The sequence below is a fragment of the Oncorhynchus masou genome, chromosome 23 (genome assembly GCF_036934945.1).
Source record: "Oncorhynchus masou masou isolate Uvic2021 chromosome 23, UVic_Omas_1.1, whole genome shotgun sequence".
In the NCBI taxonomy this organism is placed as follows: domain Eukaryota; kingdom Metazoa; phylum Chordata; class Actinopteri; order Salmoniformes; family Salmonidae; genus Oncorhynchus; species Oncorhynchus masou.
Genome location: NC_088234.1, coordinates 26,489,303 through 26,561,391, shown reverse-complemented (window position 1 = coordinate 26,561,391; position 72,089 = coordinate 26,489,303). Strand labels below are relative to the sequence as shown.

The 72,089-nt window shown below is 42.5% G+C and overlaps 3 protein-coding genes across 9 annotated transcripts in view; 1 reads left to right on the top strand and 2 right to left on the bottom strand.

Moving 5' to 3' along the window:
* LOC135510641 (nuclear factor 1 B-type-like) overlaps positions 1–6,878 on the top strand; it is a 104,898-nt gene extending 98,020 nt beyond the window's left edge. For all 6 annotated transcript variants that reach the window (XM_064931721.1, XM_064931722.1, XM_064931725.1 and 3 more), the window contains one exon: positions 871–6,878. In XM_064931721.1, the coding sequence (XP_064787793.1) occupies positions 871–1,006 (136 nt within the window). In that variant the 3' untranslated portion in view covers positions 1,007–6,878. The remainder of the gene's footprint in view (positions 1–870) is intronic.
* A 13,076-nt stretch (positions 6,879–19,954) lies between these two features.
* On the bottom strand, positions 19,955–34,798 carry LOC135510640 (uncharacterized). Of its 2 annotated transcripts, XM_064931720.1 has the most exons (6): positions 33,696–34,798; positions 28,773–28,805; positions 23,736–23,801; positions 23,539–23,613; positions 23,258–23,440; positions 19,955–22,369 (listed from the first exon to the last, which is right to left on the bottom strand). In XM_064931720.1, the coding sequence occupies exons 2-6, from the start codon at positions 28,783–28,785 to the stop codon at positions 22,035–22,037; spliced, it is 672 nt and encodes a 223-aa protein (XP_064787792.1). In that variant the 5' UTR covers positions 28,786–28,805; positions 33,696–34,798; the 3' UTR covers positions 19,955–22,034. The 2 variants fall into 2 exon arrangements, with proteins under 2 accessions (XP_064787792.1, XP_064787791.1); XM_064931719.1 differs by having other exon boundaries at positions 23,539–23,565; positions 28,773–34,798.
* An 88-nt stretch (positions 34,799–34,886) lies between these two features.
* LOC135510639 (NXPE family member 3-like) lies at positions 34,887–71,799 on the bottom strand. Its single transcript, XM_064931718.1, has 6 exons — positions 71,720–71,799; positions 41,004–41,115; positions 40,127–40,890; positions 39,896–39,966; positions 39,584–39,805; positions 34,887–36,171 (listed from the first exon to the last, which is right to left on the bottom strand). Exons 2-6 carry the CDS (start codon positions 41,094–41,096, stop codon positions 35,621–35,623), a joined length of 1,701 nt encoding a protein of 566 aa, XP_064787790.1. The 5' UTR covers positions 41,097–41,115; positions 71,720–71,799; the 3' UTR covers positions 34,887–35,620.
* Between the last annotated feature and the right edge of the window lie 290 nt (positions 71,800–72,089).

Genomic DNA, 72,089 nt, shown 5'->3' with positions numbered 1-72,089 from the left:
TGTGTTGTGTTGCATTAGCGTGCGTTGAATAGGGATTGGGCAGATTTGTAAAGACCCCAACTCCCCCCTTCTGTAGCACCATTGATCAACATGGAGAGGGTCTGTTGATATGGAATTAGGTGTGATCCTCGCTTGACATCCTTCTCAGAGGAATCGGTGGAAAACACCGGAAGCGCTTTGTCTGACTGTGTCCCCCTCGAACCATAGACTGATTAGACTAGACATAAGGCCTTTACATCATTCCTCCTGGGTAAAGCAAACGCACTGGGCAAACACTGGTTGAATCATCGTCATTTCAAGGGAATTACTTTGAACCAACGTGGAATCGACGTTGAATCGATGTCTGTGCCCGGTGGGAAGTGATTGGGTGAGAGGGATGATTCTATAGTGGACTTGGGACATGCCGTTGTCAAATGGTCTGCATGAACATTTTGTTGAAATAGGTTTAGGGGACATTCATTAAACATTGCCATAGAATCTGATTCGTAGAAATGTGATTGGCGGTACATAATAATGACGGATGTTAACAGCACATTATGCTAATTACTCAGAATTGTGTTCTACCTACCTAACAAAATAATTGGATAGTTGAATATGGTTTTTAACACTATGAATAAACCCTTTTGTCCCCCCCCCCCCCCTCAGCTGACTATCCCTCTAAAGTGTAACGGTTAATTTAATAGTGATGTGTTACAGTATGCAGCAAATGTAATGACTTGCTGCAGAGCACTTCATCATTGTGAGTGTAGAGCATCTGATTGGTGCTGTTGTCTTATCTCTACTCAAGCTTTCAAAAGCTTCCGATGCTCAATGCAGGCGACTCAAAACCCGCTTCTGTTCTCTCCTTTTCTCTCTGTTGTGTTTCCACAGTCCTGGTACCTGGGCGAGCTTAGTTCCATTCCAAGTCACGAACGGGACTCCGATTCTGCCAACAAATGTCCACCAGAACTACAGCATAAACATCATTGGTGAGCCCCCCCTCCTCCACACAGAGGCAGAGAACTGAAGACCCGTCGGGGGGGAAGTGTCGGCAACGGGGGAAATAATCAGCAAGCAGCACTTAAAACAATTGCGTTTGTCCTTTGTCCCCCCCCCCCCCCCGCCCTCCACCCTTTCCTCCCCAAACCCCTCCTCCCATCGGGACATTGGCCAAGAAGACTTGAGTTGGTTTGGAGCGAATCTGATCCGGTCCGCTCTAGCTTAACCCTATGCCATGCCAGTCAGTCATTGTGTGAGAAGAGCCTTTCCATTCAAAATGCTGTGACGTATTCTGTACAAAAACATTTAGATGCCTTAATATTTAGCATGACAACTCTTAGTCTGACGGTGGTGGTCTTCTTCTTCATTCTGTTGTTGGGAGTTTTTAACCTTGGTTTACAAACAGGGGAAGTGATCTGAAACACACAAAGGCTGGCTGGTAGTAGATTACCCGACTGTAAGTTATTCAACTCTGACCTTTACCCCTTCTGCAGAAGAGGCTCCCAGGTCAAACTATTGACTATGTAACCATAGGAACAAATTGTGAATTCAGTGTTTTTTCTTCTTCTTTGATTTCAATTTACTGTGATATTTTGTCTGAAACTTGTTATCCTGTTGATTCTGTACTGCTATCCACTTAAAAGTTAGTTATACTCCTTAGAGTTGTGAACTCTTACTATGGTAAAAAAAGAAGAGAAAGACACTATATTTTTAGGTTAGCGATTTGACCCGTTTTTTAAGAATTCGTATCTCCTTTAGAAAAGGATTTTAAAAAAAGACAAAAAATGATCTAAAAATCTCGAAAGAGGCAAGTGCAATTGAATTTTTGAAGGGAAGCTATGTCTGTCAGCCCTAAGACTCTAAAGGAAGGAGGGTAAATATGAAACTTTGTTGTAAAAAACATAAACGTAAAAAGTTTTTTTTTAAACATTTGATTTGATTTCAGTCGCATTTCTGTGTATCTAAATATGGAAAGTAAAGAATACTAAGCCTGAAATGCAGTGATGTTTGAAGGTGCGCATTAAGCTACCTGTGCAGAACTGAATATGAACAAGACAGCACTTCTATTAAGCCCTACTCAGTCTCATGGGGAGCTTTTTATTTATTGTGAGAGAAAAAAAAATACATTTTTTTTTTTTTTTATTGAAACACACGTAGTGTATAAAATGGCATCTGAAATCAAGAACATATGCATTTGGCCATCAGCTTATGAAGCTTGTGTTTATAATATGACTTGACGAGGGAAAAAAAAGAAGAAGAATGCAGGCTGTTAAAGTCATTCATAAAAATGTATGTGTATGTCACAAAAAAATCTACACTTTTGTGCAATCCTGAACCATCAAGGTTGCAGAGGGTTGCACATTTTGCTTCTTGAACACTCACATCACAGATACAGTGGTGTCAGTCCCTGAAATCTAGGATTGTGCACGGCAAGTCTATTGCCTTGGCCTCTCTCCAAGTCCAGATATATTTCTATGACAAATCTCTCCAATACTCTTAATTTGCACGATGACATACTAGTCCACATTACGTGCCTTGCCTTTTGAACATAGAGACATCACTACACTTGTTTTATTGCTGCATTTATTACCATTATAGAAAAGAAATTAACATTTTTATGATAAGATAATTGTTTTGTACTCTGAATGACAATTGTGACATTGTTGATTTGTAACTTTTTCATTTACTACTTTATCTCACAGTTACGTTGCATATCAAGGCTGTGTATCGTCGCCGTTTTAAAGTTTATAATCAACCATCATTATTTTTCAGTATTTTCGGTGGTTTTTTAATAACCTTTAATTTTTGTTATTGTTTTTGTCATTTTGTTTTTTTGTTTTTCATCTTCCAGTTACTATCGGGGAGGGAGGAATTCAGATGTATGAAAATTATGCAATACCAACTTTTGCCTATGTAGGTAGTGCTTATAGATACGTCAACTATTAGAGGCTAGTTTGGAGACTATTGTAATGCATCTATTTTGTTGATATTGTTGTTTTTGTTGTTGTTGTTGCTGTTGTTGTTGTTTTCCTTTTTTAATTGACCAAAGTGGGGACTGCTTTCGATGCAGTGTATGACAAGGTCTTTTTTAGTGTACTGAGAGATGGAGAGACGTGTTTCAGTGTGTTTTGAATTCTTGGTGGGGGAGGGAGGGGGTATTTTCTCGAACCTTACAGTTTGTCTGTAAAGAATGCACCCGTTGGTCTCATATGGCTGCAAAGTCACTGATCTGTCTACTGTGACAAAATTTACTCTTTTTCTTTCAACTTCCCATCTGGGGTGCTAGCATGTGAGATTGACTAAGCTCGTTCTCACAGGAGAGACGGCTTGACTTGAGTGTGACAATCATTTGACAACAAAAAAATCATAATATTCACATTAACCTTAATCAGGCCTGCAATTTCAAGCTGAAATCATACCGCGTACTTGTGAAAAGCCAACACTTTGCTCATACCGCTTCTACGCAGGAAGCTATATTAGCATTAACCCTTAACAATCATCTGTGCCATTCTATCAGTCGCTGTGTGCAATTCCCAAGTAGATGCCTTAAACTATATATAAAGTTACCTGTTACACATGTGCTACAATCAACAAACCGACAAATGCTTGTGAGACCGGTCAAATCAGAATACAGGAAGTATTTGGAAGTAGTCAAATTTATGCACTAGATCTGTATAAATCCCAGGGATAACTCTACCCATTTGGGGGGAGTTATTTTATCGCTATAGGGAGCCTTGTATTTTATCATGTAATAAGCTATCGACTACAGAGGAAGGATATCTACTATTTTCCTTGTACTCTGTACGGCCAGAAGAAGAAGAACAAAAATGGAGCCCTTGCATAGCACATAGGCATTGGTTAATCGTCTTCCCCAAGTGTGTTGTGTCAAATATAGAACTCGTTCATAATAAATAATAATAAAAGATAAAAAGTCGTACATATAAGAAACAAAATCAAAATCTCAGGCGTTACGGGGCATTAAGAATTCCAATGATTACTCTCCCACTTTGTATTATGATAAACTACTTTTAGAACTCAAATAGACACTATCCACATTGATGTTTTGTTACCTGTTTTGTTACCTGCCAGAAAGTATATAAAACATATTAAACTCAAGTCAAGCTTATTCTCTCCTCCTTCACCCAAGACACTTATTCTGATTTTGTGAAGAAAGAAAAAAAACTTGACAAAAACAAAAGCCACCCCCCGTTCTATTTGCACTGTTCTGCCTTTTTTTTTGTGAAAACGTAAGTGCTTTGCAGCCTCTGGCCATTGGAGACCCCACTGAAGGACATTTTCCGTGAGTCAAGTGTGATAGAAACGTGTCAGATGCGGTGTTGAAAATTTGGGTAGAAGACTGTGTGTATATAAAAGGTGAATACTGTGGTGGCGTCGATAGCAGTAGTCCTTTGGGGTCCGTTTGTGTGTGTGTGTGTGTGTGTGTGTGTGTGTGTGTGTGTGTGTGTGTGTGTGTGTGTGTGTGTGTGTGTGTGTGTGTGTGTGTGTGTGTGTGTGTGTGTGCTTGTAAGAGAGAATGTATGAGGGATAGAGAGGGTAAAACTACACAACGAGCGAAGATGAGGGTATTTCTATTGAGAAGCCTGCCTTATAGGCAGGAGTTTGTACACTGTAGTCTTTTTCAAGATTTTTTCTTTGACGCCCTTGTTTGTAAATGTTTTCAAACATCTTGGGGAATATGAGTCAATTCCATTTTATGAAAAAAAGAAAAAACAATAAATTGGTTGCGGAGGCAGGACTTGAGTTACAACTCTCCAGCTTTCCCCAAATAATCAAAAATAAAAGTATTTTATCAATTTTCCATATTCCTGTATTTAGGGGAAGTATCCTATACAGAACCCTAAAATGTAAAAAAAAATATGTTTTTTAAAATTGTGTTTAGTGCTTATAAACTTTCCATTTTGGAAACATTTCAGTAATATTTTAAATTCTTGTTTTTGTTAGTGTGGCCATAGTACAGAGTGTGATGTGATTATGTGGTTTTGAATCCATGTCGGAGAGCGAGAGAAATAGAGGTTTGATTGGGGTTCTATGTTTAACGGTAGGGGATATCTATTCATGTCACTTTACAATAAAGTCACCTGATTTGAGCCTACCACCAGTGAATACCAGGGTATTAAGTGACATCATAGGTTGTTCTACTGTGCTAAAGTGTGTTGTGTCAATCGTACGTAAGTCCTCCTTTAGAAATGTGCCGTATATCGTTTCGCTCAGAAAAATCGTAATTACAGGATGATGCAACAATCCGTGAGAAGTTTGGCGCTAGCATTTGACAATGTTTTGATATGTCTATTAGGGTTTTGGAACAGGCATGTGTATGGAACATCAAGCAAGTAGTTCCGCTGTGAGGATTGGTTGATGTAAGTCCTTTGTGGCCCCCAGGCATCACACATTTTTGCACTTTCCATAATTTAACCTACATTTGATTCAAGCCCTTCAAGTACTCGTATAGAAATTGATCTTAGATTCTCCAGACCTTTTATATCAGTGTTTCACTCATGGTATATCTTTCATAGATGTACAGGTATTGGCAGTTTTTTTTGTTGCACACATTTTTTAAGGTAATATTTATTTTCAAAGGGCTACTTTAAATTGATCATCTCTGGACAGTATGTACACAGGTGAAACCATTTTCACAGAATGGCATGTAGGCCTACAGATAAGAAAGGCTTGGTAGAGATGAGTAATATTCAGTTATGATTGTTGAAAGCTATCCATGGTCAACCGTTCAGTTAGTACCTTATGCAAGGAGGACCAGTGGCAATCATGCAATATCTGTGTAGTTCTAGTTACTGAATGTTTAGTGCTCTAGGGTCTAAGAGGACAGATGGATGGCCGAAAACGCTTTCAGGAGGTGTGTTTTTACGCAAGCAATAGACGTGTTCCATATATTGATTATTAACATCAGGTTGTTGTTGTAAGCAGGAAACATAAAAACCAGCATTTTATGTATTATTAATCACCAAACAAAATATATTATTAATTCAGTGCCTGTTCAAGCTCACCGTGTCAGTGGAGTGTCCATTGTTAATAAATCTGAAATCTGAAAAAGTTCAACAACTTAAAATGAAGCGGTATGTTTGGAGCGCCTTGGCGTGTTCTCCCAAATCTTTTGTTGTTTTGGTTTGAGATGTGGCTTCACAAGAGCTTTTTTTGTTGTGCTTCATTCATTTGAAGGTCTTGGTCAACTGGGTGCACACGTCTCATGCTTGCTCTTTGAGGGGGAAAAACTATGTGTACATGTCATTTGGACAGTGTATTTATTTGGATTGTCAATTGCTACATTATGTAAACTAATGTCATTTAGAAACGAATGCTTGCAAACTTCTCCGCAGGGTTGACTTCTTATGGGTCTTGTGGCACTTTTACTCCCTCTGCGCACACATTATTACGATGGCGAATCACTTCAAGGTGAATTAAAAAACACAACAACAACAACAACACCAACGAAATAATGTAACAGTCTCCAGTAGTGAATTGTAGTAACACTGCAGGTGTGTGCAAAAGGTCTATGTATGTATTGAATGTATGTTTTAGAGAACTTTTGAAATCTTTTTGTTTATATCTTATTTTACAGTTTAGGAACCACAGGTATCCGTTGTGAACTGTATAGCGAAGGCCTTGATATCCCTTCTTTTTTTATTGATTTTAGAACATTAAAGCAGTAGGCAATGCCTTTGAGATGGTTACATTTGGTGCAGGGGCTAAAATTGCCACAAGATTAAAATCAATGTAAATAAGGCTCAACATTTTTTTGTGATTGTTACTGTAATATCCAGCCTATACTGCTAGCAGCTGTTTTTACTGCAGTCAATTACTGGAAGCGGATATATTTCCTATGCAAAACTGTTTAAACAATAAAATGAGCTATGCTACAAAAATGTCTGTTGTATTATGTCTTCTCTGTGTCAGTTAAACATCTCAGGACCACATACTTCCATACAACTGTACCTTTTCATTTTGGAATAGTTACTTTGTTTTAAGTCAACTATTGGAGACACTCACTTGGCTAAATGACATAACTCAAAATGTATGAACTGTTCGTTCTGTGGTTGAGACGTCAATCACAATGAACGAGATAACATGCCTAGAGCATCAACGGACTTCATCACTGCATTCAAAAGGGTTGCAGGCATTTTTATTTTATCAAACCGATTGAGAGCAAGGAAAGGGGGGAGATTGGTACGGAGAAGTTGTGTGGTTATATTTCAAGCTAATTGGTTTCTTTGTGGGTGTCTACACATTGGGCCTTTTAACTTGGAATATTCTGATATATGTTGAGTTGGGAGCTGACTGCAGACAGAGGAGCTAGGGATGTATTTCCCCATGTGGATCACTATGACACGACCAGTCGTTACTCAAAAAAAGTAATATTACTTGTTACTTCTTTCAACAATAACAAATTACTTGACTTATTACTCCCTGGGGAAAGTAATTATATAACGTGCTGCGTGTTCTCACTCAGAACAATGTCAATGTTATGTAGGCCTATACACCAACACAAGTAACCTAATAATGACAGACACAAAATCTCCTATACACCCAGCTACAAGCTTGTTCAGCTTTCCCTGGGTTACAGCCTTGGTTGTTTGGATGAGGCAGGCCTACAGTTATCTTCAGCAGCAGTGATCAAGGGGTCTATCGCTACGAGTTTTGTCTTGGCGTGTTACTTTTGCAGGTGCTTCAAGAGATTGGAAGTTGTGTTTCTAGCAGTGGAGAGGTGTTTCTCACCTGGGCACAGTAGACGTTTAACAGTCATATTAAATTTGTCTTTCTTAACCAATCAAAGTAATGGGAGTACTTCCAAGCGGAGAAAACGTTTCAGACACAATTTGTCATCTCCCTTGGCGAGAGGACGTCAGACTTAGGACGAAAAAAATTTGAAACTGGGCGGGGGGGATTTTCAATATTGCACCACAGGGAATAATAATCATCACAAATCAATAAATCAAATCAAATTTTATTTGTCACATACACATGGTTAGCAGATGTTAATGCGAGTGTAGCGAAATGCTTGTGCTTCTAGTTCCGACAATGCAGTAATAACCAACAAGTAATCTAACTAACAATTCCTAAACTACTGTCTTATACACTGTAAGGGGATAAAGAATATGTACATAAGGATATATGAATGAGTGATGGTACAGAGCAGCATAGGCAAGATACAGTAGATGGTATCGAGTACAGTATAAACATATGAGATGAGTATGTAAACAAAGTGGCTAGTTAAAGTGGCTAGTGAAACATGTATTACATAAGGATGCAGTCGATGATATAGAGTACAGTATATACGTATGCATATGAGAAGAATAATGTAGTGTAAGTAACATTATATAAGGTAGCATTGTTTAAAGTGGCTAGTGATATATTTACATCATTTCCCATCAATTCCCATTATTAAAGTGGCTAGAGTTGAGTCAGTGTCAGTGTGTTGGCAGCAGCCACTCAATGTTAGTGGTGGCTGTTTAACAGTCTGATGGCCTTGAGATAGAAGCTGTTTTTCAGTCTCTCGGTCCCAGCTTTGATGCACCTGTACTGACCTCGCCTTCTGGATGATAGCGGGGTGAACAAATATGTATTTGGATCAATAACTGTAATAGGAAGGGAATGATAACGAATGTAACAAAGTAACTACAGTACAACCTATATTTGATCAGTAACTGTAATATTATTACTCAAACTGAAACAGTACTCTGCTATATTATTTGTTACAGCAAAAAGTAATATATTTACTGTAACGCATTACCCCCAACACTGGTCATGACTATGAAACATTGAACTCCTAAGCCCTTCACACAGACCTAATGGGATTCTGGACATTGCATAAGGCACAAAGCAGGCAAATACTCCTATTAAAGCCAAGCAAAATCCCATTGCTATGCTCTACAATATCATCTGCCATCAAAACCCCCATCGCTGTGCCCACAACATAAGCCACTGCAAAAACAAAAATGGCTGCCGCCGCATTTGCTCTAGGACAGGACGCTGTGGAGACACACATGCCATGGTTCTGATCAAGGTGAAACTAGCACCTGGCCTTAAGCACCGAGCTGAGTTCATTTGGTCTATAAAAGAAGAACAACAATGTGCCGGACTGATAGAAAATTACCCCGATGTATAATAGTAATCATTATGCCATTTATCAAAATTGGCCAGTTAAAGTCAACATCTGGCTTCAATAGAGGAGCTACAGTCTGTAGGGTTTTGGCGGTTCTCGTATCGTACATATTTTCCATTCTTTTTTTATCAAAGCCTGCTGTCAGTGATTTGAAGAAACTAAATAGATGGCGATTCGCTCTTATTAGGTTTCTCGGGCCTCAAGTAAAGGGGATTTCATGATTGCCTTTGTTTTTGGCCTTTTTTCTTCCGGGGTGGACCTTTTGTGGAGGCTCGTGAAACATGAAGCTCTTCCCTGAGCGCTCTCAGTAAACTACTGCAGTGTAAAGAGAGAGAGAGGGAAGGAGGGGAGGACGGAGTTACTTCAGCAAGACAGGAACAACCAGTTCTCTAACACAAACATGTGAGTACCTACAGGAACTAAACCCTGGGTGCAGTCAAACAGAGAAATGTCAAATATAATGTTTACAGTTCATTTTGAAAGTTCATACTTTTATCATGATCTTCTTGAAAATGAGACGCTACACATCAGGAGATTATTCTGCCTAAATATCTAAACAGAAAGGTACAGTTGATAGTGAAAGTGTACACACTGTTTCTACTGATCTACACAACCTCAAATATGTATTTTTTTTCATTACAACTGTGAATAATTTTGAATAAGATGCTACCAAACTTGCACAACTCCTAGGGGAACATTTGTCCATTGCTTTTGACAAAATTGCTCAAGTTCAGTAAATCCGTTTAGGAATCATTGATGGACAGCAATATTCAAACCTTGTCTCTGATTTTCAAGTCAGGACTAAGACTGGATCATTCAGGAACACCTCAACGTTTTCCAATGGATAGGTTTTCAGAAGACCTCGGCAGGTTTTCCTTTAACTTTTTACCAGGGCTTTTCTCCTTTTATATTTATTTTGATCCTGACAAACACCCAGTCCCTGCTGTTGACAAGCATACCCATAACATGCTGCTGCCGCCACAATACTTGAGAATACAGAGGATCAACAACATTGCATTCACTCCACATTACTGGCCTGTGTGACAAAGTGAAAAGAAGGAAGCCAGTGTCCAACAATCCACTCCAAATCATCCATTCTGTTTACAACAAGGCCGTTAAGTAATACTGCAAGTCAACACAGCAAATAAATAAAACATTTGGCCTAAATGAAAAACTACAGGTTTTGGTCAAATCCAATACAACACAGAGTGAAACCCTCTCTATTGTCAAGTATGGAGGTGGCAGCATCATGTTATGGGTATGCTTGTCAACAGCAGGGATGGGGAGTTTGTCAGGATCAAAAGAAATTTGAAAAGAGCAAAGCCCAAGTAAAAAGTTGGGATAGAGTTGTATTTTTCAGCAGAGCGATTACACAAATTGTAAAGACAAAGACACACCAGAATGGCTTTCCAAGAGATGTGTCACGCCTTGGTCTTAGTATTGTGTGTTTTAGTTTATTAGTTAGTCAGACCAGGGTGTGACATGGGGTTATTATGTATTGTATTTTTGTTTTGGGGTTTGTAGTGTTTGGGATTGTAATTGATTAGGGGTGTGTGTGTGGTTAATTAGGTTGGCTGCCTGAGGCGGTCCTCAATCAGAGTCAGGTGCTTCTCGTTGTCGCTGATTGGGAACCATATTTAGGTAGCCTGGTTTCGCTTTGCATTTCGTGGGTGATTGTTCCTGTCTCTGTGTTAGTTTCACCAGTCAGGCTGTATTAGGTTTCGTTTTTTGTTGTTTCTTTTGTATTTATTAGTTATTCGTGTTAGTTCGTTCGTTTTGTCTTCACTCAATAAACATGAGTAACTTACACGCTGCATTTCGGTCCGACTCTCCTTCAACAACAAAAGAACGCCGTTACAAGATGTTGCTAAAAATCAGAGACACGGTTTGAAAATTGCTGTCCATCAATGATTCCCAACCGAAGTCAGCACTTGGGCAATTTTGACTAAAATAATGGATACAGTGGGGCAAAAAAGTATTTAGTCAGCCACCAATTGTGCAAGTTCTCCCACTTAAAAAGATGAGAGAGGCCTGTAATTTTCATCATATGTACACTTCAACTATGACAAACAAAATGAGAAAAAGAAATCCAGAAAATCAAATTGTAGGACTTTTTATGAATTTATTTGCAAATTATGGTGGAAAATAAGTATTTGGTCAATAACAAAAGTTTATCTCAATACTTTGTTATATACCCTTTGTTGGCAATGACAGAGGTCAAACGTTTTCTGTAAGTCTTCACAAGGTTTTCACACACTGTTTCTGGTATTTTGGCCCATTCCTCCATGCAGATCTCCTCTAGAGCAGTGATGTTTTGGGGCTGTTGCTGGGCAACACGAACTTTCAACTCCCTCCAAAGATGTTCTTTGGGGTTGAGATCTGGAGACTGGCTAAGCCACTCCAGGACCTTGAAATGCTTCTTACGAAGCCACTCCTTCGTTGCCCGGGCGGTGTGTTTGGGATCATTGTCATGCTGAAAGACCCAGCCACGTTTCATCTTCAATGCCCTTGCTGATGGAAGGAGGTTTTCACTCAAAATCTCACGATACATGGCCCCATTCATTCTTTCCTTTACGCGGATTAGTCGTCCTGGTCCCTTTGCAGAAAAACAGCCCCAAAGCATGATGTTTCCACCCCCATGCTTCACAGTAGGTATGGTGTTCTTTGGATGCAACTCAGCATTCTTTGTCCTCCAAACACGATGAGTTGAGTTTTTATCGGACCATATGGCATTCTCCCAATCTTCTTCTGGATCATCCAAATGCTCTCTAGCAAACTTCAGACGGGCCTGGACATGTACTGGCTTAAGCAGGGGGACACGTCTGGCACTGCAGGATTTGAGTCCCTGGCGGCGTAGTGTGTTACTGATGGTAGGCTTTGTTACTTTGGTCCCAGCTCTCTGCAGTTCATTCACTAGGTCCCCCTGTGTTGTTCTGGGATTTTTGCTCACCGTTCTTGTGATCATTTTGACCCCACGGGGTGAGATCTCGCGTGGAGCCCCAGATCGAGGGAGATTATCAGTGGTCTTGTATGTCTTCCATTTCCTAATAATTGCTCCCACAGCTGATTTCTTCAAACCAAGCTGCTTACCTATTGCAGATTCAGTCTTCCCAGCCTGGTGCAGGTCTACAATTTTGTTTCTGGTGTCCTTTGACAGCTCTTTGGTCTTGGCCATAGAGGAGTTTGGAGTGTGACTGATTGAGGTTGTGGACAGGTGTCTTTTATACTGATAACAACTTCAAACAGGTGCCATTAATACAGGTAACGAGTGGAGGACAGAGGAGCCTCTTAAAGAAGAAGTTACAGGTCTGTGAAAGCCAGAAATCTTGCTTGTTTGTAGGTGACCAAATACTTATTTTCCACCATAATTTGCAAATAAATTCATTAAAAATCCTACAATGTGATTTTCTGGATTTTTTTCTCTCATTTTGTCTGTCATAGTTGAAGTGTCCTATGATGAAAATTACAGGCCTCTCATCTTTTTAAGTGGGAGAACTTGCACAATTGGTGGCTGACTAAATACTTTTTTGCCCCACTGTATATGTTTCCCTAAGTTATAAAATGAAGGTAGAATCTTATTAAAAAGTATTCACAGCAGTAATGGCTGCCAAAGGTGCTCTCACCAAGTATTAACTCTGCGGTGTGAAGACAAACACAATCAAGACATCTTGTTTTTTACATCTTCTTATTCATTCGGAAAATGCTTAATAATTGTATTTACTATGAAAATGTTGAGGGGTTGTGTAGATCTGTAGGAAACAAATAATATAGCTATCATTTTACAGCAGCAAAATGTATAGACGGAGCGAGGGGTGTGTATAGTTAATTAACTAGGCACTGTAAGTATTTTTTTATATCAATAAAACCAATCATAGCTTAATTATTTGAAGAAACAAATACTAACAATTCCCATACAAATTGTCTTCCTTTTCCTAATCAAATTTTTTTCCTTGTGGTATGACATCCACAATCAACACACTTAGGCCAATTAGTGTGGGACATATAGGTTTGGATGTTCTTCAGACCGTGGGATTTACACACATATTGAGGTGTGGAATAGAAACAGGTGTTCGGCTGTGCGTGTTTTTGGGTGCGCTTGTGTGTGTTAGGAGGGGGTTAAATGTGTGTGTGTGTGTGTGTGGGGGGGGGGGTTGTATTGAAAAGTCCTCCTCTCCTAGACTCTTCAACGTGGTGGATTAGCTCCACCAGTTTCCCATGGATCCTCTTGCGCAGCCCCCTGCCTATTTGCATAAGGCACAGACAAGAGAGATATGACAAACAAACCTGGCACAGAGTACCGGCTGGCTTTTTCATTAACTCCCTCCTCTCTGAAGAACTGTGTTCAACACCACACAAACACACGGTCTCTCTCAAACTGTCACACCATCGTGCATTCAGACAACAGGGGGCGCTTTAACTCAGGAGACGACAGAAGATACTGCCTGTCTGCTATAATGGGATCGGAGCATAGCTGTACAGCATGTGCCAAATGACAAAGTCCGACCACAGTAGAGACATGTAGGCCTATTCTTCATTCGATCATAGTGATTTGCTAGTGAAGGAATGTCAACAGCAGGATCCCCAGGAGAAGGTGCGACAGTTTGGTTTTCGTTGTTCTGCCATTTCCCCCCTTTGTAGGAGACCTTGTCCTTATACCCCTGTACATTACATCCTCCTTCACGGTGGTAAAGTTCACCTTAAAACATTTTTTACCATACAGTGTACATCACATAGCTGTGCTGCACTGCTGTCGGGCAGCCAAGTTCCTATCAAGGCCCAGATTTATGGCATGAGATGCATTCCTTGGCTGCGGTGGGGACCATTTCGTTGAAATATGAGAGGAGATGCAGGGAACAGTCAGAACACAAATGACAAGCTTCACTTCGACTTACCCCTTGTCCTGTTACTGTAAGCTATGTACAGTATATTTTGCTGGGGCAGGTGAAAACAAATGTTATAGTGAGTGGAGTCAAACATGTAATATATTATAATACAGTAGTTGAATGTGTTTGGGTGAAAAACTATAGCATTTTTCTATGTTATCGAACAATCATCTTCAGAGGAGGAACTATTCCAGCTATGTGCCGTCTGTCCACCTCATCAGCACGGCTTGTCAGATGATAACCAAAAAAAAGAGTAACTGTAACCCAGCTGTCATGAAAACCTTTCAAGCGACCACAAAACCCTCTTTTGTTACTGCTGACATGCAGCTTTCACCCTCCTAAATTACATTGGGATTAAATATGTTAACCAAGACTCCTTCCCTCTCCCTCTCTACTCATGTCCAGTCCAATTGGATGCAGGTGTAGGCTGCAGGAGGAGAAAAGGAAAACCAAACTTGTTTGTATTATTCTGGGGCACAAATATGGCTGGCAGATATTTCACCTTTATTTAACCAGGTAGGCAAGTTGAGAACAAGTTCTCATTTACAACTGTGCCCTGGCCAAGATAAAGCAAAGCAGTGTGACAGAAACAACAACACAGAGTTACACATGGAATAAACAAGCGTACAGTCAATAACACAGTAGAAAAAAAGAAAGTCTATATACAGTGTGTGCAAATGGCGTGAGGAGGTAAGGCAATAAATAGGCCATAGGGGCGAGGTGATTACAATTTAGCAAATTAACACTGGAGTGATAGATGTGCAGATGATGATGTGCAAGTAGAAATACTGGTGTGCAAAAGAGCAGAAAAGTAAATAAAAACAATATGGTGATGAGGTAGGTAGATTGGATGGGCTATTTACAGACAGGCTATGTAAATCAAATCAAATTAATTTATATAGCCCTTCTTACATCAGCTGATATATCAAAGTGCTGTACAGAAACCCAGCCTAAAACCCCAAACAGCAAGCAATGCAGGTGTAGAAGCATGGTGGCTAGGAAAGACTCCCAAGAAAGGCCAAAACCTAGAAAGAAACCTAGAGAGGAACCAGGCTCTTCTGGCTGTGCCGGATGAAGATTATAACAGGCCAAGATCAAATGTCCATAAATGACCAGCATGGTCAAATAATAGTAAGCACAGTGAACAGGTCAGGGTTCCATAGCCGCAGGCAGAACAGTTGAAACTGGAGCAGCAGCACGGCCAGGTGGACTGGGGACAACAAGGAGTGTGTACAGCTGCAGCGATCAGTTAGCTGCTCAGATATCTGATGTTTAAAGTTAGTGAGGGAAATATAAGTCTCCAGCTTCAGCAATTTTTGCAATTCGTTCCAGTCATTGGCAGCAGAGAACTGGAAGGAAAGGCGGTCAAAGGAAGTGTTGGCTTTGGGGATGACCAGTGAGCTGAGATAAGGCGGAGCTTTAACCTAGCATAGATTTATAGATGACCTGGTGACAAGTATGTAGCGAGGGCCAGCCGACTAGAACATACAGGAGGCAGTGGTGGATGGTAGATGGGGTTTTGGTGACAAAACGGATGGCACTTTGATAGACTGCATCCAGTTTGCTGAGTAGAGTGTTGGAGGCTATTTTGTAAATTACATCGTCGAAGTCGAGGATCGGTAGGATAGTCAGTTTTACGAGGGTATGTTTGGCGGCGTGAGTAAAGGAGGCTTTGTTGCGAAATAAGAAGCCGATTTTAGATGTTATTTTGGATTGGAGATGTTTAATATGAGTCTGGAAGGAGAGTTTACAGTCCAGCCAGACACCTAGGTATTTGTAGTTGTTCACATATTCTAAGTCAGAACCATCCAGAGTAGTGATGCTAGTCGGGCGGGCGCGGGCAGCGAACGGTTCAAAAGCATGCATTTAGTTTTACTAGCGTTTAGGAGCAGTTGGAGGCCACGGAAGGAGTGTTGTATGGCATTGAAGCTCGTTTGGAGGTTTGTTAACAGTGTCCAAAGAAGGGCCAGATACAGAATGGTGTCGTCTGCATAGAGGTGGGTCAGGGAATCACCCGCAGCAAGAGCGACATCGTTGAAATATACAGAGAAAAGAGTCGGCCTGAGAATATGACCTGTGGTACCTGTCAGGATTTGGCCAGGGTTGTTCCGGGTTTGGTCACTAGATGCCCCCATTGTGCTTTTTGTCCTTATGTTTTTCCCTTGTTCCCCATTATTATTTGCACCTGTGCCTCGTTTACCCTGATTGTATTTAAACCCTTAGTTTCCCTCAGTTCTGTGCTCTGTGTTTGTATGTTAGCACCCAGCCCTAGTGTTCTGTGTATTCTTGTCGATTCCGGTGGATGCTCTTGTGGAATTCTGTTTTTGTTCTTGAGTATTTCTTGAGGTTTTTTTGTGCTATTCCTACCACCTTTTGGATTTGCCATTTTTTTTGTATTGAAGGACTTCTCCTTTTTTTTACTTTATTAAATACACCGTCTTAAGTTCTGCTGTGTCTGCCTCATCTTCTGGGTTCTACTGACTATTCGTGGCTCAGTTGGTTAAGTGACTGTTTCTCACTCCGGAGACCCAGGTTCGTAACCGGGTCCTGACAGAAACACAGAGCCAAAAATGAACCCAGAGGCAGCCAGTTCCCAGGACCTTTTTGCCATGCTGTCCCACCACCAGGAGACTGTCCAACGCCACAAAGCCGCCCTGGTTCAGCAAGAGGCCTTAATGGCTAGACATTCTCATCTTCTGTCGGAGATGCTGACTTCCATTAAGCAAATATCTGATCGTCTTACCCCGGCAACAGTTCCCGTCCCAGTACCTCAGATTCACGTACCCATGGCAGTTAACCCCCTGGCTGAACCTCGTCTTCCACCTACCCAACGGTTCTCAGGTGATCCAAGTGCTTGTAAAGGGTTTCTCACCCAATGTTCTCTCTCCTTTGAGCTACAACCCTCGTCGTTTCCCACCGACCGGTCTAAGATCGCTTATATCATCACCCTGCTGTCGGAGAAAGCCCTGGCCTGGGCTACTGCTGTGTGGGATGCCCATAGTTCCTGCTGTGCCAGCTACTCTGCCTTTGCCGAGGAATTCAAACGAGTGTTTCAAGGCCCAAGCAGTGGTTCTGACTCAGCCAAACAGCTCCTGACTCTCCACCAAGGTTGGCGCAGCGTGACGGACTATGCCATCCAGTTCCGCACGGTGGCAGCAGCAAGTGGCTGGAACAACGAGGCGCTCACGGTGTGCTTTCTGAAAGGCCTTTCCGACACTATCCAAGATGAACTGGCCACTCGGGAACCACCGGACAATCTCGAGTCCCTGATCAAGTTGGCCTCACGCATTGACCAGCGTCTGAGAGAGAGAGAACTCAACCGTAGACCTCTAGCCCCTATCTGTCCCAGCTCCGAGTCCCCACCTTTATCCTCGCTGGCTCCATCGGAACCCATGCAGATTGGACGCATCTCCCAGGCTGAGAGAGACCGCCGGATGAGGAGCGACGCTGTCTATATTGCGGCAAACCGGGCCATTTCCGTTCCACGTGTCCCGGGCTCCAGGGAAACGCTCTGTCCCGTACAGACCGGGGGAACTGTAACGGGAAACATAACCTCCTCCCATCCGTCCAACTCCCGTCTGCTCATTCCAGTCACCCTCTCCTGGGACAACCACAAGCTTCACCTTCAAGCCTTGGTAGACTCTGGAGCCGCAGGTAACTTCATGGATGGTGTCTGGGCGAAGGAGAATGGCGTTCCCTCTGAACCTCTAAGTGAACCCATGAGGGTCACTACATTGGATGGAAGCCCTTTGGGATCTGGACTTGTCACTCATGTCACTACTTCCTTGCGACTTTCAGTTTCACAACACCAGGAATTGATGAACTTTCATTTGATCTCCTGTTCTGAGTTCCCTCTCGTCCTTGGATACCCCTGGCTTCACAGCCATAACCCTCACATCGACTGGTCTGTGGGCACTATCAAGCAGTGGGGTCCTACGTGCCAAGCTACTTGTATTTTCCAGAATTCCCCGAGTTCTACTCCCGAGTCTTTAGAATCCATCGACCTGACCCGAGTTCCCGAGTGTTACCATGACCTCAAACTGGTGTTTAGCAAACAGAGGGCCACCATGCTACCACCCCATAGACCTTACGATTGCCCCATCGACCTGTTTCCGGGCACTTGCCCCCAGGGGTCGGATCTTTTCCCTATCTCCACCCGAACGAGCTGCTATGGATACCTACATCAAGGACGCTCTGGAAGCAGGCCTCATGCGTCCATCCACCTCCCCGGCGGGAGCAGGGTTTTTCTTTGTGGCCAAGAAAGACGGTGGATTACGTCCTTGCATCGACTACCGGGGACTCAATGCCATAACCGTCCGTAACCGTTACCCGCTACCCCTTATGGCCACAGCCTTCGAGCTGCTCCAGGAAGCAGTTGTTTTCACTAAGCTTGACCTGCGGAACGCATACCATCTTGTGCGGATCAGACCTGGTGACGAGTGGAAGACCGCTTTCAACACGCCTACTGGTCACTATGAATACTTGGTGATGCCCTTCGGCCTGACCAACGCCCCAGCGGTGTTCCAAGCGCTCATAAACGATGTGCTTAGGGATATGCTTAACATATTTGTGTTCGTTTACTTGGATGACATCCTCATCTTTTCGAGCTCCCTTCAAGAACACACTAAGCATGTCAGACAAGTACTCAAACGCCTCCTGGACAGCCATCTGTACGTTAAGCCGGAAAAATGTGAATTCCATTCATCCCGAGTACAATTCCTGGGATTTGTAGTGGAACCCGGTCGAGTCCAAATGGACCCCAGGAAGGTAGGGGCGGTAGCGGATTGGCCCACCCCAAATCCGTTAAGGAAGTTCAGCGTTTCCTGGGCTTCACAAACTTTTACCGCAAGTTCATCAAGAACTTCAGCTTGGTGGCAGCCCCTCTCTCAGCTTTAACCAAGGGTGGCAATGCAAGGTTTTTGTGGGGAAGAGAAGCTGAGACGGCCTTCCAAGGACTCAAGCAGCGCGTTCTCTCTGCTCCCGTCCTGATACTACCGACTACAGATGAACCATTTGTGGTGGAGGTAGACGCATCAGAGGTTGGTGATGGAGCTGTCCTGTCTCAGAGGGGTGAAGACAAGAAGCTTCATCCGTGCGCTTTCTTCTCACACCGGCTTACCCCGACTGAGAGGAACTACGATGTGGGGGATCGTGAACTCCTAGCGGTTAAGATGGCATTGAAGGAATGGAGACACTGGCTCGAGGGGGCTTCTCACCCGTTTCAAGTGCTTACGGACCACAAAAATCTGGAGTATATCCAGCAGGCGAAGCGGTTGAACTCTAGACAAGCTAGATGGTCTCTTTTCTTCAATCGATTCCAGTTTATCCTCACCTATCGGCCCGGGTCGAAGAATCTCAAACCGGATGCCCTGTCCCGAGTCTACGCTCCTGCCATTCGAGATGACACGGACATGCCTGTCCTTCCTGCTGCTAAGATTGTGGCTCCGATCTCGTGGCAAGTTGAGGATACCGTGAGACGTGCTCAAGCTAGCGAACCGGACCCGAAAGGAGGTCCTGCCAATCGGTTGTTTGTCCCCAAGGCAGTGAGGACTCAGGTCCTTCTGTGGGGGCACTCCTCTCGCCTCACCTGTCATCCGGGCATAGGTCGCACCTTGGAGTTCATCCAGCGTAAGTTCTGGTGGCCTACCATAAGAGAAGACATTGCCACTTTCGTCAATGCCTGTCCCGTGTGCTGCCAGGGCAAATCTTCTCACCTCCGCCCTCAAGGACTCCTTCACCCTTTACCTGTTCCCCACAGACCCTGGTCCCATATCTCATTGGACTTTATTACTGGACTTCCTCCATCCCATGGCAATACTACTATCCTAGTCATAATCGACAGGTTTTCAAAGGCGGCCAGGTTCGTCCCTCTGACTAAGTTACCTTCTGCCAAGGAAACGGCTGAGTTGGTTATTAATCATGTGTTCCGAGTCTTCGGCATTCCTCAAGATATGGTTTCTGACAGAGGTCCCCAGTTCGCCTCAAGGTTTTGGAAGGCCTTCTGCCAACTCATGGGGGCTTCTGCCAGTCTATCTTCAGGGTACCATCCGGAGTCCAACGGCCAAACAGAGAGGATGAATCAAGAGCTGGAAACCACCCTCCGATGTATGACTCGTGACAACCCGTCCACATGGTCATCCTTTATTGTTTGGGCCGAATACGCGCACAACACCTTGCGCTCCTCCTCCACTGGTATGTCCCCGCACGAGTGTCAGTTTGGCTATGCTCCTCCATTGTTCCCGGACCAGGAGGCAGAAGTCAGAGTGCCTTCAGCCTTGAAGTTCGTCAGACGCTGCCGGCTTATGTGGAGGAAGACCCGTCTTAATCTTATGCGTTCCTCACAGAGGTACCAACAACAAGCCAACAGACGTCGCCGTCCCGGGCCTACCCTGCGCCCCGGCCAGAGAGTCTGGCTCTCCACAAGAGACTTACCTCTACGGGTGGAGTCTCGCAAGCTGTCCCAAAAATACATCGGTCCCTTCAAGGTTGCCAGGAGAGTTAACCCAGTTTCTTATCGCCTACACTTACCCAGATCCCTTAAGATTAATCCCACATTTCACATTTCATTGTTAAAACCTGTTGTTTTTCTCCCCTTGTCCCGGCAGACAGACCTCCCCCTCCGCCTCGTGTCATTGGAGGCCAGCCGGCTTATACCGTCCATCGGATACTGGATTCCGCCGGGTGCAGCGGTCCTGGCAGTATCTGGTGGACTGGGAAGGCTACGGTCCCGATGAGCGCTCCTGGGTTCCTGCCAAAGACATCCTGGACCCTGACCTCATTCGTCAGTTCAGGGCCCTCCACCCTGAGAGAGCTGGTAGGAACGTCAGGAGCCGTTCCTAGGGGGGGATTCTGTCAGGATTTGGCCAGGGTTGTTCCGGGTTTTGGTCACTAGATGCCCCCATTGTGCTTTTTGTCCTTATGTTTTTTCCCTTGTTCCCCATTATTATTTGCACCTGTGCCTCGTTTACCCTGATTGTATTTAAACCCTTAGTTTCCCTCAGTTCTGTGCTCTGTGTTTGTATGTTAGCACCCAGCCCTAGTGTTCTGTGTATTCTTGTCGATTCCGGTGGATGCTCTTGTGGAATTCTGTTTTTGTTCTTGAGTATCTCTTGAGGCTTTTTTGTGCTATTCCTACCACCTTTTGGATTTGCCATTTTTTTTGTATTGAAGGACTTCTCCTTTTTTTTACTTTATTAAATACACCGTCTTAAGTTCTGCTGTGTCTGCCTCATCTTCTGGGTTCTGCTGACTATTCGTGGCTCAGTTGGTTAAGTGACTGTTTCTCACTCCGGAGACCCAGGTTCGTAACCGGGTCCTGACAGTACCCCCATAGAGACTGCCAGAGGTCCGGACAACAGGCTCTCCGATTTGACACACTGAACTCTGTCTGAGAAGTAGTTGGTGAGCCAGGCGAGGCAGTCATTTGAGAAACCAAGGCTGTTGAGTCTGCCGATAAGAATACGGTGATTGACCGAGTCGAAAGCCTTGGCCAGGTCGATGAAGATGGCTGCACAGTACCGTCTTTTATCGATAGCGGTTATGATATCGTTTTGTACCTTGAGGGTGGCTGAGGTGCACCCGTGACCAGCTCGGAAACTGGATTGCACAGCGGAGAAGGTACGGTGGGATTCGAAATGGTCAGTGATCTGTTGGTCAGATATCAAGCGCATAGATTGAAAGTGGTGGTGTAGTTGATTGTCCCTTTTTGTGATAAAGTATGTCAAACTGCATGACCCATTCACTTTACACACTATCAAACAATTTCTCTAACTGGCTTAATTTTGAATCAAAAAGGTAGAGTACAAAGAATGAAAGCACAACTGTAAATAAACACTTTTTCCTCTAATCGTTTTGAATTAAATTATTTAAAAAGGTATACAGGTCCATTAATACTTTCTATCCACTTTTAATTGGTCAAGTTCTCTGAAGATGTTCTCATCCTCCAAAAATGTAACCCAAAGATTTAACAATCAACTAAAGCACCTGTGGGCTGCCTTTCATAATAGCCTCCATATGAGTATGACTACCGTTTCTTATTATATAGTGGACTCTCCGAAACACAAATAAATAGGATCATGACCTAACAACCACAACCCCAAGCTCTTAAAGATCATCTCAATTCTGACGCAGCCATAGAACTTGAGGCCAACCGTTAACAGAACAACCATTAGGATCCATATCAGAGAGGTAGAGAATGCAAACAGGTATAGAGTTTTGTTGCAGTACTCTGGGTTGGTGATGGACTGGTTGTTGCTCCCACTGCAGAAGGTATGGTTGTAGCTCTCGTTGGCAATGGTCTGGTTGGAGCTCCCGTCGCTGAGGGTCGGGTTGTAGCTTGTTGTTTGAAATACAGAGAAAACAACCCCACTACCTATAGTAGATAAAGTGGTAGGGAAATAAATGTATAAATATAATATATTTGTATTTATAATATTATAATTGACAGAGTCCAAGCCGGTGCCATTCTACCACCATCAGTTGAAATTGGACTCACAGCTCTTGGATCATGGTGGATCCCTGAAACAAATTTCTTCCTTGTAAGGAGAGGAACCTATGTTTCAAATTTTGAGACTAGGAGCCTAGTGGGGTGTTTACATGCTGAAGTTATCGGACGTTTGAATGACCCTCCAAGTTGTAATTACAAATGGGAAACTGAGAAAAAAACTGACCTTTCACCACAGACCTTTCACCTTTTCAACCATATGGATAATGTAGCTAGTTGTACCCGATTTTCAATGTTAAGCAAGATAGCTAACTTTATTATTAGCAATGTAAGCTAGCTAAAATATACTGAACGAAAATATAAAGGCAACATGTCGGATGTGGAGGTCCTGGACTGGTGTGGTTACACGTGGTCTGCGGTTGTGAGGCCGGTTGGACGTACAGCCAAATTCTTTAAAACAATGTTGGAGGCGGCTTATGATAGAGAAATGAACATTAAATTCTCTGGCAAACAGCTCTGGTGGAAATGACTGAAAGTCCTGTTGTGTGACAAAATATGCCACACCTGTCAGATGGATGGATTATCTTGACAAAGTATAAAATGTTCACTAACAGGGATGTTAAATTTGTGCACAACATTTGAGAGAAATAAGCTTTTTGTGCGTATGGAACATTTCTGGGAGCTTTGATTTCAGCTCATGAAAGATGGGACCAAAAATGTTTGAGTGCCATGATTGTTCCTTGAAGGGAGAAAGGATGCATTTTCAAAATAAGTTCAAACAGTGCCACATGTGTCTGGATTGGGAATCTCGCTCACCAGCAAAGAGGCAGAACATCAGAATGAGCAGACTGATCGATATGACCCATGAGCAGAACCCTTGACAGTCTTTGATGGCCATAAACATAGACAGTAACACCAGGACCACATAAAAACATCCCAACCCTATCAGGTAGATAGGGATGAAGAACATAACAGGGCAGTCATTGAAGCACTCAGCACCTAAAGATAGAGAGGTAAAGGAATTTTAGAAGGGTAGCTTTTGCATAATGGTTATGCAATAATGTTTTTGCAAATGGTATTTCTTCACTACTACTTACCTATGACAAAGTGGACCAAGGGGATAACTGAAACAAGGATTGTAACAACACAGCGAATGATGAGAGAGATCAACGCTGGGGGAATAAAGAACAAGGTGTATCATCATTTTTTCCATGATGGAGATGCATTCACTATTTGTTTTTCATTGTCATTATTTGTACAAAGTGTACTTCATTTCAAAGTAACTTCTACTTACCTATAAAAATATGGGTGTAGGGGATAATTGAACCGATACTGGTAATGATAATGACACTGATCAATTCTGGGGGAATACATGACAAGACTAATTAGCATTATATATAACAATACAAGATAGGTTCAAAAGAAATCCCAAGTTCAAGAAACATTGGGAAATGTGATAATGCCTTCGAACCCGGTGCTGATGATATATTGGTGAACACTCAAAAAGAAAAAAAAGGATGACACCTCATTTCACCAATATATCCTGCAAACACTGGCTTCGAAGGCATTATCACTTTTATACAGAGGGTTACCAACATAAACAAATGCATCATTATTTGAATAAGTGACATTTTCTAGTGACATTTATTTGGACACATCCATAACAATGAGCTATTGATGCGCGATTTTACCTGGCATAGAAAATGTGCTCTCTTGTCGGGATACTGTTGTTCAGAGGAGCTAGCCAACAACACAGCTAACACAATCACTTCCAACTGACGCTGGACAGACTTCAAACTAGCTGCACTTTGTTTTGTTTTATGTTTTCTATTGATAGTTCTTTGTGTATATCCATGAAATGATGCTGATTCATGTTTTCGACTGGCTAAGAAAAGCTGCCTACCTGTCTGTCTCATCCCGACACTTTCATTACTATGGAACAGCTGGAGATCGAATTTGAATATTGAAACAATTTTGCACATGCCAGAGAGACAGACCGCAAGGTTTATACGAATATCCGTGGTTGAAAACTAAATGTTACAATCGTTTAAAAGAAATTAGACAATGTCTAGATGCTTTTTATAGTGGAGATAAAGTTTCTAAATTGCCTGGCTGAGCTGATGAGACAGTGGATTGTGCAGTCAAATGGAACAGAGTAAATAGGCATTTTAACGCCATAGATTTAGCCTGTGGTAACTTGTAGAATAGACAACGTCTGGAATGTGGTTTTAACCAATCAGCATTCAGTATTAGACGAACCCGTTGTTTAATTAGGCTGGTCATGAAGGGTTGGGGAAACAACCCTTAGGGGGATGCTATTTACAGTAATTACCATGTTTAAGGGCTTTTATAAAACGGTTGCCAACATATAAAAAAAATAGATTAACATGATTTGATTAAAAACTGTATTTTAAAATCAGTAAATATATTTTTATTCATATGATAACACCATATGATATAGTCATGGAAAAAGTCTGTCGTTCGTTCTGAGATTCTGAAGTTGCTAGCCAAACATGCTGATTGCTATCCCCCAAAAATGTATAATATGGTTAATGATTTTGATTGACGATTTTTCTAAGTCCCATCTAATGCCGGCTCCCTCCCTCTCCCGTCACTCAGTAAATGTACACACCATAAGTTCCAAACAGTCCCACACTGTTACCAGATTCAATACGCTGGCAATTAGAGCCTGGGGACAATGTTACGAGCTATGCCAACTAAAGCTAACACACAATCACATCAAGCTGCTGAAACGACAGCAAACTGTGCCTTTTCATTTGCCATTTCCTGGATTCTGATAAATGAATTCGCCTGGCTCAGAGAAGCAGTCAGTCTCGTCCAAACATATTCATTCTCTATGGCATGATGGAGATTGCAGAAAAATAAACTGCAACATTGTCGTGCTGGTCAGAGAATCTGAGCAGCAAGGTTTGGACAAACCCCAACTGTTGCTAACCAAATGCTAACCTAGTAGCATGGAGAAATGCATTTGACATTTTCCAGGGAAGATTAAGTTTATGAATTGACTGGCTGGGTTGTGGGACAGTGAAGGCACATGATAGTTTAAATTGAACTTTTAACAGCCATTACCTGGGGATTGTGGTGAATAACTCCCTGCTATCAACCAATAAGCATCCAGGATCCAAACAACTCATTTTATAATATTGCATACAATTTCTTAGCAGTGGCGAACTGTAATTATAGGACATTCAGGAGGGACAAAAAAAATCTTTCAATATGAAATATATATATTTAAAAAAAAATCTAGATCATAACATCACTTAATGCGCCCAACATTATATCTTCTGTAGTCTGGACCATTCTAGTTCTAGTGAAGGAGGAGCAATTATTTATGATGACATTATGAATGAATCAGACAGCCTTGGCGGCGCTTCGGGCTGTCACACGCAGAGAGACAGAAACAGCATGGACACATCATGACCCACAGCATAAAATAATGCACTGTTTACACAACACATGGTAGCCAACACCACAGTCAATAGCATCAACAACAGTGTCACATCAATGGTGACAGGCTCATGGTGTTGAAAGGACAGCGACCATAATACCTGTGCACTCCATGGCGCTGAAGGAGAGCCCATTTTGGTCAAACACATAGACATGGCTGATAGACGACAGGAGACAGCAGTCACACACAACATCAAATAATGTTAAAGTGTAAGCAGCCCATTCACTCCAGTAGGCCTCATCTCGTCAGAACAATACAAGAGCACCACCATTCCATGTCCAAAATTAAATTGACAAACCAGCTAGTACATTTGCAAATATATTTGATCACTTTCATCACACTAACCGTTCATCTAAAGTTGAAATGCTGAAATGTTTCAGTCATTATTTTCAAAGAGATAGCTAACAGCAAGCGAACTGCAACAAAAAAACAGTGCAACTCACCAGATTATGATCATTTGTAAACAACATTTGAAAGAAGTGATGCTAGAAAATGTGCAACAACATCCACAGCTGAGAACAGCTGCTGCAGCTGCTGTCTCCATTGTCACACTACTAATACCCAAGCTAGTGAACGTTGTTAGCGTTAGTGTGGGAAAACTACTGCTTGAAACACAAATTATTTTCTATTGCGCTCGCTTCTTCAAGGTTTTATGGCAGACTACAACCTATTAGTGCAGTGGTTCTCAATCCTGGTCTTAGTGACCCAAAGGGGTGTACAGTTTTGTTTTTGCCCTAGCACTACAAACCTGATTCAAATCATCAAAGCCTTTGTGTATTACTGTATTGCCACCACCTACTCTATTGGCTGTTATTAGCCTGCTATTCTGTATTATAAATTAATTACCTCTTGCGCTCTCAGTAGTGAGTTATCTAGGCCTTCGTAGACACGTCTCTTAAAAAAATAAAAAATAAACTTTTCACATCCATTGCAATTCAAAATGTGATTGGTTAATTTCACTGTCACTCGAAAATTCTGCTCTAACACAGAAGCTGGACAGAGGCCTTCTGTCCAGCTTCTGAAGACCTATCCAATGGCTGGCTGAGCTAGCTATAGTTTTCTACCCAGAAAATGCCTACTGGAGAATTTCCTTTTCAGTATTAACCCTTCTCTTTCCAACACAAACTGAAGAGACGAAATCTGAAAATTATTACAATTACTGTGAAGATTAAATGGAAATTAAAACTAAATGTATGTAAGACATATACATTTTAAGAAATCCTTTGGCCTTTTCTGAAGGCCTGGAAGGCCTTGACGGTTCGCCACTTACCGTATAGACCCCTCAAACTCAACAAGTTCCACTGTGTTTTTTAATTGTTACCCTCTAAATCAACCAGGGACTGATTTAGACCTGGGACACCAGGTGGGTGGAATTATTATCAGGTAGAACAGAAAACCAGCAGGCTCTGGACCTACGAGGGTAAGAGGTGAATACCCTTGGTATAGGCCCTTGCTATCTATATCTTAGCCATGCCCCCTGGGTGGGAGACCTCTGACATTAAAAAGATAGTACTGTACCTAGCTACAGTGCCTTCAGAAAGTATTCACACAAAGACCTTTGTCAAGACCTTGACCTTTTATCAACAATGTTGTTTTGTTCCAGCCTGAATTTAAATTGGATTAAATCAAGATTTTTATTCACTGGCCTAAGAGGATTTATGTTTTTAAAAATGTGTACAAATGAATAAAAAAAAGAAACGCTGTAATGCCTTGAGTGAATACGTATGCAACCCCTTTGTTTAGGCAAGCCTAAATAAGTCCAGGAGTAAACAGTAACATAATCATATAATAATACGTTGCATGGATTGTGCAATAAGTGTTTAACATGGTTTTTCAATGACTACCTAAACTCTATACCCCACACATACAATTATCTGTAAGGTCCCTCAGTTGAGCAGTACATTTCAAACACCGATTCAACCACAAAGATCACAAAGACCAAATATTCCAAAACATGCATCTTGTTTGCAACAAGGCACTAAAGTAATACTACAAATTGGCAAAGCAATTAACTTTTTGTCCTGAAAACAAAATGTTACAGTAAGTTTGGGGCAGATCCAATATGACACATTACTGACTAACTCTCTCCATATTTTCAATCATAGTGGTGGCTGCATCATGTTATGGGTATGCTTGTAATTGTTAAGGACTGGGGAGTTTTTCAGGATAAAAATAAACGGAATCAAGTTAAGCACAGGAAAAATCCTACAGGAAAACCCAGTTCTGTCTGCTTCCCACCAGCCACTGGAAGATTAATTCACCTTTCAGCAGGACAATAACCTAAAACACAAGGCCCAAATATACACTGGAGTTGCTCACCAAGAAGACAGTGAATGTTCCTGAGTTGCTGAGTTACAGTATTGACTTAAATCTACTTGCAAATCTATGGAAAGACCTGAAAATGGTTGTCTAGCAATGATCAACAACACGTTTGACAGAGCTTGAAGGATTTTGAAGAGAATAATGGGCAAATGTTTGCTGTGATGACAGCTTTGCACACTCTTGGCATTCTCTAAATCAACTTCATGAGGTAGTCTAGTCACCTGTAATGCATTTCAATTAACAGGTGTGCCTTGTTAAAAGGTAATTTGTGGAATTTCTTTCTTTCTTAATGTGTTTGAGCCAATCAGTTGTGTTGTGACATGGTAGGAGTGTTATACAGAAGATAGCCCTATTTGGTAATAGGCCAAGTCCATATGACGGCAACAACAGCTCAAATAAGCAAAGAGAACCGACAGTCCATCATTACTTGAAAACATGAAGGTCAGTCAATCCGGATTTCAAGAACTTTGAAAGTTTCTTCAAGTGCAGTTTCAAAAACCGTCAAGCCACATGGCAAGGGTCTAGAACACAGATACGCACCTTTAAAGTCCATTGTGAGAGAAGCACACAGACCTGAAAGAAGACACAGGCAATGTAAAATACCCATCATAGCGTACTAGATACTTAAACTGCATACTGTTTACTCATCGTCTATTCATTTTAACACGTACTGTTAAGTAAAAAGTTAGTCGTACGCCAAAGAGGCAACGCAGAAGTACCTCTTGATTGGCTTAGGTGAGGCGAGGCCGAGTGCAGGTGGATTTTTCTTCACATTGACCCGCATTAACCACCCTGATTATAGCTAATTTAAAATTTGATTAATTTCTCTAAACTTTGAATAGAATAGGAATTTAGTTATAGGCCTACTCAGGCTGGTTATAGGCGGACTATCACATTTGACCTATACAGTAGTAGACCATATAGCCCATCTATCCTATTTTAAAATTACAAAAGACAGAATCAGATACGGTACTTTGGTTCCAGTTCAAAATAGAGATATTTTTATTATTTTACCCCAATTTCATGGTATCCATCGCTGCAACTCCCGTACGGCCTCGGGAGAGGTGAAGGTCAAGAGCCATGCGTCCTCCGAAACACAACCCAACCAAGCCGCACTGCTTCTTGACACAATACCCATCCAACCCGGAAGCCAGCCACACCAATGTGTCGGAGGAAACACCGTACACCTGGCAACAGTGTCAGCGTGCACTGCGCTAAGCCCGCCACAGGAGTCGCTAGTGCGCGATGAGACAAGGATATCCCTGACGCATGGGCCTCCCGGTCGTGGCCGGCATGCAACGAATCCTGGGCTCGAACCCAGAATCTCTAGTGGCACAGCTAGCACTGCGATGCAGTGCCTTAGACCACTGTGCCACTCGGGAGGCCGCAGTTGAACATATTTATTAGTGAAACCAAAGTGCTGTAACATACAGTACCATTCAAAAGTTTGGACCCACCTACTCATTCAAGGGGTTTTCTTTATTTTTTAATATTTGCTAAATTGTAGAATAGTGAGGACATCAAAACTATGAAATAACACATGGAATCATGTAGTAACCAAAAAAGTGTTAAACCAATTAAAATATATTTTAGATTCTTCAAAGTAGCCACCCTTTGTCTTGATGACAGCTTTGCACACTTTTGGCATTCTCTCAACCAGCTTCAGCTGGAATGCTTTTCCAATAGTCTTGAAGGAGTTCCCACATATGCTGAGCACTTGTTGGCTGCTTTTCCTTCACTCTACAGTCCAACTCATCCCAAACCATTGTAATTGGGTTGAGGCCAGGTCATCTGATGCAGCACTCCATCACTCTCCTTCTTGGTCAAATAGCCCTTACACAGCCTGGAGGTGTTTACGGGCCATTGTCCTGTTGAAAAACAAATTATAGTCCCACTAAACACAAACCAGATGGGATGGCGTATTGCTGCAGAATGTTGTGGTAGCCATGCTGGTTAAGTGTGCCTTGAATTCTAAATAAATAATTGACAGTGTCATCAGCAAAGCAGCCCCACATCTCCTCCACGGTTCACTGTGGGAACCACACATGCAGAGATCATCTGTTCATCTACTCTGAGTCTCACAAAGACACAGCGGTTGGAACCAAAAATCTAAAATTTGGACCAAAGAACAGATTTCCACTGGTCTAATGTCCATTGCTTGTGTTTCTTGGCCCAAGCAAGTCTCTTCTTCTTATTAGTGTCCCTTAGTATTGGTTTCTTTGCAGAAATTTGACCATGAAGGCCTGATTCACACAGTCTCCTCTGAACAGTTGATGTTGGGATGTGTCTGTTACTTGAACTCTGTGAAGCATTTATTTGGGCTGCAATTTCTGAGGCTGGTAACTCTAATGAACTTGTCCTCTGCAGCAGAGGGCCATCATAGCGCTGGATGTTTCTTGGTAGCACTGTCTATAGATGTGTCTATTTGAGAGTGGTTACATTTTTTCCAGCCCTATCCATCAGCTGTTAACCAAAACAGTGGCGGGGGTTCCTGGTATGTAATTGTTTGAACTACATATTGCCCCTTTATTTCTCCCAGTCATAAAAGTAACACAGTAATAATGAATGATGGGTACAAAGTCCTCCCAGTGTTGGTGCCACCGTTTCCATGTAATAAATCTGTGCGGCTCTCCTTTGAATTTCGAAATCCCGATGTGGCCCTCGAGACAAAAAGTTTACCCTTGGGCTAGATGCTTCAAACAATTTATTATGTTAGTGCATTATAAATTCTTCAGGGTTTAATGCATTTTTATTCACACTTTTAATTGACTGAACAGACAAAATAAGCTGTCTCAGAAAAAGGTCAGTTCTATCAATATGCCTTATAGAGGCTTTTCTGCCCATATCAGATGTCTATGTCCTGGGATTTTTTTGGTTTCTTATAACCTCATGCTAATCACATTAGCCTACGTTAGCTAAACCGTCCCGTGGACGGGACACCGATCTTGAAGTAGTTTTAATTACAGAGGCTATACATATCTTTCCCAAGATAGGCTTGCTTTTTAACCTTCCATATTTATCTTTATATGAAATGTTATTGTTCATCGAATCATAGTATATGCCTAATGTGGGATAGGCAGTGATTTGAGACTGTATTTCATTCAAGTGTTACGGTAATTCAAACATTCTCGAGCGCAGAAATTACTTGGTAGTTTCGGCGCTACTGTAGCTTGGGACATACAATTTAAATTCTTCATAACGGCACCGCATTTCATACTTTACTGTGGGAAAGGGGAATAAATACCTGTCGTGTTGACATGCTTTTTAGTTTGTTTCCATGACTGTTTCACATTTCTTTCCAGCGATCATAAGGTAAAATAGATATAAAACAATTGTCATTCATATTTACAAACCCCTTATCCAAACGGATTACTAATTTACCTACAGTGCCTTCGGAACCTATTCAGACTCTTTGACTTTTTCCATATTTTGATACGTTACAGTCTTATTCTAAAAAGTATTAAATTATATATTTTCCTCATCAATCTATACTCAATATCCTATAATGACAAAATGAAAACAGGTTTTAAGAAATTTGTGCAACTGTATAAAAAAAAATAAAAAAATTGAGCTCAGGTGCATTTTGTTTCCATTGATCATCCTTGAGATGTTTCTACAACTTGATTGAAGTCCACCTGTGGTAAATGTCATGGATTGGACATGATTTGGAAAGGCTATATAAGGTTATATACTGTATAAGGTCCCACAGTTGACAGTAAATACCTGAGCAAAAACCAAGCCATGAGGTTGAAGGAATTGTCCGTAGAGCTCTGAGACAGGATTGTGTTGAGGTACAAGTCTGGGGAAGGGTACCAAAACATTACTACAGCTATGAAGGTCCCCAAGAACACAGTGGATGGCCCCCATTATTCTTAAATGGAAGATGTTTGGAACCACCAAGGCTCTTCCTGATGCTGGCCGCCAGGCCAAATTTATCAAATGGGGGAGAAGGGCCTTGGTCAGGGAGGTGACCGAGAACCCAATGTTCACTCTAACAGAGCTCCAGATTTCCTCTGTGGAGATGGGAGAACCTTCCAGAAGGACAACCATCTCTGCAGCACTCCACCAATCAGGCTTTTATGGGAGTGGCCAGACGGAAGCCACTCCTCAGTAAAAGGCACATGACAGCCCGCTTGGAGTTTGCCAAAAGGCACCTAAAGACTCTCAGACCATGAGAAACAAGATTGTCTGGTCTGATTAAACCAAGATTGAACTCTTCGGCCTGAATTCCAAGTGTTACGTGTGGAGGAAACCTGGCACCATCCCTACGGTGAAGCATGGTGGTGGCAGCATCATGCTGTGGTGATGTTTTTCAGCTGCAGGGACCGGGAGACGAGTCAGGATCGAGGAAAAGATTAACAGAGCAAAGTACAGAGACATCCTTGATGGAAAGCTGCTCCAGAAATCTCAGGATCTCAGCCCGGGGCAAACGTACACCTTCCAACAGTACAATGACCCTAAGCACACAGCCAAGACAATGCAGGAGTGGCTTTGGGACAAGTCTCTGAATGTCCTTGAGTGGCCCAGCCAGAGGCCGGACTTGACCCTGATCGAACATCTCTGGAGAGACCTGAAAATAGCTGTCCAGCAACGCTCCCCATCCAACCTGATAGCGCCTGAGAGGATCTGCAGAGAAGAATGGGAGAAACTCCCCAAATAAAGGTGTGCCAAGCTTGTAATGTCATACCCAAGAAGACTCGAGGCTATAATCGCTGCCAAATGTGCTTCAACAAAGTATTGAGTAAAAGGTCTGAATACTTATGTAAATGTGATATTTACATGTTCCTTCTTTTTAAATAAACGTGTAAAAATGTATAAAATCCTGTTTCATTATGGGGTATTTGGTGTAGATTGATGAGAGAAAAAAGGCTATAAGGTAACTAAATATGGATAATGTCAAGGGGTCAGAATACTTTCCCAATGCTCTATAGTTCTTATCAATAGCAATTGTCAATTTATACATTTCTGTGCATGGAGAATGGTGTTATTTCGATCTGGAGAAAATTAAATGCACTTGGAACTGACAGGTTGCTTGACCTTACTCATGGCTTCCTCACCTGTAAAGTCAAATTCAGATTACGGTATATCTGTAGACACACATCTGCCACACCTTCATTGATTCGATCTCCACTGCCAACAAATAGCTAGTGAATAGTATGCTATTCTCATACTTAAGTTCAAGGTCCAGAGAGAGAAAAGTGCATAAAAAGGGAATTCCATTCCATTTACTAGTTCTTAACTCAGGTCGGAATTCCCCCCATGATACATTTATCAGTTATATTCTTTAAGAATTCATGTTTTTATATATATATATAATACATTTGTAAGTCAAAAAATGGATAAAGAGGCTACACAACTTTCCTAAGTTAATATGCTTTCTTATTTTAACTTTCCATTTCTATTTCTTGAAATCAACTTTGATTGTTGATACATGCATAAACACCATCTGTCGTCCTCTCTTACCTGATAAAGCAACAGAATCCTTTAGGTGAAGACAGACCAAAATAACTGCTACTGAGTGCCTCTGACTGGATTGTCTGTCACGCCCTAGCACTCAGATTGGCTTATTTGTCTCAAAGACTTGAACTATGACTAGCCCTATCTGATTTGATGATATTTTGCCAGAGTTTGACTAGGCAATAAAGGAATGTTAGAAAAACAACCGCACCAGAAAATGTTGATGAGCAGGCAGCGCAAAAACAAAAACATATATATAAATAAGTTGGTAGCACTTGTCGCACACACAAAGCCATACACACCGTCTGCCAACTGCCCAGTACAGCTGAAACTGGGTTTCATCCATGAAGAGCACAGCTTCGGCTGAGACGGTTCCTGGCAGTTTGCGCAGAAATTCTTCGGTTGTGCAAACTCAGTTTCATCAGCTGTTCAGGTGGTTGGTCTCAGATGATCCCGCAGGTGAAAAAGCTGGATGTGGAGGTCCTGGGCTGCTGTGGTTACACGTGGTCTGCGGTTGTTAGGCCAGTTGGACGTACTGCCAAATTCTCTAAAATTATGTTGGAGGTGGCTTATGGTAGAGAAATGAACAATAGATTCTCTGGCAACAGCTCAGGTGGACATTCCTGCAGTCAGCATGCCAATTGCGCGCTCCATCAAAACTTGATACATCTGTGGCATTGTGTTGTGTGATAAAACTGCACATTTTAGAGTGACCATTTATTGTCCCCAGCACAATGATCATGCTGTTTAATTAGTTTATTGATATGCCACACCTGTCAGGTGGATGGCTTATCTTGGGAAATGAGAAATTCTCACTAATAGGTATGTAAACACATGTGTACACAACATTTGAGATAAATTAGCTTTTTGTGCATATGGAACATTCCTGAGATCTTATATTTCAGCTCATGAAACATGAGACCAACACTTCACATGTTGGGTATATATTTTTGTTCAGCATACATTGAAAATTGTACACTGTCTCCTTAAAAATGTCAGGTTTGTAATGACATACAAGAGACCTGTCATGCATTCATTGCTATGATCATTGATCTCCTGAAGAAGCCATCCAGTTTCCTTTCTTTCTGTGCCCTGAAATGTTTGGATATACTTGTAAAGTTACAAGGTTGTTAGCTAGCTAGCCAATGATGTAACATGACTGAACAAAGTGTAAACAAATGGTCAATGACACTTGAATAGTTTTTAGAACAGCCCACTACATGGTTTATGAATGTAAAATGTGGTCCTGGAGATTCGCTAGAGGAAGAAAAATGATCTGACCCATATTACCAGAGAAACATTGTTGACCTGGTTGGGTGAGAAGCAGGCCGTTTCTGCTGTAGTCGTGGTGCAACCATGACGCCAACAAATCTGCACACCCTTGTTTCTGTAGGGCACTTGGACACAACCTTATCATTAAAACGAAACCTTATCATTAAAACCTTTGAGCCCTGTGGGCAGGTGTCCCTTGGGTTGGTGTCTTTCCGTCAAACACTTCTCCAAAACCAATGTGGGCACAAAAAGACTGACATCATCAGTTTCACACACCTTAGAAAAAATTCCATAAATGGCATTTTTTAAATTGAAAAGTGAATTCCTTTCTTTTTTAAAGCAGAGGTACAGTACAAAGAATAAAACCACAACTGTAAGAAAAAAAACTATTTCATTGTACAATAAATTGCAATCTTTGGAATTTGGAGAGCGCAGCCTGGACAAAAGCTACATGTTGATTTGAGGCGATCTTTCTGTCACTAGATATGCTAGTAGGATACCATTGTCATTTAGACTCTTAATGGTGTTGAGACATACTTTTTGCTCGTAGATGTTAAAATTTAGCAGGCTCAAGTGATGAATCATGTAACCTAGTCAGACAACGCTCCACCCATGCTAGTTATTTTGTAAATTGTGCCAGAAATAATGTAATTTCTCTGCTAGTTCTTCACTGGGCAGACGTGAGAGAGGATAGTGTTTATCATGTTCTTAATGATCGGAGGGTGCGGGTGGATATTGTGTGGGAGGTGGTGGGCAAGGGTCATCTCCCAGGCATCCACTAACTTGATATTCAGGCCCCTGAACATGGCCTTGATCACTCCGTCCAACTGAAGCGAAAACCAGTCACTGACGATGAGGCTCTCTTTTAGGCTTTGGGCCCGGAGGTTTGCCGAGCGCACCACTACCACAGTCCCCGGAGCCCGGTTCAGAAGCCGCACAACCGCTCTTCGAATGTGGCGGAGTCGACGAATGTAAACCTGCACAGGGAAGGTACAGAAATGGGCCCAAACACTGATGACTACAACAGTGTCTGAGCCCCCGACAAGGCCATCCAGCTCATTAGCTACATAGCGCAGCTGACTGATGCTGAGAGGGGTCCAGGTGATGGGGGGGCCATGGCTGCGGTACTTCAGCAGGATATTGTGGGGGATGTCCACCGCCATGAAGGGCCCTGCCCTCGCCGGACTTCGAAGGTTGAAATCCTTCAACTCTGTGACAGAGAGAGAGTGATATGAATGTTGAGATATATATATATATATATATATATGTGACAGAAGCCATGATTACACCTTGCATAAACATGGTTGTCGCCATCACGATCAAGATTTGATCACTATCTGATCGAGATTTGTTGTCTACACTTGATTAAATATGTCTCTTCTCTGCCCACTTCGTCCGTATTTGGACCAGATTTCCTGGTCCCTACCTGTATGCAAATTAATCGAAACTGCCTTGGACCTCCCGTTATGACCCAAGCTGTGTAAATCGACAGAAAACAGCACACTTTTATAGACAATAGTTTTATACTCTCATTATTACAGCCTACTCTTGTTATCTAACGATTTAAGACTGGGAGCAATAGGCTACTGTCCCGATAACCTCAACCCCTCCACAGCCATTCAAATAAATATTCAGTGAATCTCTCCCATCCCTAAAAAGGTCACCACATCTGAATATGTGTATAAAATACAATTATTGCACAGTCTAAATAAAAAGGACACTTGGGTCCTAATGTACACGGTAAAAAACAGAAACAGGTTAAGTTAAAGAGTAGGATACAAATTGCGTCGCTGAATGGCGCAACATATTATCCAAACATGTCTGGACAGGGTTGTTCTTTACACATGGATGTTTACATACGTTGTCTTTATATTATTGTAATCATGTATTCTAAATAATCTTTAGGATAGGACAAATCATTGATCATTCGCTTATGGAACCTCAATAATTCTGATAAGCCAGACGAGTGGTCAAATTCTGAAAATGCATGGATAAAAGTAGCAATTGATAAAAAGTGCAAAGAAGCATGTCAGTCAAGTGGCTTTATAAAGGAATCATGTATAAATATAAAGGTATCTTAGAGGCCTTCATATTGAAGCCTGCAATATATTGGATAAGGGCCTCGCTCATGCTTGCAGAATGCTATGTGCCTTTTACACATCAGTTTGGACATCTGCTGCACTTGATTGACAGCTGGAAAATGCTCAAATATTCACAGAATATTAAAGAATAGAATCAAATCGAAAAGGATTGCAATGCTAATGTATCTGATACAGCAACCGAAATAGACTAATCACCACTCATCCACCTTTCATTCTGGCTAGATCTAAAGGTAGCCTACAGGCGGAAAATTAGGCCATACACTTGTCATGCTTTTCTTCTGCAACTCCATCATACTCTGTATTTGGCTAAGGTGTATGTAAACTTCCAACTTCAACTGTAGATTAAATTGTTTAAATTGGGTCAAACGTTTAGAGTAGCCTTCCACAATCTTCCCACAATAAGTTGGGTGAATTTTGGCCCATCCCTCCTGACAGAGCTGGTGTAACTGAGTCAGGTTTGTAGGCACATGCTTTTTCAGTTCTGCCCACAAATATTCTATAGGTTTGAGGTCAGGGCTTTGTAATGGCCACGCCAATACCTTGACTTTGCTGTCCTTAAGCCATTTTTACACAATATTGGAAGTATGCTTGGGGTCATTGTTCATTTGGAAGACCCATTTGCGACCAAGCTTTAAAGTCCTGACTGATGTCTTGAGATGTTGCTTCAATATATCCACATAATTTTCTTTCGTCATGATGCCATCTATTTTGTGAAGTGCATCAGTCCTTCCTGCAGCAAAGCACCCCCACAACATGTTGCTACCATCCCCATGCTTCATGGTTGGGATGTTATTCTTCGGCTTGCAAGCCTCCCCATTTTACCTCCAAACATAACGAGGGGCATTATGGCCAAACAGTTCTATTTTTGTTTCATCAGACCAGAGGACTTTGCTCCAAAAAGTACAAGCTTTGTCCCCATGTGCAGCTGCAAACCGTAGTCTGGCTTTTTTAATGGCGGTTTTGGAGCAGTGGCTTCCTCCTTGCTGAGCAGCCTTTCATGTTATGTCGATATAGGATATAGATACTGTGTATATAGATACTTTTTTACCTGTTTCCTCCAGCATCTTCAAAAGATCCTTTGCTGTTGATCTGGGATTGATTTGCACTTTTCGTACCAAAGTGCATTAATGTCTAGGAGACAGAACGCGTCTCCTTCCTGAGCGGTATGACGGCTGCGTGGTCCCATGGTGTTTATACTTGCGTACTATTGTCTGTACAGATGAACGTGGTACCTTCAGGCATTTGGAAATTGCTCCCAAGGATGAACCATACTTGTGGAGGTCTACAATTTTTTTTCAGAGTTCATTGCTGATTTCTTTTGATTTTCCTATGATGTCAAGCAAAGAGACACTGAGTTTGAAGGTCGGCTTTGAAATACATCCACAAGTTAATCTCCAATTGACTCAAATTTTGTCAATTAGCCTATCAGAAGCTTCTAAAGCCATTTTTTGGGATTTTTATGAGCTGTTTAAAGGCACAGTCAACTTAGTGTATGTAAACACAGTCAACTTAGTGTATGTAAACTTCTAAACCACTGGAATTGTGATACAGTGAATAAGTGAAATAATCTGTCTGTAAACAATTGTTGGAAAAATTACTTGTGTCATGCGCAAAGTAGATGTCCTAACCGACTTGCCAAAACTATAGTTTGTTAACAAGAAATTTGTGGAGTGGTTGAAAAACGAGTTTTAATGACTCCAACCTAAGTGTAATATTCCGACTTTAACTGTATATACAGGAAGGCAGGGTAAAGTGACTAGTCATCAGGATAGATAATAATGAGTCAAATAAAGAACAGAGCAGCAGCAGCAAAGGATGATTATGGAAAGTGTGGGTGTGTGAGAGTGTGTGTGTAATGTGTTAAGTCTGTCTCCTTGTTTAGGAGTGTCAATGTAGTGTGTGTGTGTATATATAGTCTAGTGAGTGTGTATATGATTTGCACATATAGTCTAGTGGGTGTGCGTAGGGTTAGTGCAAAATAGAGGCAGTGCAGATAGCTAGGGCACCATTATTTGAATATTTAGCAGTCTGGGAATTTAGCAGTCTGATGACTTGGGGGTAGAAGCTGTCTCAGAGTGTTGGTCCGAGAGCCGATGCTCCGGTACCGTTTGCCGGATGGTAGATGAGTGAACAGTCTATGGCTTGAGTGGTTGGAGTCTGATATAGAGCTCTTGGATGGCAGGAAGCTTGGCCACAGTGATGTACTGGGCATTCCACATTTGCCATACCATGTGGTGTTGCAGCCAGTCGAGATGCTCTCAATGGTGCAGTTGCAGAACTTTTTGAGGATTCAAGGGCCCATGCCAAATCTTTTCAACCTCCCGAGGGGGAAGAGGTGCTGCCGTGCCCTCTTCATGACTGTGCGAGGGGTGTGTGGACCATGTTAGGTAATTAGTGATGTGGTCACCAAGGAACTTGAAGCTCTCAACCTGCTCCACAACAGCCCTGTATAAACGGATCTATAGAGAGAGAATGTGTGAGTGTTAGATGTAATAGGTTTTGGCAAACCTAAGCACTCACCTGGCAAGAAGTTGGTGAGGAACTCATAGTACTGTCTAACGGTGGAGTCTCCGTACATGTACACCACCTTGCCCTTCAAACACTGAGTAATGGCAGTTGGATCATTAAACTGGCGCATCACGACATCACCCAGGGACTGCCATGACCCTTGGAAGTAATACCCAGAGGGAGTGGTCCTGACAGGCACTGGCTTTGCATGGCTGCTTTCCACCTCTGGTTTGTCTGAAATAAGAGAGGAAACATGATGCACCAGCTACCATCACTTTACATACACTCTCCGATTTGTCTTCACACTGCAACAATTTTTCCTACCTTTCCTCTTAGGCAGCACAGTGACACTGTCAGACCCCTTAGCCCGAATACGTGTTTTGAGGTTTACGCCACTTAAAAAAGTAAAATAATAATTTGAAATGTTTAAACACAAGCAATAACAATCACCTGAACAACATTCTGTAATTGTATATTGGAGAAAAGGCTGCGTAGGTCTAAGGTAAAACATACGCTCATTGCCACACACACACTATTTTTTTACCCCACTCTAACCTCTGGAAGAGCAGTGCTTCTTCGTCAGTTATCAGATCTTTCTGGTAGCCTGCCTTGAAGTGGTTGATCCGTGTGTCACAGCTCAGCAGCTGCTTAGGCTTGTAGCAGTACCAGGGTTCACCCGTGTGGGGGTCTGTGTAATTGCACAGCGGCTCCTGGTTGGTCGGAAGACAAAGGTTACACATTGTGGTCTCAGACAGTAATCCAAATTTGAACAGGCTCTTGTAAAGCACCCGGTTGGGCCGTTCTTCACGTAAGTTACGTAGAACAGCAACTGCCTCACTAGGATGAACTAGTGTCACCTCCACTTGTACGGACCCCTCCCACAGTAACAGAAAAATGGCAGAGTAGGTCCCATTCTGGTGGTCCAACACCTGTCCTGCAACGCCCGCCCCCAGCTCTGGGGAGTGCAGCCTAGCCAGCAAGAAGTCCCCACCATGGCTCTTGGGATGTCCCTGGAAATCTTTCATAAGGACCAGAGACTCCAGCTGGTCCCCCACGTGCCACTCTCTCCCACCCACTGCTGGCAGCACTGCAAAATGACTGCGCGCAGGGTCACTGGTCTGTTCCAGGGGTATAGACGTGGGCCGGGACGGAGGCTTTGGCCAGGCAATGGACTCCAGGAGGTAATGCTCCTCCAGAGCTTCCTCAGGTGTGCGCTCCTGGCCCTGGCTCAGGTGGTTACAGCTTTGATTGTGGTCCAGGGGAGTAGGGCCCTCTGAGTGGTTGCTGCATAGTTCCCAGATGCATAGGTCTAACTTCCACTGTGGATGAGAGTAGAGGTCACTAAGGGGAAGAAGGTCATAGAGTAACACAGGTAGATTGTGATGGAAGTAAGCTTGGACTTGTACTGGGGGAAGATCACTTTCCTCCTCACCTCTAGAATGCTGATGTTGCGGAACAGGAAGAAGACGCCTGACAGGGTCAGCAGGAGGAAGATGCAGACATATTTGGACAGGCACTTCCACATGGCCCCAGTCTCCAGTACCCTTTATATGGATACATAGAAGCTGGTAACTGTTAACATGCTTCTCCAATGACCTTATCTGTATTTGATATTCCAAAACACGGTGTGCGTTTATCAGACCTAGACCCCATACAAATTCATGTTGATCTGGGCGAGGCACACCAGATTAAGAATTTCATCTTAATTTCATATTTTCCCACGTGACTATTGCTTTACCCATTTCGAAAGAAAGCGAGCAGGAAAAAAAAGTTGATCTTCTTGTAAAAAAATACTATAACAACCTAGCCTCACCAGAAAAATAACATTTACTGACTAATAAACCATGAAAATAAACCATGACTGTCCATGATTACAATATTTATTTAAAGCTCCCATCAGGCTAATGTCTCTTCTACTCAACTTGATTGCAGATCCTGCAGCAAAGACAGCTATGGATCAGGTGACAAAAGCATTTGTTTTGATTGACTGTTGCTTACAACTAGTTTCACAAAGTAGACGTTTTTGCAACTGGATGCCACAAAGTTGCAGAGTAATTACTTATCAGTTGCTTGGGGTGTTTCATGAAGTAATCCAAATACAACATAGTTGCATGCAACTCAATTTGCAGGAAAGCTGGAACAAATCAGATCATACACCGGTTAAACTAGCTGATTAAACCTTTTTTTCCTCCTAGAATACTATCTTGTGATTTCACAAGACTCTGGCTGCTGTTGGGGGAGGCGGGAGGTGTCCCAGGAAAATAATACAATAATGCAAGAGTCGAGAACACAGGTAAGCACCTTTTACAGTCCATTGTGAAAGAAGCACATAGACCTGGAAGATGACACAGATTACATGGACATAGCCATGGCACACATCTGTAGCCATGAAGTGCTTTGAAAGGCTGGTCATGGCTAACATCAACACCATGATCCCAGAAACCCTAGACCCACTCCAATTCACATACCGCCCCAACATATCCACAGATGACGCAATCTCTATTGCACTCCACACTGCCCCTTCCCACCTGGACAAAAGGAACACCTACGTGAGAATGCTGTTCATTGACTACAGCTCAGCGTTCAACACCATAGTGCCCTCATAGCTCATCACTAAGCTAAAGACCCTAAACACCTCCCTCTGCAACTGGATACTGGATTTCCTGACGAGCCGTCCCAGGTGGTAAGGGTAGGCAACACCACATCTGACCCGCTGATCCTCAAAACAAAGGCCCCTCAGGGTTGCATGCTTAGTCCCCTTGTGTACTCCCTGTTCACCCATGACTGAGGCCAAGCACGACTCCAACACCTTCATTAAGATAGCAGACGACAACGGTGGTAGGCCTGAACAACAACAACGATGAGACAGCCTATAGGGTGGAGGTCAGAGACCTGGCAGTGTGGTGCCAGAACAACAAACTCTCCCTCAACGTGATCAAGACAAAGGAGATGATCGTGGACTACAGGAAAAGGAGGGCCGAGCACACCACCATTCACATGCATTAGTGCAGCAGGACAGGGGCTTCAAGTTCCTTGGTGTCCACATCACCAACAAACTATCACCAACCAAGACAGTTGTGAAGAGGGCACGACAATGCCTATTGCCCCTCAGGACACCTGAAAAGATTTGGTATGGGTCCTCAGATCCTCAACCTCTACAGCTGCACCAACGAGAGCGTCCTGACTGGATGCATCACCACCTGGTATGGCAACAGCTCAACCTCCGACCGCAAGGCACTACAGAGGGAAGTGCATATGGCCAAGTACATCACTGGGGCCAAGCTTCCTGCCACCCAGGACCTCTATACAAGGCGGTGTCAGAGGAAGGCCCTACAAATTGTCAAAGACTCCAGCCACCCTTGTCATAGACTGTTCGCTCTGCTACCGCACGGAAAGCAGTATCAGAGTGCCAAGTCTAGGTCCAAAAGGCTCCTTAACAGCTTCTACCCCCTGCTGAACAGTTAATACAATTTGGTACAAATCATGCCTTAAGTTCTAGACCTCAGCTGAATCTGGTAATGAATGGTGTGGCTGTTGAACAAGTTGAGGAGACACTTGGCATTACCTTAGATTGAAACTGTCATGGTAAAAACATATAGATTCAATGGTTGTGACACCACACTCCAAAAAGCAAGTTCTGCAGGCTCTAGTTTTGTCTAATATTGATTATTGTCCAGTACTGTGGTCCAGTGCTGCAACAAATGACCTAGTTAATCTGCAGCTGGCCCAGAACAGAGCGACACATTTAGCTCTTCCTTGTAATCAGAGGGCTAATATAAATACTATGCATGCCAGTCTCTTTTGGCTAAGAGTTGAGGAGAGACTAACTGCATCACTTCTTATTTTTATAAGAAACAATGTGTTGAAAATCCCAAATGGTTTTCGTAGTCAACACACACACTTATCCCACCAGACATGCCACCAGGGGTCTTTTCACAGTTCCAAAGTCCAGAACAAATTCAAGAAAGCGTACAGTATAGAGATATATAGAGCCCTTATTGCATGGAACTTTCTTCCATCTCATGTTGCTCAAATAAACAGCAAACCTGGTTTCAAATGTCACCTCACAGCACAATGCCTCTCCCCTTTTTGTCCTAGATAGTTTGTGTGTATGCATTGATATGTAGGCTACGTGTGCCTTTTGAAAAAATGTATGTAGTTCTGTCCTTGAGCTGTTCTTGTCTATTGATGTTCTGTATTATGTCATGTTTCATGTTTTGTGTGGACCCCAGGAAGAGGAGCTGCTGCTTTTGCAACAGCTAATGGGAATCCTAATAAAATACCAAAATACCCGGCTTATTTGCATTGACCCCCTGTTTTTTTTACACTGCTGTGACTCACTGTTCATTACCTATGCATAGTCACTTTACCCCTACCTACATGTACATATAACCTCAATTTCTTTGACTAACCTGTACCCCTTCACATTGACTCGGTACCGGTACTCCCTGTATATAGCCTTGCTATTGCTATTTTATTGTGTTACTTTCTTACTTTAGTTTGTTTACTAAATATTTTCTTAACTGCGTTCTTGGTCAAATCAAATCAAATTTGATTTGTCACGTGTGCTGAATACAACAGGTGTAGACATTACAGTGAAATGTTTACTTACAGGTTCTAACCAATAGGGCAAAAAAGGTATTAGGTGAACAATAGGTAAGTAAAGAAATAAAACAACAGTAAAAAGACAGGCTATATACAGTAGCGAGGCTATAAAAGTAGTGAGGCTACGTACAGACACCGGTTAGTCAGGCTGATTGAGGTAGTATGTACATATGATTAATGTGACTATGCATATATGATGAACAGAGAGTAGCAGTAGCGTAAAAGAGGGTTTGGCGGGTGGTGGGTGGCGGGACACAATGCAAACAGCCCGGTTAGCCAATGAGGTAGTATGTACATGAATGTATAGTTAAAGTGACTATGCATATATGATAAACAGAGAGCAGCAGCAGCAGACTTGTAAGTAAGCATTTCATGGTATTCATTGTATTCGGTGCATGTGACAAATAATATTTGATTTATTCTCTCTTGAAATAGGAGTTACCTCATTCCTTGAGTTTTTAGTCTAGGCCAGTGGTTCCCAAACTTTATAGCCCCGTACCCCTTCAAACATTCAACCTACAACTGCGTACCCCTCTAGCACCAGGGTCAGAGCACTCTCAAATGTATTTTGCCATCATGGTAAGCCTGCCACACACACACATTATACGATAAATTTATTAAACATGAGAATGAGTGTGAGTTTTGGTCACAACCCGGCTCGTGGGAAGTGACAAAGAGCTGTTATAGGAACAGGGCACAAATAATAATATAAAAAGAATCAATCATTTTGCTCTTTATTTTAGCCATCTTACATATAAAACCTTATTTGTTCAACTATAATGGTGAATAACTCACCACAGGTTAATGAGGCAGGTGTGCTTGAAAGGATGCACATAACTCTGAAATGTTGGGTTGTCTTGGAGAGAGTCTTAAATCATTTCCCACACACAGTCTGCGCATGTATTTAGTTTTCATGCTAGTGATGGCCGAGAATCCACTCTCACATAGGTACTTGGTTGCAAAGGGCATCAGTGTCTTAACAGTGCGATTGGCCAAGGCAGGATACTCTGAGCGCAGCCATATCCAGAAATCTGGCAGTGGCTTCTGATTAAATCAAATTTTCACATAACCACTTGTTGCAATTTCGATGAGGCTCTCTTGTGCAGATATCGGTGAGTAGACTGGAGGCAGGGCATGAAAGAGATAACGAATCCAGTTGTTTGTGTCGTCCATTTCGGGAAAGTACCTGCGTAATTGCGTATCCAACTCACTCAGGTGCTTCGCTATATCACATTTGACATTGTCCGTAAGCTTGAGTTCATTTGCACACACAAAAAATCCTATAATGATGGAAAGACCTGTGAGTTGTCCTTGTTAATGCAGACAGAGAAGAGCTCCAACTTCTTAAATCATAGTCTCAATTTTGTCCCGCACATTGAATATAGTTGCTGAGAGTCCCAGTAATCCTAGATTTAGATCATTCAGGCGAGAAAAAACATCACACAGATAGGCCAGTTGTGTGAGAAACTCGTCATCATGCAAGAGGTTCGACAAGTGAAAATGATGGTCAGTAAAGAAAACTTTAAGCTTGTCTCTCAATTTAAAAAAAAACGTGTCAATACTTTGCCCCTTGATAACCAGCACACTTCTGAATGTTGTAAAAGTCCGTTTGATGTCACAAAGCTGTCCAGTACTTTAAAAATAGCCTCTCCTGTTGTCCTGGTTTCCAGTGGTTTGCAGAAGAGAATGTCTTCCTTAATTGACCTCCCATAAATGTAACGGACATATACCAGGAGCTGTGCCAGGCCCGCCACGTCTGTTGACTCATCCAGCTGTAATGCATAGAATTCGCTGGCTTGTATGCGAAGCAGTAATTGTCTCAAAACATCTCCTGCCATGTCACTGATGCATCGTGAAGCAGTGCTGTTTGATGAAGGCATTGTCTGTGTAGTTTTATTTGCCTTTTCCCCCTGCATTGTCCCAGCCATATCTGGGGCAGCAGAAAGAATTAAGTCCTCCACAATAGTATGGGGCTTGCCTGTCCTAGCCACTCAGTAGCTGCTTCTAGCCCCTTCTTATTAATGGTATCTGTTGCATTTATACATACATACATACATACATGTCTTACTACTCGAAAGTCGTCTTAATTCTCACCAAAAAAAACTCCTGTTCTTTTTTTTCAAATTGGCATGTTTTGTTTCTCAATGTCAGCGCAAGAGTGAAGGTTTCCCGTGAGAAAGTTACAGATAATGTGATTGGTCCCTTCCCTAACCAAGGCCCTTCTCCTCCGATTGCTCAGTTTGGCTGGGCAGCCAGCTCTCGGAAGAGTGTTGGTGGTTCCAAACTTCTTATATTTATGAATGATGGAGGCCACTGTGTTCTTAGGGACCTTCAATGCTGCATGAATGTTTTGGTACCCTTCTCCAGATCTTTGCCGCAGACAGAATCCTGTCTCGGAGCTCTACAGACAATTCCTTCGACCTGATGGCTTGGTTTTTGCTCTGACATGCACTGTCAACTCTGTGACCTTATATTGACAGCTGTGTGCCTTTCCAAATCATGTCCAATAAATTGAATTTACCATTGGTGGACTCTAATCAATGTGTAGAAACATCAATGATGGTCAATGGAAACAGGATGCACCTGAGCTCAATTTCGAATCTCATAGCAAAGGGTCTGAATACTTACGTAAATTAGGCATTTCTGCTTTTTAATTTTTTATCTCTAAAACCTGTTCTATGTTGTTCTGTACAGTGCCTAGATTGATTCGTATTTTTTTGTATTCAATGCATTTTAGAATAAGGCTGTAATGTATGTGGAAAAAAAAGTCAAGGGGTCTGAATACTTTCCAAATGCCCTATACATTATCATTGGGTAAGATAGGCAGCTAGGGTAAATTTGAGCCCAACCCTTCATGGTTTCATGTTGAAATCATCTCACAATTAACATTATTGAGCAACACAATCCATTTTTAGAAATGTTGGTATAATTTGGACACGAAACATGCTAATTTGTGGGATACTGATTTACATTGAATTTTGGGCACACACAGATAATAAGAAGTTAACATTTGGAGATAGTGGTTTGTTTGTAATTTGGGTGACATTTTCCCTTTAAAGAGGCTATACATACAGTTACTCTATACATCATTTTTGGTTATTGAACAGATATTTCACAGCCGTTTAAATTGCACAATGTTTCTCTACACTATACTTGTTTTGTGACAAACTGAATCCACGCAAACCGGTAACAATCCATACAACCAGGAAATGGCTGAGCAACCTTCCATTTATATTTCTTGAAATCAACTTGTAATGTACCATGTGTAGTCCTCTGTTACCTGATTTAGCCAGAATCCTTGTCGCGAAGACGGACCAAAAGAACGCTACCGACTGACTGGGTTGTCTGCTGCAATCTTTTACTTGCTGAATTTAAATACTAATGCGGAAATGTAGTAGTAGAACAACCGAATGGTGTTGAATGGAAGGTGGAAAGGCGCAATCATATCCAATGAGGGTACTAGTTAAAAGTGAGAGAGCAGGTCTCTAGACTTGAATGTAAAGATTAAACTACCTGTTGATTTGGCTGTCGCCAGACTGGGCAAAGCACACACTACTGTTTTATTTTACCTGCGATCAAATCAAATTTCATTGGTCACATGCACATATTTAGCACATGTTATTGTGGGTGTAGCGAAATGCTTGCCTTCCGAGCAATTCCAGGTAATGACATCACGATCTTGTTTTTACATCCTACACGCCTCTAAGGCCAGTGTTTACAGAACATTTGGTGCTGTGTGATTAGAATATAAGGGTCTGATCTAGAGAAGACAAATTAGACATTTCTCTCTGCTTCTGTGCTGAATGATATTCTCCCTGTTTGCAAAAAAACTTGTAAAGAAGATTGAATCAATTGACTTTATGAACACCTGATCTCCTTTTTGGTTCACCTGGAAATTCCTGTTACACTCATGTATTTCAGTTAGTACTGACTGCCATATGAGTGTAATTAAAACTAACTTGTTGGCTTTTTTGAGGTAGTGACTGTTTGGGCATTTTCTGAAACAATCTGGAAGATTTTCTGCTATTAAATGTTAATTTAATCGAGTGATATACAGCTGACCGATTTATTCTTGAAGAATAACTTATAATGCACTGTGAGCATAACCCAAAATACGGTTCTGTCATGAGAACATCTATTCGGTTGACATCACATTTCATTGAACATAGCATGTGAATGATAATTTAGTATTGTCGTTTAGGCTCTGCTCCTGGAGGTGGTCCCAACATTAGGAAGGTGCTCAGCTAATCAAATTCAGCTTGCCAAATTATAACAGGGTTTTTTTTCTGGATAAAAAAAATGTGTTTAGGCGGCAGGATTTTGAGAAAAGAGTCCCCCATGTTGTCGGTGTAGATACATTTTAGAATTTTAAAGATCATTTCCTGCAATTCTACACATTTTGACATGGAGCTGAGAGAAAATGTTTTAAAGCAAATTTCTTGTAGTTATGTACATTTGGCCATGGTTAATGCTGTGTTCTTTTGCTCGAACATATATACATTTCAAAACCAATACTGCTCCATTCATTGTTTTGGGGAATTTTCAAATCGCCCTGTCTGTCTTTTATTTTGGTGATTGTTAGTCCTCAAAGATTATTTATTTAAACATATTGGTCCATTATAGTTTGTACTATCCTATATCTAGTTTAGGTCGTTTGAGTTTACAGTGAAAGTGTATTTCCATCTCGGCCTGAAAAAAATGTTTAGGTGGCCCACCCAAGGATTACAAGTGCAGAACTATCCCTGTACAGGTAGGGAGCAGAGCTTCCTGCTATCCCCGGATAGGCAGAGGAGTAGACACAAAAGCAGATGGAGACTACTGTGGTGGTCAGCAATGCGAAGGATAATATTTGCTGAACATCATTCCTGGACCAACTGAATGAAGAACCATTATGTGTGTTGTTCTATGTTGTTCTGTACAGTGCCTAGTTTCTTCTTGAGAGCAACCAGTGTCAGTGCAATCCCCACAATCCACAGCACACAGGTAGTGAAAGCAAACAGGTATAGAGTTTTGTTTAAGTCGTTTGGGTTGGTGATTGTCTGGTTGTAGCTCCCGTTGGTGATGGTTTGGTTGTAGCTTGTTTTGGGAAATTAATTGAGCTTTGTCGTGAATTTCCATGAAAAACAAAAGCTGAACAGTCTTTTTGGCCAATTATCACAGGAATGTAGTAGTCAGTGTTTGGAATAAAAATAAAAGTATAATCAGATACATGTTGTGAATGTTATGACACAAGTAGGAGAAAGACATGGCCCTTTTCCGTCACATTAGAAATGCTTCCTTCCTTCCTTGTTGATATTTCCAATCACATACAAATCTGTGATTATCTTAACAAAAACATACATTTAAAAAGTAGTTCAAAAAGGTCCACGAGTGTTTGAATTAGGGATTTCACGCACCAGTTATGATCCAGCAGGTCAGAACAATCACACACACCCCATGAAGCAGCAGTTTTGGTCCTCTGCAGGAAGGCAATCAGAACCAGTAATATCAGGACTAGAGGCAAACATCCAATCACTAATCGGTAGCTACTGTAGGGATAAAGGGCTGGACGGGGCTGTCATCGAAATACAAACCACCAAGAGATAGAGAGGTGAATGAAGTTTAGGAGAGTCGCTGTTGCATTATGGCGATCCATATTGTTTTTTGTGTATTTCATTTGGAAGTAACTTATCTATGATAATGTGGATCAAGGGGATAATTACACTGATACTAATAACGATAACATGTCTAATCATTATAATGATAATTTCTGGGGGAAAACATGACAAGGCTTATGTTACAGGCTTTTCTGTTTCGAGGTTAGACTTCAGCACGTTGGACGCACAGATTGGTGTCACCTCGTTAGTCAGTGTGTGTTACACCTGTGCTGGCTTGTCATCTTGTTAGTCAGACAGTGTATCACCTGTGCTGGCACAGGTAATTTTTAAAAGCAGCTGACCCAGTGGGCTTGGGAGATGTGGAGGGTTAACACCTTTAGTTGGCGCAACCTTTTTTTTTTTTTTTTTTTAAGTCTTCCTGCCTTTTAAGTTTTATATGGGTTTTATTTAGTTTGCCTCTTCTTGGGCAAATTGGGTGTCTTAGGGCCCAGTTATTGCTAGGCATCTTTCAGTGAGTGTTTTCTTTCCCCATGAGTGTTTTACAGATCCCCACCAGTTTTGTTTTGATTGTTAGTTCCCCCTTGGCATTCACGTGCCACTTCTGGGCAAGATGAAAGGCCCAGTATCTCAAAATGTCGTTCCAGTTACACTTTGACGAGATACTGAGGTTGACTCACGATGGTAGTATGGTAGGTCAACAAGACATATGTCCGTATTTTGCATAACTCATTTTGTCCTAGTCTGAAACAGAATGTTGAAAGGAAGCTTTTGAGATGACAAAGACCCTTTTAGTCTCTGCAGGAGATGTTGAGCAACCTGTGGGGTACTTTTCAAAGGAACTGTACTTGACTATCGAAGGAAACGCTCGCTTTGTACTGGCTCTTCAGCACTGAGGTTCATGTATCGGCCTCTACCCCTCTGGTGGTCTATATCGATCATAACCCTCTCGTTTTCCTGCAAAAGACGAGCTCCAATAATTGCTGACTCCTTCGTCGGAGTCTCATATTGCAGGAGTTTCCCTTTGAAATCAGACATGTCCTTGGTAGGGACAACTTGGTTGATGATTGTCTTTCAAGGGTGGGCTTTGTTTAGTCAGTATGTAGCCCTGGCACACATTTTGTTTGACTGCATATTTTGTCTTATGTGAGATGAGTTGGCACTCCCTATTTTGATTTGTAAGAACTTTCTGATCTTCTCTTTTTTTGTTTTGGTTTGCTTCCTGTCTTTTAAGTTTGGTGTGGGTTTTGTTTGCCTCTTGGGCAACTTTAGTGTGTGCTCATTCTGGGTGTCTTTTAGGGCCCAGTTGTTGCTAGTCAAATTTCAGTGGACATACCCATGAGTGTCTTTCAAAACCACTCCTAGAACACCACCTGTTTTGTTTTAGTGACTTTTTTTAGTTCCCCCTTCTGTTTTGAGGACAATTTGGGGTTTCTTGCTGGGGAACGTAATAGCTTATTAGCATTTTGGTAACACTTTTTACAGCATCCAAGTATGTTTTTATACTGTCCTCCGTATGTGTTAGTGTGCATATTGACAAACTCCTTCCCAAAAATAATCCTCAAATCATGATCTCCATGTTCACAAGATTCATTGAGTTGAAATAGTATGAAACTGAAAAAGGCAATAATGTCTGCATAAGACAATGTAATCTGTCCTAAAATACAAACTAGATATGAACCGAACCTGATATTTTACTCACTGACAACAAGCAAAAGCTAGGCTAACATACTGTAGCAATTAAGCTAGTGCTGTCCATCTAGTCCACGAAGTAAACATACACATCCAAATTCCACAAATAATGCTCAGAAACGAAAGACGCATGCAAAAGGAATGGAAATACTCACTGACAAAGCTTCCTATGGCATACGACGTAAAGGATGGATGAATATTGTTGGCAGACAACTGATACAGAGCACTCTACATGAGGCAACAATAACAAACTTCCTCCTCACAGGTCACACGATGGGTAATTTTCTAGCTTTACATACGTATTCAGACCCTTTGCTATGAGACTTGAAATTGAGCTCGAGTGCATCCCCAGGTGCATCCTGTTTCCATTGATCATCCTCATGTTTCTACAACTTGATTGGAGTCCACCTGTCTTAAATACAATTGATTGGACATGATTTGGAAAGGCACACACCGGTCTTTATAAGGTCCCACAGTTGGGGGTCTCCCGAGTAGTGCAGTGGTCTAAGCAGGGATATCCTTTTCCCATCGCGCACTAGTGACTCCTGTGGCGGGCTGGGCGCAGTGCACGCTGATACGGTCGCAAAGTGTACAGTGTTTCCTCCTACACATTGGCCTCCATCATTCTTAAACGGAAGAAGTTTGGAACCACCAAGACTCTTCCCTAGAGCTAGCCAAACTGAGCAATCGGGGGAGAAGGGACTTAGTCAGGGAGGTGACCAAGAACCCGATGGTCACTTTAACAGAGCTCCAGAGTTTCTCTGTGGAAATGGGAGAAACTTCTAAAAGGACAGTGCCTTCAGAAAGTATTCACAGCTCAACATTTTGTTATGTTACAGCCTGAATTTAAAACAGATTAAATGTAGATGTTTTGTCACTGGCGTACACACAGTACCCCATAATGTCAAGGGGGAATTCTTACAAATTACATATGAAAAGCTGAAATGTCTTGAGTGAATAAGTGTTCAACATATTTGTTATGGCAAGTCTAAATTAGTAAAAAAATGAAATGTGCTTAACAAGTCACATAATACATTGCATGGACTCTGTGTGCATGACTACCTCATCTCTGTACCTCACACATACAAATATCTGTAAGGTCCTTCAGTCGAGCAGTGAATTTCAAACACAGATTCAACCACAACGACAAGGGAGGTTTTCCAATGCCTCACAAAGAAGCGCACCTATTGGTAGGTGGCCAAACATTTAAAAAGCAGACATTGAATATCCCTTTGAGCATGGTGAAGATATTAATTAAACTTTGGATGGTGTATCAATACACCCAGTCACGACAAAGATACAGTCGCCCTTCCTAATGCAGTTGCCGGAGAGGAAGGAAACCCCTCAGGGATTTCCCCATTAGGTCAATGGTGATTTTAAAGCAGAGTTTAATGGCTGTGATAATAGAAAACTGAAGATGGATCAACAACATTGTGGTTACTCCACAATACTAAGTTGACAGAGTGCAATAAGACCCTAAAATAATACTGCAAAAAAACCATTTGACTAAACAAATAACTTTTTTTCCTGAATACAAAGTGTTATTTGGGACAAATTCAATACAACTCATTACTCAGTACCACTCTATATTTTCAAATATAGTTGTGGCTGCATCATGTTATGGGTATTCTTGTAATCATTAAGGGCTGGGGAGTTTTTCACGATAAAGAATAAATTGAATGAAGCTAATCACAGCCAAAATCCTAAGGGTGGAAATACTTATGTAAAGTAGATATTTCTGTATTTCATTTTCAATAAATTTGTTTCCTTACCTTAAATACACTCTATGGACAAGGAGAAAGTGCAATCAGTACTTTGGTTTTGTTAAACTAAGCCGTGCCACCAATAGCTAACAAGATCAGTTACCCTTATCGAGTAGATTATGTTGTTTGACAAATGGGGACGAAATCCAAATAAATATTTTGGGTATAATTTGCAAAGAGGAAGTACCCTAAACATGCATTCCCAAATGTTCTCACATGCATAATTGTCAATATGCATAAAATCTGTGGTCAGAAATGTTTTAAGGAAAGCCATGGTTTATGTTTCAGCCCAACTGCATGTGGCAAGTTTGTCCCGCAACTCTAACGTTAACCTCTCTGGGTTCTTGCTTAACCCTTAACCAAAGGCTCTATTCAATAAGTAACACTAAACAGATTCTGTGATATACAGTGGGGCAAAAAAATGACGAAAAAAATCCAGAAAATCATATTGTAGGATTTTTAATGAATTTATTTGCATATTATGGTGGAAAATAAGTATTTGGTCAATAACAAAAGTTTATCTCAATACTTTGTTATATACCCTTTGTTGGCAATGACAGAGGTCAAACATTTTCTTTAAGTCTTCACAAGGTTTTCACACACTGTTGCTGGTATTTTGGCCCATTCCTCCATGCAGATCTCCTCTAGAGAAGTGATGTTTTGGGGCTGTTGCTGGGCAACACGAACTTTCAACTCCCTCCAAAGAGTTTCTATGGGGTTGAGATCTGGAGACTGTCTAGGCCACTCCAGGACCTTGAAATGCTTCTTACAAAGCCACTCCTTCGTTGCCCGGGCGGTGTGTTTGGGATCATTGTCATGCTGAAAGACCCAGCCACGTTTCATCTTCAATGCCCTTGCTGATGGAAGGAGGTTTTTACTCAAAATCTCACGATACATGGCCCCATTCACTCTTTCCTTTACATGGATCAGTCATCCTGGTCCCTTTGCAGAAAAACAGCCCTAAAGCATGATGTTTCCACCCCCATGCTTCACAGTAGGTATGGTGTTCTTTGGATGCAACTCAGCATTCTTTGTCCTCCAATCACGACGAGTTGAGTTTTTACCAAAAAGCTATATTTTGGTTTCATCTGACCATATGACATTCTCCCAATCTTCTTCTGGACCATCCAAATGCTCTCTAGCAAACTTCAGACGGGCCTGGACATGTACTGGCTTAAGCAGGGGGACACGTCTGGCACTGCAGGATTTGAGTCTCTGGCGGCGTAGTGTGTTACGGATGGTAGGCTTTGTTTCTTTGGTCCCAGCTCTCTGCAGGTCATTCACTTGGTCCCCCCGTGTGGTTCTGGGATTTTTGCTCACCGTTCTTGTGATCATTTTGACCCCACGGGGTGAGATCTTGCGTGGAGCCCCAGATCGAGGGAGATTATCAGTGGTCTTGTATGTCTTCCATTTCCTAATAATTGCTCCCACAGTTGATTTCTTCAAACCAAGCTGCTTACCTATTGCAGATTCAGTCTTCCCAGCCTGGTGTAGGTCTACAATTTTGTTTCTGGTGTCCTTTGACAGCTCTTTGGTCTTCGCCATAGTGGAGTTTGGAGTGTGACTGTTTGAGGTTGTGGACAGGTGTCTTTTATACTGATAACAAGTTCAAACAGGTGCCATTAATACAGGTAACGAGTGGAGGACAGAGGAGCTTCTTAAAGAAGAAGTTACAGGTCTGTGAGAGCCAGAAATCTTGCTTGTTCGTAGATGACCAAATACTTATTTTCCACCATAATTTGCAAATAAATTCATAAAAAATCCTACAATGTGATTTTCTGGATTTTTTTTCTCATTTTGTCTCCGGCCTCTAGGTCACCAGGCCGTTCGTTATGGCACTGTCACCATCATTACGCGCCTCATGACACTCACCTGGACTCCACATCACCTCCTTGATTACCTGCCCTATATACATGTGTCTCTCCCTTTGGTTCCTTCCCTAGGCATCATTGTTTCTGTTCCAGTGTCATGTCTGTGTGTTGTTTGTGTTTCTTGTTTTGTATTTAGTTCATTTATTTATTAAAACACTCAGTCCCTGAACTTGCTTCCCGACTCTCAGCACACTGTAACGGCGTTCTTCGTTTGTCGAAAGAGAGTCGGACCGAAATGCAGCGTGGTGGTTACTCATGTTTTTTTAATGAATGAATCGCGGTACATGAAATAACTGATATAAATAAATAACAACAAAAACGGAACGTGAAACCTAATTACAGCCTATCTGGTGAAACTACACAGAGACAGGAACAATCACCCACGAAGTACACAGTGAAACCCAGGCTACCTAAATACGGTTCCCCATCAGAGACAACAAGAATCACCTGACTCTGATTGAGAACCGCCTCAGGCAGCCAAACGTAAACTAAACACACCCCTAATCAACCACAATCCCAATGCCTACAAAAACCCCAATACGACAATACGACAACACAATAACATAAACCCATGTCACACCCTGGCCTGACCAACTAATTAACTAAAACACAAAATACTAAGACCAAGGCGTGACAGAACCCCCCCTAAGGTGCGGACTCCCGGACGCACCTCAAAACAATAGGGAGGGTCCGGGTGGGTGTCTGTCCATGGTGGCCGTTCCAGCTCGGGATGTGGACCCCACTCCATTAATGTCATAGTTCCTCCCCTACGCGTCCTGGGATAATCCACCCTCGCCGCCGACCATGGCCTAGTAGTCCTCACCCAGAACCCCACTGAACTGAGGGGCAGCTCGAGACAGAGGGTCAGCTCGGGGCAGAAGGGCAGCTCGAGACAGAGGGGCAGCTCGGGACAGAGGGGCAGCTCGGGACAGAGGGGCAGCTCGGGACAGAGGGGCAGCTCGGGACAGAGGGGCAGCTCGGGACAGAGGGGCAGCTTGGAACAGAGGAAGCCCAGCACTGAGAGGAAGCCCAGCACTGAAAGGAAGCCCAGCACTGAAAGGAAGCCCAGCCAGGCAGTTGAATCCGGCAGATCCTGGCTGGCTGGCAGTTCTGGCAGATCCTGGCTGACTGGCGGATCTGGAAGAGTCTGGTTGACTGGCGGATCTGGAAGAGTCTGGTTGACTCGCGGATCTGGAAGAGTCTGGTCAACTAGCAGATCTGGAAGAGTCTGGTCGACTAGCAGATCTGGAAGATTCTGGTCGACTGGCAGATCTGGAAGATTCTGGTCGACTGGCAGATCTGGAAGAGTCTGGCTGACTGGCAGATCTGGAAGGGTCTGGTTGACTGGCAGATCTGGAAGGGTCTGGTTGACTGGCAGATCTGGAAGAGTCTGGTTGACTGGCAGATCTGGAAGAGTCTGGTTGACTGGCAGATCTGGAAGAGTTTGGTTGACTGGCAGATCTGGAAGAGTCTGGCTGACTGGCAGATCTGGAAGAGTCTGGCTGACTGGCAGATCTGGAAGAGTCTGGCTGACTGGCAGATCTGGAAGAGTCTGGCTGACTGGCGGATCCTGGCAGACTGACGGCTCTGGCTGCTTCATGCTGACTGACGGCTCTGGCTGCTCCATGCAGATTGACAGCTCTGGCGGCTTCTTGCAGACTGACAGCTCTGGCTGCTCTATGCAGACTAACATCTCTGGCAGCTCCTTGCAGACTGGCAGCTCCTTGCAGACTGGCAGCTCCATGCAGACTGGCAGCTCTGGCTGCTCCAAGCAGACTGACAGCTCTGGCTGCTCCATGCAGACTGGCAGCTCTGGCTGCTCCAAGCAGACTGACAGCTCTGGCTGCTCCATGCAGACTGGCAGCTCTAGCTGCTCCATGCAGACTGGCAGCTCTGGCTGCTCCATGCAGACTGGCAGCTCCTTGCAGACTGGCAGCTCCTTGCAGACTGGCAGCTCTATGCAGACTGGCAGCTCCTTGCAGACTGGCAGCTCCTTGCAGACTGGCAGCTCCTTGCAGACTGGCAGCTCTGGCTGCTCCATGCAGACTGGCAGCTCAGGCTGCTCCAAACAGGCAGGAGGCTCCGGCAGCGCTGTAGAGGAGGAAGGCTCTAGAAGTGCTGAACAGGCGGGAGACTCCGACAGTGCAGGAGTGGAGAAAGGCTCCGACAGCGCAGGAGAGGCGAGGCGCACTGTAGGCCTGATGCGTGGTGCTGGCACTGGTGGTATTGGGCCGAGGACACGCACAGGAAGCCTGGTGCGAGGAGCTGCTACCGGAGGGCTGGGGTGTGGAGGTGGTACTGGATAGACCGGACCGTGCAGGCGCACTGGAGCTCTTGAGCACCGAGCCTGCCCAACCTTACCCGGTTGAATACTCTCGGTTTCCCTGCCAGTGCGGCGAGGTGGAATAGCCCGCACTGGGCTATGTAGGCGAACCGGAGACACCGAGCGCAAGGCTGGTGCCATGTAAGCCGGCCCAAGGAAACGCACTGGGGACCAGATGCGTAGAGCCGGCTTCATGGCATTTGGCTCGACGCTCAATCTAGCCCAGCCAATACGCGGAGCTGAAATATACCGCACCGGGCTATGCACCCGCACTGGGGACACCGTGCGCACCACTGCATAACACGGTGCCTGCCCGGTCTCTCTAGCCCCCGGTAAGCACAGGGAGTTTGCGCAGGTCTCCTACCTGGCATAGCCATACTCCCTGTAAGCCCCCCCCCAATAAATTTTTGGGGCTGATTCCCGGGCTTCCCTCTGCGCCGTCGTGATTGCCTCTCCAACTCCATTCTCCTATAGCCCTCTTCGCACTGCTCCAGCGAATCCCAGGCGGGCTCCGGCACTCTCTCTGGGTCGACCGCCCACCTGTCTATTTCCTCCCATGTCGTATACTCCATACTTCTGCTGTCCATAACGTCCTCCCTTCGCTGCTCCTGCTGTCGCTGCCTGTTACCACGCCGCTCGGTCCGTGTGTGGTGGGTGATTCTGTAACAGCGTTCTTCGTTTGTCGAAAGAGAGTCAGACCGAAATGCAGCGTGGTGGTTACTCATGTTTTTTTAATGAATGAATCGCGGTACATGAAATAACTGATATAAATAAATAACAACAAAAACGGAATGTGAAACCTAATTACAGCCTATCTGGTGAAACTACACAGAGACAGGAACAATCACCCACGGAATACACAGTGAAACCCAGGCTACCTAAATACGGTTCCCCATCAGAGACAACAAGAATCACCTGACTCTGATTGAGAACCGCCTCAGGCAGCCAAACCTAAACTAAACACAATCCCAATGCCTACAAAAAACCCAATACGACAACACAATAACATAAACCCATGTCACACCCTGGCCTGACCAACTAATTAACTAAAACACAAAATACTAAGACCAAGGCGTGACACACACACGTTACACATATGTAAATTCTGTTGATTAGAAGACATGTACTGAAAAACCCAATGTATACACAACATTTTGAAATATCTTTAAATGATGTCTGAGCTCCAGGAAAACAAACACTCACTTAATAGGGCTGACTGACCTCTGACCTCTGTTTTGACTTCCTAGTGAGGCCAGATCACCCTTACTAGGAAGACAAAATACATAGCCCATAAAAAATGATCAAAAAACAACTAATTAAAAAGTTTATAATTTATCAATAATGTGTGATTCAGACCACGAAAAGGACAGAGGGAGAGACCTGTCTCTAGTCTATTTTACCATTACCTTATTGGAAACAAGTATTTCCTTATGGCGTTATCAAGAGAAAATTTGATTAGATTTATTCTAATTTGTTTGTTTTTGTCCTGCTTCAATAATACATCTCATTAAATTGGGTCTGCTCGATGGTTGGGATTTCTCCCTAAGGATTAGCCCTCTGACTCCCTGACCTGTAATGCCGCAGTGAGATCGTCAAGATGTTCGGGGAGTATGCGCCAATTTGAAGGGGGGTTTCAACTGTGTGTTGTTATTCTCTTATGTCTTAAGACATTTGCCTTAGAAGTCCGGATTTCCTGAATTACAAGTGTCCTAACTAAACTGTCTGGTCTGTCCTCTCTTGAGGTTATTGCGAGGTGACCACAGATAGTATCTAGATGCATGGAAGATAATTCGGCAAATGAACAGTGTGAACCTCAACACCCCCTCTACCCCCTCTATCCGGCTGAAAATGGTGGTCAGTATCCTTCACCACTTCTACCGTGGGACCTGAGTCTGAGCCAGCAACCTGTACACAGCAGTCGAAGCGTTCAACTGCCCTTTCTCTCATGTTTTTTTTCTCTCAGGAGTACACATGGATGCATGTGAAGTGAGCATGGAGAGAGATCCAGTCCAAATGTCTCTCATGCTGCTGGAGTACTGGCAGGAAAATGGACAAAGACATAATGACCACCGTAATGGAAATGTGAGAGACATTATCAAGGGCCATCCACTTTGAACATGTGCCATTAAAAGGACAAACTGAAACACTATCTGAAGAAAAACATGAAGAAACACCAGGAAGGATGAGTGCCGGGGACCGAGGGGGGTGGTCACCCGTGCCATGATTGATTTAGGCTGGTCCAAAATGGTTTATTTGGTGTATCTGGTTGATTGTGGAGATCTGCACACTGCATAATGTATAGTTATTTAGACTAAGAATCCATTGAAATACCAATCTGTCATTACCACAAGGGATGAGAAAAGTGAGGGTCTTAAATTAAAGTGATAGAACCAACGTGAAGCACTAAGGACTGTCATTCTAAATTTGGGTTGGATAATATTTCAATAATTATGATTTGAAAAGGCAAGGCTTTTAGAGTCAGAGCTGTGCCCTAAAAATGTGAGGAGAGACACTAGATTGTACCTTGGGCTAACCTTGCCCCAATCTCATTCTTAGCAAGGTTGGTGTGAAACTGTTATAACATGTATTCTCTTTATCTTCCCTGTGAAATGTTATTAACAAGGTGTAAGGAGATCTGTGCCTCTCTGGCTGATACGATTTCAGCAGCTATCTTGTTTTCTCCTCCTCCAGAGGATGGTGAAACAGTTAGATGCCAACTCTGGATGAGCTCCCATTTCCCCTTGAAGATATGGACGATGAGTAATGATTGACGGCTGTTGTTTTTTTTAACAATTTGAGATTAAGGTCATCTAAACCCTTAACCTGTTTACATTATGTGGAACACTGAGCTGATGAGCAAGTTAAACAACTGGGTTTTGTATTTTGACTAGGTTGATGTCCCAAAGACAGTTTGTCACGCTGATATAAATGATTCGGGAGACAGGAGCAGGAATGCGTAATCGTATTTCTTTATTACGTCTCAAATTACGGCGTGCCGTGTAGAGGCATGGGGACGAAGACCAAACTAACACTTAACAAAATATTGTATTTGCTGCTTTTATCCATGCATTTTCAGAAATTGACCACTCGTCTTGCTTATCAGAATTATTGAGGTTCCATTAGCGAATGATCAATGATTTGTCCTATCCTAAAGATTATTTAGAATACATGATTACAATAATATAAAGACAACGTATGTAAACATCCTGTCGCGATACGAAACCTTCAGCCCCGCCCCTTGGCCGGCAGCGGGGTGCTAGAGGTGGTTAGCGTCCGGTTCCCTGGATTGGACAGGGCACTATAGATACTTCAGGTTATCTCGGTATAACCAGGACCGCTCGCGTAGCCCTGCCTCTCTTTCTATATCGATACGTTGTCCGCGTTAGAGAGGTCTTTTGCCTTGTCACTCTCAACGGTCTAGCTCTAGCTGGGATGTGTGAACCCCACGTTTCTCCTCCAGACTCTTTGTGTCACCACTAATTGATCCTTGAGTTGTTATTAAGCACTAGTCCTACCAGTCTCTATATGATGTCCCTGTGGTTGAGTATTTCCCTTCTGTGATGTATCTAGTTTAGTGTGAAGACTTTTAGTCAACTTAGTCTCACTACTCTGCCCGTCGGCTATGTATCGATTGGAAAATAAAACTTAGATAGATCGATAAGACAATTAAATGAATCACTCCTGGACACACCTTCCTCCTTGTCTTTTAATGGTAACTCGTTCTGTCATAGAGCATTGATCCCCGTTTCCAGTGTCCTGGTAGCGGGGAGTGTCAGAGTTGTTATCTCCCGTGCCGTTAACTGTCTTTGAGAGAACCTTTTGCTCGAGACAAAATAAGACTACCATTTATTTTTGAAAACACTCTGTTTTTTGTCTTTTGCAATCAAACACACTTCAAAATACACAATTTGTTACTCGGTCACACACAGCGTTAATCAAAAACATGCAAATGCCTTAATGCTCTATAAAATGCCTGGTACAATGATAACACTTATCTCTACATTAAATGCTTATAATAGTTATTTAATTACCTTTGAGAGATGACGAGGAGACCCATGAAATCAGGAGCAGAGTTTCAATCGGTCAGAGTCCTTTTAAGAATTTAGATAGGTAGCGACTCTCCTCTACTGGCTGAGAGGTTGAATTGGAGTCGGTGCTTTACTAAATTGAGAGATTCAAGTTTGGACTGGATGAGAGAACCCGCTGGTGATTCCCTGCCCCACTGGAATATCGAAGAGTCTGTGCCACACAACTAGGGCGAGGTACTGAGCTCAACCGAGAGTTGCAGTTTCAAAGACTGGCTCTGGATATAATTTGCATCAGTCTACAAGCACCAAGGCCACAGGCGAGAGAACAGCTGTTCAATAGTTAAACGGTATATCGGAGAGACCCTTCTCAGAACCAACAAGTTAGAATCTTTAAGTAATTTGAGTCAGGTGGCAATTTACCCGAAGTCAAATGGTTGTCTAAATGAATTCAGAATTCAAGAAGTCAGTGCCAAAGTAATGGCAAATGTCTCCTTATATACCTATTGATTCTCTGCACACGATCCGCTGCTCTTCCCATTCCCCCAGAGCAGAGAGGGTGATGACAACCTCAAACAGTCACACTCCAAACTCCACTATGGCCAAGACCAAATGGAAGACATACAAGACCACTGATAATCTCCCTCGATCTGGGGCTCCACGCAAGATCTCACCCCGTGGGGTCAAAATGATCACAAGAACAGTGAGCAAAAATCCTAGAACCGCACGGGGGGACCTAGTGAATGACCTGCAGAGAGCTGGGACCAAAGTAACAAAGCCTACCATCAGTAACACACTACGCCGCCAGGGACTCAAATCCTGCAGTGCCAGGCGTGTCCCCCTGCTTAAGCCAGTACATGTCCAGGCCCGTCTGAAGTTTGCTAGAGAGCATTTGGATGGTCCAGAAGAAGATTGGGAGAATGTCATATGGTCAGATGAAACCAAAATATAACTTTTTGGTAAAAACTCAACTCGTCGTGTTTGGAGGACAAAGAATGCTGAGTTGCATCCAAAGAACACCATACCTACTGTGAAGCATGGGGGTGGAAATATCATGCTTTAGGGCTGTTTTTCTGCAAAGGGACCAGGATGACTGATCCATGTAAAGGAAAGAGTGAATGGGGCCATGTATCGTGAGATTTTGAGTGAAAACCTCCTTCCATCAGCAAGGGCATTGAAGATGAAACGTGGCTGGGTCTTTCAGCATGACAATGATCCCAAACACACCGCCCGGGCAACAAAGGAGTGGCTTCGTAAGAAGCATTTCAAGGTCCTGGAGTGGCCTAGACAGTCTCCAGATCTCAACCCCATAGAAACTCTTTGGAGGGAGTTGAAAGTTCGTGTTGCCCAGCAACAGCCCCAAAACATCACTTCTCTAGAGGAGATCTGCATGGAGGAATGGGCCAAAATACCAGCAACAGTGTGTGAAAACCTTGTGAAGACTTACAGAAAACGTTTGACCTCTGTCATTGCCAACAAAGGGTATATAACAAAGTATTGAGATAAACTTTTGTTATTGACCAAATACTTATTTTCCACCATAATTTGCAAATAAATTCATTAAAAAATCCTACAATATGATTTTCTGGATTTTTTTCCTCATTTTTGTGCCCCACTGTACATCACAGAATCTGTTTAGTGTTACATATTGAATAGAGCCTTTGGTTAAGGGTTAAGCAAGAACCCAGAGAGGTTAACGTTAGAGTTGCGGGACAAACTTGCCACATGCAGTTGGGCTGAAACATAAACCATGGCTTTCCTTAAAACATTTCTGACCACAGATTTTATGCATATAGGCAATTATGCATGTGAGAACATTTGGGAATACATGTTTAGGGTACTTCCTCTTTGCAAATTATACCCAAAATATTTATTTGGTCTTCGTCCCCATTTGTCAAACAACATAATCTACTCGATAAGGGTAACTGACCTTGTTAGCTATTGGTGGAACGGCTTAGTTTAACAAAACCAAAGTACTGATTGCACTTTCTCCTTGTCCATAGAGTGTATTTAAGGTAAGGAAACAAATGTATTGAAAATGAAATACAGAAATATCTACTTTACATAAGTATTTTCACCCTTAGGATTTTGGCTGTGCTTAGCTTCATTCAATTTATTCTTTATTGTGAAAAACTCCCCAGCCCTTAATGATTACAAGAATACCCATAACATGATGCAGCCACAACTATATTTGAAAATATAGAGTGGTACTGAGTAATGGGTTGTATTGAATTTGTCCCAAATAACACTTTGTATTCAGGAAAAAAAGTCATTTGTTTAGTCAAATGGTTTTTTTGCAGTATTATTTTAGGGTCTTATTGCACTCTGTCAACTTAGTATTGTGGAGTAACCACAATGTTGTTGATCCATCTTCAGTTTTCTATTATCACAGCCATTAAACTCTGCTTTAAAATCACCATTGACCTAATGGGGAAATCCCTGAGGGGTTTCCTTCCTCTCCGGCAACTGCATTAGGAAGGGCGACTGTATCTTTGTCGTGACTGGGTGTATTGATACACCATCCAAAGTTTAATTAATATCTTCACCATGCGCAAAGGAATATTCAATGTCTGCTTTTTAAATGTTTGGCCACCTACCAATAGGTGTGCTTCTTTGTGAGGCATTGGAAAACCTCCCTTGTCGTTGTGGTTGAATCTGTGTTTGAAATTCACTGCTCGACTGAAGGACCTTACAGATATTTGTATGTGTGAGGTACAGAGATGAGGTAGTCATGCACACAGAGTCCATGCAATGTATTATGTGACTTGTTAAGCACATTTAATTTTTTTACTAATTTAGGCTTGCCATAGCAAATATGTTGAACACTTATGTGATTTTCTGGATTTTTTCCCCTCATTTTGTCTGTCATAGTTGAAGTGTACATATGATGAAAATTACAGGCCTCTCATCTTTTTAAGTGGGAGAACTTGCACAATTGGTGGCTGACTAAATACTTTTTTGCACCACTGTATATATCTCGCAACATTTCCTCACCTGCAAAGTCAAATTCAGATTAATGTATATCTGTAGACACACATCCGCCACACCTTCACTGGTCACGATTGCAACACCCACCCGTAGTATGCGCTCCAGCAGGTGTATCTCACTGATCATCCCTAAAGCCAACACCTCATTTGGCCGCCTTTCCTTCCAGTTCTCTGCTGCCTGTGACTGGAACGAATTGCAAAACTCACTGAAGTTGGAGACTTTTATCTCCCTCACCAACTTTAAACATCTGCTATCGGTAAATAGCCCACCCAATTTCCCTACCTCATCCCCATCCCCTCTGTTTTGTTGTCTGTTCACATTGCTTTGCTTTATCTTCCAGGTCGCAGTTGTGAATGAGAACTTGTTCTCAAAAAGCCTACCTGGTTAAATAAAGGTGAAATATATTTTTTTTTAATTATCTCCACTGCCAACAAATAGCTAGTGAACAGTATGCTATTCTCATGCATAAGTTCAAGGTCCAGAGAGAGAAAAGTGCATAAAAAGGGAATTCCATTCCATTTACCCATTCCAGAATTCACCCCATGATACATTTATCAGTTATATTCCTCAATAATTAATGTTTATATATAATTCATTTGTAAGTCCAACAATTGAAAAATGGATAAAGAGGCTACACATAACTTTCCTAAGATATACTTTCTTATTTTAACTTTCCATTTATATTTCTTGAAATCAACTTCAATTGTTGATACATGCATGAACACCATCTGTAGTCCTCTCTTACCTGATAAAGCAACAGAATCCTTTAGGTGAAGACAGACCAAAATAACTGCTACTGAGTGCCTCTGACTGGATTGTCTGTCACGCCCTAGCACTCCGATTGGCTTATTTGTCTCAAAGACTTGAACTATGACTAGCCCTATCTGATTTGATGATATTTTGCCAGAGTCTGACCAGGCAATAAAGGAACGTTAGAAAAACAACCGCACCAGAAAATGTTGATGAGCAGGCAGCGCAAAAACAAAAACATATATATAAATAAGTTGGTAGCACTTGTCGCACACACAAAGCCATACACACCGTCTGCCAACTGCCCAGTACAGCTGAAACTGGGTTTCATCCATGAAGAGCACAGCTTTGGCTGAGACGGTTCCTGGCAGTTTGCGCAGAAATTCTTCGGTTGTGCAAACTCAGTTTCATCAGCTGTTCAGGTGGTTGGTCTCAGATGATCCCGCAGGTGAAAAAGCTGGATGTGGAGGTCCTGGGCTGCTGTGGTTACACGTGGTCTGCGGTTGTTAGGCCAGTTGGATGTACTGCCAAATTCTCTAAAATGATGTTGGAGGTGGCTTATGGTAGAGAAATGAACAATAGATTCTCTGGCAACAGCTCAGGTGGACATTCCTGCAGTCAGCATGCCAATTGCGCGCTCCATCAAAACTTGATACATCTGTGGCATTGTCTTGTGTGATAAAACTGCACATTTTAGAGTGGCCATTTATTGTCCCCAGCACAATGATCATGCTGTTTAATTAGTTTCTTGATATGCCACACCTGCCAGGTGGATGGCTTATCTTGGGAAAGGAGAAATTCTCACTAATAGGTATGTAAACAAATGTGTACACAACATTTGAGATAAATTAGCTTTTTGTGCATATGGAACATTCCTGAGATCTTATATTTCAGCTCATGAAACATGAGACCAGCACTTCACATGTTGGGTATATATTTTTGTTCAGCATACATTGAAAATTGTACACTGTCTCCTTAAAAATGTCAGGTTTGTAATGACATACAAGAGACCTGTCATGCATTCATTGCTATGATCATTGATCTCCTGAAGAAGCCATCCCGTTTCCTTTCTTTCTGTGCCCTGAAATGTTTGGATATACTTGTAAAGTTACAAGGTTGTTAGCTAGCTAGCCAATGATGTAACATGACTGAACAAAGTGTAAACAAATGGTCAATGACACTTGAGTAGTTTTTAGAACAGCCCACTACATGGTTTATGAATGTAAAATGCGGTCCTGGAGATTCGCTAGAGGGAGAAAAATGATCTGACCCATATTACCAGCGAAACATTGTTGACCTGGAATGGTGAGAAGCAGGCCGTTTCTGCTGTAGTCGTGGTGCAACCATGACGCCAACAAATCTGCACACCCTTGTTTCTGTAGGGCACTTGGACACAACCTTATCATTAAAACGAAACCTTATCATTAAAACTTTTGACCCCGTGGGCAGGTGTCCCTTGGGTTGGTGTCTTTCCGTCAAACACTTCTCCAAAACCAAAGTGGGCACAAAAAGACTGACATCACCAGTTTCACACACCTTTGAAAAAAATCCATATATGGCTTTTTTTGATTGAAAAGTGAATTCCTTTCTTTTTAAAGCAGAGGTACAGTACAAAGAATAAAACCACAACTGTAAGAAAAAATAACTATTTCATTGCAATTTATTGTACAATCTTTGGAATTTGGAGAGCGCAGCCTAGACAAAAGCTACATGTTGATTTGAGGCGATCTTTCTGTCACTAGATATGCTAGTAGGATGCCATTGCCATTTAGACTCTTAATCGCGTAGAGACATACTTTTTGTTCGTAGATGTTAAACTTTAGCAGGCTCAAGTGATGAATCATGTAACCTAGTCAGACAACGCTCCACCCATGCTAGTTATTTTGTAAATTGTGCCAGAAATAATGTAATTTCTCTGCTAGTTCTTCACTGGGCAGACGTGAGAGAGGATAGTGTTTATCATGTTCTTAATGATCGGAGGGTGCGGGTGGATATTGTCTGGGAGGTGGTGGGCAAGGGTCATCTCCCAGGCATCCACTAACTTGATATTCAGGCCCCTGAACATGGCCTTGATCACTCCGTCCAACTGAAGCGAAAACCAGTCACTGACGATGAGGCTCTCTTTTAGGCTTTGGGCCCGGAGGTTTGCCGAGCGCACCACTACCACAGTCCCCGGAGCCCGGTTCAGAAGCCGCACAACCGCTCTTCGAATGTGGTGGAGTCAACGAATGTAAACCTGCACAGGGAAGGTACAGAAATGGGCCCAAACACTGATGACTACAACAGTGGCTGAGCCCCCGGCCAGGCCAAAGCTGGGACCTAGAGTCGGAAAAACAGGCTCAAGGCCATCCGACTGTTAAATAGCTGTCCTGAACTTAGTCACTGTCACTAGCCGGCTACCACCCGTTTACTCAACCCTGAACCTTAGAGGCTGTTGCCATATGTACAGTACCAGTCAAAAGTTTGGACACACCTACTCATTCAAGGGTTTTCCTTTATTTTTTAAACTATTTTCTACATTGTAGAATAGTAGTGAACACATCAAAACTATGAAATAACACATGGAATCATGTAGTAACCAAAAAAGTGTTAAACAAATCTAAATATATTTTATATTTGAGATTGTTCAAAGTAGCCACCTTTTGCCTTGAGGATGGCTTTGCACACTCTTGGCATTCTCTCAGCCAGCGTAATGAGGTAGTCACCTGGAATGCATTTCAATTAACAGGTGTGCCTTGTTAAAAGTTAATTTGTGGAATTTCTTTCCTTCTTAATATGTTTGAGCCAATCTCTTTTGTTGTGACAAGATAGGGGTAGTATACATAATATAGCCCTATTTGGTAAAAGGCCAAGTTCATTTTATGGCAAGAACAGCTCAAATAAGCAATGAGAAACAACAGTCATTACTTTAAGACATGAACGTCAGTCAATCCGGAAAATGTGAAGAACTTTGAATGTTTCTTCAAGTGCAGTTGCAAAAACCATCGAGCGCTATTATGAAACTATCTCTCATGAGGACCATCACAGGGAAGGAAGACCCAGAGTTACCTAGCGTTAACTGCACCTCAGATTGCAGTCCAAGTAAATGCTTCACAGAGTTCAAGTAACAGAGACATCTCAACATCAACGGTTCAGATGAGACTGAGTGAATCAGGCCTTCATGGTCGAATTGCTGCAAATAAACTACTACTAAAGGACACCAATAATAAGAAGAGACTTGCCTGGGCCAAGAAACACGAGCGATTGACATTAGACCGGTGGAAATCTGTCCTTTGGTCTGATGTCTCCAAATTCAATATATTTGGATCCAACTGCCGTGTCTTTGTGAGACGCAGAGTAGGGGAACGGGTGATCTCTGCATGTGTGGTTCCCACCGTGAACCATGGAGGAGGAGGTGTGATGGTGTGGGGGTGCTTTGCTGATGATACTGTCAATGATTTATTAGAATTCAAGGCACACTTAACAAGCATGGCTACAACAGCATTCTGCAGCAATACGCCAGCCTTTCTGGTTTGCGCTTGACTATCATTTGTTTTTCAATAGGACAATGAACCAAAACACACCTCCAGGCTGTGTAAGGACTATTTGACTGAGAAGGAGAGCGATGGAGTGCTGCATCAGATGGAGGGTTAACAACTTTAGCTGTCGCTCCCTATTTGATTTCTAGAAAAACATTCCTTTGTCTGATCTTCTTACCGACAGACCTCTCCCCATCTTTCTAATTAATTCATACAGCCAGCAGGAAAAATCCCAGATTGTGCAGCAGTCTACAATACATGAGAAAAATCTCAGCACATGGGGAACTTGGGCTGTGGTTTATCAAGTGTGTGAGAGTTATCTGCGCCAATAATAAACCGTTTGAGTTAGACCGAACCTCTATAAGGCAATTGCAAACAACAACAAGAATTTAACTGGGATTTTCTTGAAAAAAATATAACGTGAGATTACACAAACCTCCATGTGAAAATAATATCGATTGCAACGAAATTAATAAACCTCAGAGATCAGAGTTGGGATCAATTCAATCAATTCGGGCGATAAACTGATATTCAGATGCAAATTAGATTTTTTTTTTCCCTATTGCTTTTAAATTATCAAAATTTGCCAAAAATATCTCAGAGTGGGCCGTTAAATATAGAGTTAATAATCATTTTAAGGATTACACACGGTGCCTTCAGAATGTATTCACAACCTTTACTTTCCCGACATGTTGTTGTGTTACAACATGGGATTCAGATTGATTTCATTGTCATTTTTTGTCAATGATCTACACAAAATACTTTGTAATATCAAAAGTGGAAGACAATTCTTTCTTTTTTTTATTCTGAAAAATGAGACTTATCTTAGATAAGAAATTCAACCCCCTGAGTCAATACATGTTAGAATCACCTTTGGCAGCGATTACAGCTGTGAGTATTTCTGGACACCTGGATTGTACAGTATTTTAATGTTTGGATTATTCCAAATCTGTCAAATTGGTTGTTTATCATCAGCCATTTTCAAGGCTTGCCATAGATTATTATTATTTTGTATTTTACCCCCTTTTTCTCTCTCCAACTTTCAAACTTGTCTCATTGCTGCAACTCCCCAATGGGCTCGGGAGGCGAAGGTCGAGTCATGCGTCCTCCAAAGCCCACCAAACTGCGCTTCTTAACACCTGCCCACTTAACCTGGAAGCCAGCTGCACTAATGTGTTGGAGGAAACGTTGTTCACCTGGTGACCGAGGTCAGCCTGCAGGCGCCTGGCCTGCCACAAGGAGTTGTTAGAGCATGATGAACCATGTAAAGCCCCCCCAGGCCAAACCCTCCCCTAACCCGGATGACGCTGGGCCAATTGTGCTCCGCCCTATGGGACTCCCGATCATGGCCGGTTGTGATACAGCCTGAGATCAAACCTGCGTCTTTAGTGACGCCTCTAGCACTGTGATGCAGTACATTAGACCACTGCACCACTTGGGAGATCCCCGGTTTTTCAAGTAGATTTAAGTCTAAACTGTCACTTGGCCAACATTCAGTGTTGTCTTGGTAAGCAACTACAGTGTATATTTGGCCTTGTGTTTTAGGTTATAGTCCTGCTGAAAGGTGAATTTGTCTCCCAGTGTCTGGTGGAAAGCAGACTGAACTAGGTTTTCCTCTAGGATTTTGCATGTGCTTAGCTCTTTTCCTTTTATCTTAAAAAAACTTCCTTGTCCGTGCTAATGACAAGCATAAACATAACATGATGCAACCACCACCATGCTTTAAAATAATGAAGAGTGGTACTCAGTGATGTGTGTTGGATTTGCCCCAAACATAAAGCTTTGTATTCAGGGCATTAAGGTTATTTCTTAACGACCCCACAAATGTTCCATATGCACAAAAATCTTATTTCTCCCTGTTAGTGAGCATTTCTCCATTGCCAAGATAATCCATCCACCTGACAGGTGTGGCATGTCAAGAAGCTCATTAAACAGCATGATCATTACACAGGTGCACCTTGTGCCGGGGCAATAAAAAGCCACTCTAAAATGTGCAATTTTGTCACACAACACAATGCCACAGATGTCTAAAGTTTTGAGAGAGCGTGCAATTGGCATACTGACTGCAGGAATGTCCACCAGAGCTTTTGCCAGAGAACTTTAATGTTAATTTCTCTACCATAAGCCGCCACGTTGTTTTAGGGAATTTGGCAGTATGTCCAAACAGCCTCACAACCGCAGACCACACCAGCCCAGGACCACCTCCACCTGTGGGATCGTCTGAGACCAGCCACCCGGACAGCTGATGAAACTGTGGGTTTGAACAACCAAATAAATGCTGCACAAAATGGGAAGCTCATCTGTGTGCTCGTCGTCCTAAACAGGATCTTGACCTGACTGTAGTTCAGTGGGAAAATGCTCACCTTCGATGACCACTGGCATGTTGGAGAAGTGTGCTCTTCATAGATGAATCACAGTTTCAAATGTACTGGGTAGATGGCAGACATGTATGGCATTGTGTGGTCGAGTGGTTTGCTGATGTTGACTTTGGGAACAGAGTGCTCCATGTTGGCGGCGGGGTTATGGTATGGGCAGGCATAAGCTACGGACAACAAACACAATTCCATTTTATCGATGGACATTTGAATGCACAGAGATACCGTGAGATACCTTGTGGCCCATTTTCGTGCCATTCATTTGCCGCCATCACCTCATGTTTCAGCATGGAAATGCACGGCCCCATGTCGCAAGGATCGGTACACAATTCCCGGAAGCTGAAAATATCCTGATTCTTCCATGGCCTGCATAGTCACCAGACATGTCCCCCATTGAGCAGGTTTGGGATGCTCTAGCTCGACGTGTACGACAGGAGATGTGTCGCGCTTCATGAGGCAAACGGTTGTCACACCAGATACTGACTGGTTTCCTGATCCTTTTTTTAAAGGTATTTGTGACCAACTGATGCATATTTGTATCCCCAGTCATGTGAAATCCATAGATTATGGCCTAATTTATTTATTTAACAAGACTGCAAACATTTAATCATATTTGATGATAACAAAATGAGATCAGTTCTTACCTGTTTTCTAGGAGATGCTGGTGGTTGAACAATGTGGGCAACAGTTCAAATACATGTTTGAAAAGAGGAAGTAGCCTCAACATTTGACAGGAAGACATGGGAGTTGGCTTGTCAGGGATGTGGGAGGCCTTTTGTAAATAAGATTTGCTCCACTTCTGCATCCTCTCACCTCCTTTTTTAAAAAGGTCAAAGTTAATCGAGGAAAGTCTGCTAGGAGAGGGACCGTAGATGGAAATTGCGCTTGCTTGAATTGAGACGGTCCTTCTCCACTCGTGGGCCATTAGGCAAATTATGTTTATAGGGGTGGATCCCAAAATAAATGTGTAAAGAGCTGGAGACAAATTAAGTTAGTTGTGCAATAGTTTTTATA

Bases quoted from the DNA above. Each gene is read 5' to 3' on its own strand.
- LOC135510640 (XM_064931719.1), bottom strand. From the start codon at position 28,842: ATGATGGGTATTTTACATTGCCTGTGTCTTCTTTCAGGTCTGTGTGCT. The intron at 23,802-28,772 runs GTGCGTATCTGT...GTATTCCCCCAG, and splicing joins TCTCACAATGGACTTTAAAG to AATTGATCAGTGTCATTATC. The intron at 22,370-23,257 runs GTGAGCGAGATT...TATCTACTATAG, and splicing joins GATGTTCTGCCTCTTTGCTG to GTAGTGGGGTTGTTTTCTCT.
- LOC135510639 (XM_064931718.1), bottom strand. From the start codon at position 41,096: ATGTGGAAGTGCCTGTCCAAATATGTCTGCATCTTCCTCCTGCTGACC. The intron at 40,891-41,003 runs GTGAGGAGGAAA...TCTCATCCACAG, and splicing joins GCAACATCAGCATTCTAGAG to TGGAAGTTAGACCTATGCAT. The intron at 36,172-39,583 runs GTGAGTGCTTAG...TCTCTGTCACAG, and splicing joins CCTCACCAACTTCTTGCCAG to AGTTGAAGGATTTCAACCTT.